The sequence below is a fragment of the Neoarius graeffei genome, chromosome 22 (assembly GCF_027579695.1).
Source record: "Neoarius graeffei isolate fNeoGra1 chromosome 22, fNeoGra1.pri, whole genome shotgun sequence".
Taxonomy (NCBI): Eukaryota; Metazoa; Chordata; class Actinopteri; order Siluriformes; family Ariidae; genus Neoarius; species Neoarius graeffei.
The window spans coordinates 53,702,881-53,774,969 of record NC_083590.1 but is presented as its reverse complement, the minus strand read 5'-3'; the positions used below and the strand labels follow the sequence as shown (position 1 = coordinate 53,774,969).

At 42.4% G+C, this 72,089-nt stretch overlaps 2 protein-coding genes across 2 annotated transcripts; one reads left to right on the top strand and one right to left on the bottom strand.

Annotated features, from left to right (window-relative positions):
- Nucleotides 1-12,622: 12,622 nt before the first annotated feature.
- On the bottom strand, nt 12,623-50,629 carry trim46b (tripartite motif containing 46b). The gene is made up of 13 exons (XM_060904970.1): nt 50,606-50,629; nt 43,726-43,963; nt 43,381-43,531; nt 42,783-42,981; nt 41,435-41,581; nt 38,813-38,908; nt 37,580-37,833; nt 35,030-35,151; nt 34,372-34,710; nt 29,065-29,294; nt 25,941-26,008; nt 21,189-21,622; nt 12,623-12,693 (listed from the first exon to the last, which is right to left on the bottom strand). The coding sequence occupies exons 1-12, from the start codon at nt 50,627-50,629 to the stop codon at nt 21,190-21,192; spliced, it is 2,301 nt and encodes a 766-aa protein (XP_060760953.1). The 3' UTR covers nt 12,623-12,693; nt 21,189.
- A 12,646-nt stretch (nt 50,630-63,275) lies between these two features.
- s100a10a (S100 calcium binding protein A10a) lies at nt 63,276-65,005 on the top strand. The gene is made up of 3 exons (XM_060904101.1): nt 63,276-63,351; nt 64,205-64,364; nt 64,672-65,005. The coding sequence occupies exons 2-3, from the start codon at nt 64,224-64,226 to the stop codon at nt 64,834-64,836; spliced, it is 306 nt and encodes a 101-aa protein (XP_060760084.1). The 5' UTR covers nt 63,276-63,351; nt 64,205-64,223; the 3' UTR covers nt 64,837-65,005.
- The last annotated feature ends 7,084 nt before the right edge of the window (nt 65,006-72,089 follow it).

Below are 72,089 nucleotides of genomic sequence, written 5' to 3'. Positions count from 1 at the left end.
TGTGGAGTAAATAGAGTCGATTAAGCAGATCTGTCGACCTTTAACAGGAAAACTGAAGTGTGTGTGGATGAGTACAGTATAGCAGACAATCTACAGAGTTTCTCAGCAGATGACCATGTGGTTATAGAAAAATAATGCTGTATGGGGTGGTGGTACGCCACATCACACATTTTAACTGTCAGAATTAAGATTTAATGTTGTGGAACATCTGAGAGGTAAGTTAGCTCTTTTTATTAACTTCCTGTTACTTATTATTTACAACCCCGATTCCAAAAAAGTTGGGACAAAGTACAAATTGTAAATAAAAACGGAATGCAGTGATGTGGAAGTTTCAAAATTCCATATTTTATTCAGAATAGAACATAGATGACATGAAATGTTTAAACTGAGAAAATGTATCATTTAAAGAGAAAAATTAGGTGATTTTAAATTTCATGACAACAACACATCTCAAAAAAGTTGGGACAAGGTCATGTTTCCCACTGTGAGACATCCCCTTTTCTCTTTACAACAGTCTGTAAACGTCTGGGGACTGAGGAGACAAGTTGCTCAAGTTTAGGGATAGGAATGTTAACCCATTCTTGTCTAATGTAGGATTCTAGTTGCTCAACTGTCTTAGGTCTTTTTTGTCGTATCTTCCGTTTTATGATGCGCCAAATGTTTTCTATGGGTGAAAGATCTGGACTGCAGGCTGGCCAGTTCAGTACCCGGACCCTTCTTCTACGCAGCCATGATGCTGTAATTGATGCAGTATGTGGTTTGGCATTGTCATGTTGGAAAATGCAAGGTCTTCCCTGAAAGAGACGTCGTCTGGAAGGGAGCATATGTTGCTCTAGAACCTGGATATACCTTTCAGCATTGATGGTGTCTTTCCAGATGTGTAAGCTGCCCATACCACATGCACTAATGCAACCCCATACCATCAGAGATGCAGGCTTCTGAACTGAGCGCTGATAACAACTTGGGTCGTCCTTCTCCTCTTTAGTCCGAATGACACGGCGTCCCTGATTTCCATAAAGAACTTCACATTTTGATTCGTCTGACCACAGAACAGTTTTCCACTTTGTCACAGTCCATTTTAAATGAGCCTTGGCCCAGAGAAGACGTCTGCGCTTCTGGATCGTGTTTAGATACGGCTGCTTCTTTGAACTATAGAGTTTTAGCTGGCAACGGCGGATGGCACGGTGAATTGTGTTCACAGATAATGTTCTCTGGAAATATTCCTGAGCCCATTTTGTGATTTCCAATACAGAAGCATGCCTGTATGTGACGCAGTGCCGTCTAAGGGCCCGAAGATCACGGGCACCCAGTATGGTTTTCTGGCCTTGACCCTTACGCACAGAGATTCTTCCAGATTCTCTGAATCTTTTGATGATATTATGCACTGTAGATGATGATATGTTCAAACTCTTTGCAATTTTACACTGTCGAACTCCTTTCTGATATTGCTCCACTATTTGTCGGCGCAGAATTAGGGGGATTGGTGATCCTCTTCCCATCTTTACTTCTGAGAGCCGCTGCCACCCCAAGATGCTCTTTTTATACCCAGTCATGTTAATGACCTATTGCCAATTGACCTAATGAGTTGCAATTTGGTCCTCCAGCTGTTCCTTTTTTGTACCTTTAACTTTTCCAGCCTCTTATTGCCCCTGTCCCAACTTTTTTGAGATGTGTTGCTGTCATGAAATTTCAAATGAGCCAATATTTGGCATGAAATTTCAAAATGTCTCACTTTCGACATTTGATATGTTGTCTATGTTCTGTTGTGAATACAATATCAGTTTTTGAGATTTGTAAATTATTGCATTCCGTTTTTATTTACAATTTGTACTTTGTCCCAACTTTTTTGGAATCGGGGTTGTACATCATAGTCATGATAAACCTTTCTTTACCAACCCCTCTCTCTCTCTCTCTCTCTCTCACACACACACACACACACACACACACACACACACACACACACACACACACACACACACAAAGCTTGTCATTTTACTGAGAAGCAGAAAGCATGAAGTCCGTCCTGAAGACTTTCCTTTGCAAAGCACAGCGACTCTTACTAAGTCCTTACAGCTGAGTTTCCTTCCAAAAATGTTAAATCAATGTCTCCTCACAAAAACCCCCCAAAACAAAACCACTTTTTACCCCCCACACACATTTATATGGTTTTCTTTGTTAAACAACACATTTTTTAAATCCTTGATCATTAGTCTTCGATCACGTGGAGCATCTGCTGTACAAATCCCTGTGTATGAGCCGTTACTATAGAAACCATAACCTCCTACAAGTGCATGAATAAATAAATACATAATGCATGCCTTCTGACCAATCACAATCGAGATTCCAACCCCGATGTGATAGAAGAGTAGAGTAAATACTGAGCTGTGATAGACTTAGTGTTTGTATTTCATGGTGTTTGTTGTTTTGCTGTATTAATATTTCAGGAGGCTGTTTTTATGCAACTCAATCCTCAAAAACATTATTTATAAGCATCCTGGCTAACTCCGAATGACAAATTCCAAGAATTCATGCCATTCACATCATAATAATAATAATAATAATAATAATAAAGTTCAGAGTACTAAAGTCGGATTTAGAAGGCTTTGTGTTGTTTTTTAATATTTTGTGAGATATACCAAAGGTACAGTTTTGGTGATATTTTCTTCCCGACCTCAGTGCTCCTTTCTCTCTCGATCCCTATGGCACCTGCCAACCTTTGACCCCTACTGGCATGGTAGCTGAAACAGAACCATGTGTTGCCTGTGAACTCCTTCTCTCCTTCTCATTATCTCTCCCAGAGGCCAATTCTTCTGACCCTTGCAACCCTTTATTTTTATCACTGTCTTCATTTCATCTGCCTTCACCTTTATCTTTCTCTCTCTTTCAGTCTATCCATCTCTGTCCCAACAGTATTTTTTTCTGTATCTGTTTCTCAGTCCACTCCTCACCTTCTCTCATTTATCACTTAAAGTTTCTCCTCCTCATGTTTCTCTTGGCTTCTCCTTCTCAAACTGTCGATTAAGTGTAGTTTTTTTGTGGCATAACTGTATCAAGTAGAACAATAAAAGCAATAATAATAATAATAATAATAATAATAATAATAATAATAATAATGCTTAGGATTTCTTTTTTCAAATGTACAAATGTTTAAGCTTTAGCTATATTGCTATAAATCTTCCTTTCCCCGTGCTGACGTCTGTCTCTGTCTCTCTTCCACTCCCTCCACATGTGTGCACAGCTGGCCTCAACAGAACCTTCCAACAAAATGTGTCTTTACGAACCTCCAGTTGACTCGGTGTCCTGTCCTGCTACGCTGTTTTTTTTTTTTTTTCCACTTTCCCCTGGATCTGGAATTTTTACAGTCGTCGTGATCCAGCGCAGCGTGTTTGAGCAGTGACGAAAGCGTCCCTAAAACACACTGAGATGCATAAAAGACAGACAATGCACCATTTCCTTGTATTTGTTCAGCAGGCCTTTTCTTCCCATACTGCATTTCAACATCTTTCTTTTACAGTGGATATAAAAAGTGTACACACCTCGTTAAAATGATCGGTTTTTCTGATGTAAAAAAAATGAGGCCACGATAAATAATTTAAAAACTTTTCCCACCTTTAATATGATCTAAAACCAATTGAAAATCCAATTGTTTTTCAATTGAAACCTGTACAATTCAGTTGTAAAACAAATAAATCTGTTAGGGGGAAAAACATAAAAAAAGTACAATAAGCTGGTTGCATAAGTGTGCACACCCTTAAACTAATACTTTATTGAAGCACCTTTTAATTTAATTACAGCATTCAGTCTTTTTGGTTAGGAGTCTATCAGACTTGGCAATATTTGCCCACTCTTCCTTGCAAAAGCGCTCCAAATCTGTCAGATTGCGAGGGCGTCTCTTGTGCACAGCCCTCTTCAGGTCACCCCACAGATTTTCAATTGGATTTACGTCTGGGCTCTAGCTGGACCATTCCAAAACTTTTTTGGGGGTCATTGTCGTGCTGAAAGATGAAATTCCTCTTCATCTTTAGCTTTCTAGCAGACACCTGAAGGTGTTGGGCCAAAATTGACTGGTATTTAGAACTGTTCATAATTCCCTCCACCTTGACAAAAGCCTCTGTTCCAGCTGAAGAAAAACAAGCCCAAAACATGATGCTGCCACCACCATGCTTCACTGTGGGTATGGTGTTCTTTTGCTGATCCGCAGTGTTGTTTTTGTGCCAAACATATCTTTTGGAATTGCGGCCAAAAAGTTCAATCTTGGTTTCATCAGACCATAATACATTTTCCCACATGCTTTTGGGAGAGTTTATTTTTTTTATTTTTTTTCCCAAAATTTAGCCAGGCCTGGATGTTTTTCTTCGACCCTATCCCATAGTCCAGAGAATACGGGAGATTGTTGTCACATGTAGTACACAACCAGTACTTGCCAGAAATTCCTGCAGCTCCTTCAGTGTTGCTGTAGGCCTCTCGGCAGCCTCCCTGACCAGTTTTCATCTTGTCTTTTCATCAATTTTGGAGGGACGGCCAGTTCTCGGTAATGTCACTGTTGTCTCATATTTTCTCCACTTCTTGATGACGGTATTCACTGTGCTCCATGGTATATCTAATGTGGTAGAATTTTTTTGTACACTTCTTCTGACTGATACCTTTCAACAATGAGATCCCTTTGATGCTTTGTAAGCTCTTTGTGAACCCTGGCTTTTGTTGGAGGATGAAACTGAGTAAATGTCTGAACTTTATTTGGGGTTAATCAGAGTCATTTTAATTGATGGCAGGTGTGAACCCAAAAGACTGAATGCTGTAATGAAATCAAAAGGTGCTTCAACAAAGTATTAGTTTAAGGGTGTGCACACTTATGCAACCAGTTTATTGTACGATTTTTATTTTTTATGGTTTTCCCCCCAAACAGATTGGTTTGTTTTTCAACTGAATTGTACAGGTTATAGGTCACATTAAAGGTGGGAAAAGTTTTGAGACTATTTATCGTGGTCTCTTTTTTTTACACCAGAAAACCTATCATTTTAACAGGGTGTGTACACTTTTTACTGTATATCCACTGTAGATGCAAATACAAATTACTGTACTCTGATCTGTACTGAGTTCTGGGTTCAAAACCCTATAAATCACTCAGATTGAGCTCAGATCAGTACCAAATGCCAACTCTGACTTGATACGATCTTACAGAAAAGTGATTTATTTTCAAATATGAGACACAGCGGGGGCAGCACGGTGGTGTAGTGGTTAGCGCTGTCGCCTCACAGCAAGAAGGTCCGGGTTCGAGCCCCGTAACCGGCGAGGGCCTTTCTGTGCGGAGTTTGCATGGTGTCCGCGTGGGTTTCCTCCGGGTGCTCCGGTTTCCCCCACAGTCCAAAGACATGCAGGTTAGGTTAACTGGTGACTCTAAATTGACCGTAGGTGTGAATGTGGGTGTGAATGGTTGTCTGTGTCTATGTGTCAGCCCTGTGATGACCTGGCGACTTGTCCAGGGTGTACCCCGCCTTTCGCCCGTAGTCAGCTGGGATAGGCTCCAGCTTGCCTGCGACCCTGTAGAAGGATAAAGCGGCTGGAGATAATGAGATGAGATGAGAAATCCTGAATGGCCATTAGATCAAAAACAAAATGGTAGTCTCTGACTTTTATGCAATACTGTCAAAATCAAAGTCCCTCCTGTGCCAGGACCTGGTCTTCCCAGGCAGTCTCCTGTCCCAGTACTAACCAGGCACTAAAGGTGCATCAGGTGGCGCTGATCTCTGTTTCTATCGCCCTCGGCCTCTCACCTATTACATAGCTAGGGTTACAGTGGGGGGCTGGTCCTCTAGTAAATGCAAGAGTTTGACTCCCTACTCACACGTGTATTGCGGTGTGCCTCACTAGATGACAATAGGTACCATTTTTATGAACACAATATTCTACTTGACTAATATTTCACTGTCATTATGCACTTTACACACACATGCGTGCGCCTTCATTCAATATGAGTACAACACAATCATAATAAGATGGTGTACACACAGATAAATTGTTAATTAAAAAAAAAGTTCAATGAACTGTGTCTGGTATAACTTTTTCATTCTCCTTTTTATCCTTTGCTTTTCGTATGTTCCGACTCTTTTCTCATAAACTTTGTCATATGTTTGACCAATCAGCTGTCTCCATTCTTTTCTGTTTTCTACCATTTGTCAAGTATTTCACCACATTTCAGAGCACTTTTATACGTATCTTTATATACAAGTTTAGGACATCCAACTGGACATGTTCCTTGGGACAATTCACCATTCAAGAGGGCTTTAACTGGTCTTTCATTATTCATTCTGGACATGTGGTCCAGCCAGCACAAGCGTGTTCTAACTAGTTGGAGCTCTAGATCTTCAGCAACTGTTCTGGTAAGAACTTCTTCATTGCTGACAAAATGGTCCCCTTTTATCTTTACCACCTTTCTAAGATGATGCTGTTGAATTGTGTGAAGTTGCCTGACTTGATCATGGTAAAATGTCCAGGCTTCACTACCACACATGAATAGCAGCATAAGACATTGGTTGTAGACCTTAATCTTGGTATTGGTAGTCAAGTCACGGGAGTCAAAAACTCGATGGCATAATCTTCCAAATGCTTAGAGCTATTATGAGCTTTTAATAGCTATTAATTCTTCCTTTCTGGAACAGTCATTAGCAACGAAGCTGCTGAGAAGCAATTGACATTCTTTAATGTAGTGTCGTCGATGAAAAATAAGCTTCAGGTCCAATGCACATGGTTTCAGTTTTGGTGGTGTTGATGCACAGACCCATCTTTTTCACGAGGTATATTGTGTGAGGACTCTGGTCTTGCTCTTCAGTCTTCTTAAGTCAAATAACTCAGTGGTCAAACCAGGTTATACAGTGTCTTGCAAAAGTATTCATCCCCCTTTGTATTTAAAGAAAGAAAGCACAGCTTTATTCATCACAGACTTGTGAAATTTCCTCTCTGCATTTAACCCATCTGAAGCAGTGAACACACACATGCACACACCCAGAGCAGTGAGCAATGAGCACACACACCCAGAGCAGTGGGCAGCCATGCTAACAGCTCCCAGGGAGCAGTTGGGAGTTAGGTGCCTCGCTCAAGGGCACCTCAGCCCAAGGCCGTCCCATATTAACCTAACCGTATGTCTTTGGACTGTGGGGGAAACCGGAGCACCCAGAGGAAATCCACGCAGACACGGGGAGAACATGCAAATTCCACACAGAAAGGCCCTCGCTGGCCACTGGGCTCGAACCCAGGACCTTCTTGCTGTGAAGTGACCGTGCTAACCACTATACCACCATCCCTGTCCTGTTTTGTCGCATTACAAGCTGGAATTAAAATGGATTTTTGGAGGGTGAGCACCATTTTGATTTACACAACATGCCTACCGCTTTAAAGGTGCAAATTGTCTTTTTATTGTGACACAAACAATAAGTAAGATGAAACAACAGAAATCTGGAGTGTGCACAGGTATTCACCCCCTTTCGTATGAAACTCCTAAATAAGAGCTGGTCCAACCAATTCACTTCATAAGTCAGATAATTAGTTGATTAAGAGCCATCTCTGTGCAATCAAAGTGTCACATGATCAGTCACATGATGTCTGTATAAATCACCCTGTTCTGGAAGGACCCTGACTCTGCAACACTATGAAGCAAGCAACATGAAAACCAAGGAGCCTCCAAACAGGTCAGAGACAAAGTTATGGAGAAGTATAGATCAGGGTTGGGTTATAAAAAATATCCCAAACTTTGAATATCCCACAGAGCTCCATTAAATCCATTTGAGCAAAATGGAAAGAATATGGCACCACTACAAACCTGACAAGAGAAGGCCACCCACCAAAACTCTCAGACCGGGCAAGAAGGGCATTAATCAGAGATGCAACAAAGACACCAAAGATAACAGTGAAGGAGCTGCAAAGATCCACAGTGGAGATGGGAGTATCTGTCCATAGGACCACTTTAAGCCGTACACTCCAGAGAGTGGGGCTTTATGGAAGAGTGGCCAGAAAAAAGTCACAGCTTAAGAAAACACGTTTTGAGTTTGCCCAACAACATGTGGCAAACTCCCCAAACACATGGAAGAAGATTCTCTGGTCAGATGAGACTAAAATTAAACTTTTTGGCCATCATGGGAAACGCCATGTGTGACGCATCAACATCCTGAGATCACCATTCCTACAGTGAGGCATGGTGGGTGGCAGCATCATGCTGTGGGGATGTTTTTCATCTGCAGGGACAGGAAAGCTGGTCAGGACTGAAGGAAAGATGGATGACACTAAATACAGGGCAATTTTGGAGGAAAACCTGTTTGAGTCAGCCAGAGGCTCGAGACTGGGACAAAGGTTCACATTCCAGCAGGACAATGACCCTAAACATACTGCTAAAGCTACATTGGAGTGGTTTAAAGGAGAGATTTAAATGTCTTGGAATGGCCTAATCAAAGCCCAGACCTCAATCCAATTGAGAATCTGTGGCATCACTTGATTACTGTAACCAATGCAATCCATCTAACCTGAAGGAGTTGAAGCAGTTTTGCCTTGAGGAATGGGCAAAAATCCCAGTGGCTAGATGCGCTAAGCTAATAGAGACATACCCCAAGAGACTTGCAGCTGTAATTACAGCAAAAGGTACAGAGTACAGAAAATAGCTACCTAGTATTGTTGTGTATGTCAATGTTGTGTAAATCAAATGGTGCTAACTCACCAAAAATCCATTTTATCCAAAAAAATCCAGCTTGTAATGCAACAAAACAGGACAAACACCAAGGGGGATGAATACTTTTGCAAGACTGTATTTTGTTATATTTAGTGACAGGAATTCTTCTTTGGAGAAATCAATATTTACACTGGCTTCGTAAGGATACTTTAGGGGAAAGTATGAAAATGTATGATTTGGTGAAATGTGGAGTTTGGACGTAGTGCTGTTTTCTGTCAGATTGATTGCTTATATAACAGATCGGAGAAACAGTGAGCATGAGATGTTACACTGGCTCATCATACTTCATATTTGGAGACGTTGTGATAATACTGCCCATGTCTGGAAACCTGTCTGAATGATATACATATGACTGTTTTTACAAAGAATATAGAAGTACACAATTGTATTGTACAGAATGTCCGTTTGCTGTAACACTAAAATTTCCCTTCACTGAAACTAAGAGGCCCAAATCTGTTCCAGCATGACAATGCTCCTGTACACAAAGCAGAGGAGCTCCATGAAGACTTGATGTCTTAAGGTTGGAGTGAAGAACTCGAGTGTCCTGTACAGAGCGCAGACTAAACCTGTAATGAGATGTTCAACAAGTACATGGGTCTGATATGCCGCTTTTCCACTACAAACGCGGCTGAGTCGGGCTGAGCCGTGCCGTGCTGAGTCGGGCTGAGCTGTGCCGTGCTGAGTCAGGCTGAGCCGTGCCGTGCTGAGTCGGGCTGAGCGGGGCTGTTGGAGTTGCATTTCGACTACAACCGCGCTGAACCGTGCTGGCTGGAAGTGGGTGGACACATTGGGTGGAGTTAGCGAAAGTGGGTGGACGTCACGTGATGTCGTTAAGCAGCGCAAACAGTGACATCAGTGATCTTTTAAACGGTAGTCTCACGACCCGAATAGTAAACAATAAACATGGAGGACATGGAGTCGTTAGTGTTGCTGGTCTTGGTGCTGTGGCTTGTTGTCACCGACAACGCGGACAGATACTGGCAAGAGTGTATAGATGAGGCGAGGCGCATAAGGCTTCATAATTCTTGTAATTCTTCTCCTTCCGGGTTTACGGTGTTTACAGATCCCAGCGTGCTCGCGGGGCGTGTGTGGGCATGTGAGGACACTCCTCCTCACCAATCAGTGCACAGGGGAGTGTCTGCTCACGCCCCCAGCCTCACTCGGCACGGTTTGGCTCGCTTCAGCCCCACTCCAAAACGGTGCGAGTTTTAGGGGCTAAGCAGGGCTGAAGCGAGCTGAGTCGTGCTGTTTTTTGGTAGTCGAAACGCGAGCCGTGTCGGGCTGAAGTGAGCTGAAGCGAGCTGAAAAAGGGTAGTGGAAAAGGGCCAATAGTCAGGTATCCACATACTTTTGGCCTGATAGTGCACATTCCTTAATGCCTGATACTATTTTACTTTGCAGTATTTTTTAACATGTGAGTTTCATGTGTATAAATTGACAAATCTTTTGTAAATATGAAACAAAAAGTATATTATTTTAGTCTGTCACATGACCTTCAGCAGAACTCGAATATGCCATACTCACAGTGTCTTGCAAAAGTATTCATCCCCCTTTGTGTTTGTCCTGTTGTGCCACATTACAAGCTGGAATTAAAATGGATTTTTGGGGAGTTAGCACCATTTGATTTACACAACATGCCGACCACTTTAAAGGTGCATTTTTTTAATTGTGACACAAACAATAATTAAGATGAAAACTCTGGAGTTTGCATAGGTATTCACCCCCCAAAGTCAATACTTTGTTGAGCCACCTTTTGCTGCAATTACAACTGCAAGTCTCTTGGGGTATGTCTCTATTAGCTTAGCACATCTAGCCACTGGGATTTTTGCCCATTCCTCAAGGCAAAACTGCTTCAACTCTTTCAAGTTTGATGGGTTGCGTTGGTGTACAGCAATCTTCAAGTTATGCCACAGATTCTCAATTGGATTGAGGTCTGGGCTTTGATTAGGCCATTCCAAGACACATTTCCCTTTAAACCACTCCAGTGTAGCTTTAGCAGTATGTTGAGGGTCATTGTCCTGCTGGAATGTGAACCTTCGTCCCAGTCTCAAACCTCTGGCTGAGTCAAACAGGTTTTCCTCCAGAATTGCCCTGTATTTAGTGCCATCCATCTTTCCTTCAGTCCTGACCAGCTTTCCTGTTCCTGCAGACGAAAAACATCCCCACAGCATGATGCTGCCACCACCATGCTTCACTCTAGGGATGGTGTTCTCAGGGTGTTGGGTTTGTGCCACACATGGCATTCCCTATGATGGCCAAAAAGATCAATTTTAGTCTCATCTGACCAGAGAATCTTCTTCCATGTGTTTGGGGAGTCTGCCACATGTTGTTGGGCAAACTCCAAATGTGTTTTCTTAAGCAATGACTTTTTTCTGGCTACTCTTCCATAAAGCCCTACTTTGTGGAGTGTACGGCTTAAAGTGGTCCTATGGACAGATACTCCCATCTCCGCTGTGGATCTTTGCAGCTCTTTCACTGTTATCTTTGGTGTCTTTGTTGCATCTCTGATTAATGCCCTCCTTGTCTGGTCTGTGAGTTTTAGTGGGCGGGGCCTTCTCATCAGGTTTGTAGTGGTGCCATTTTCTTTCCATTTTGCTCAAATGGATTTAATGGAGCTCTGTGGGATGTTCAAAGTTTGGGATATTTTTTTATAACCCAACCCTGATCTATACTTCTCCACAACTTTGTCTCTGACCTGTTTGGAGGCTCCTTGGTTTTCATGTTGCTTGCTTAGTAGTGTTGCAGAGTCAGGGTCCTTCCAGAACAGGGTGATTTATACAGACATCATGTGACAGATCATGTGACACTTTGATTGCACACAGATGGGTCTTAATCAACTAATTATGTGACTTATGAAGTGAATAGGTTGGACCAGCTCTTATTGAGGGGTTTCATACAAAAGGGGGTGAATACCTATGCACGCTCCAGATTTCTGTTTTTTCATCTTCATTGTTGTTTGTGTCACAATAAAAGGACAATGTGCACTTTTAAAGTTGTAGGCATGTTGTGTAAATCAAATGGTGCTAACCCCCAAAAAATCCATTTTAATTCCAGCTGGTAATGCGACAAAACAGCACAAACACCAAGGGGGATGAACACTTTTGCAAGACTGTTTATGCAATTATTAGACGAGATATTGTGGTGTATATTTGTAGAAATGACAGTGAATTGATGGGAGGTCGATGGCTGAGTACTGAACAGTATAATGTTGAGGAGAGAGCTGGAGGTCGAACGTTATGGAGCACTGAACAGGTGTTTTAGCACAACAGATCCTGAGTGTGTTATACTTGGCCATCATCTTTATAAAGTCAGACTAAACAGAGATTCTCTACACTGAGCAGAAAACATGATTTACAGTCTTAAATAAAGATTCGATAGCTGTAACAGACACATCCTTTCACTTGAATGAACTGAAGAGATATGCACGTACCTGCAGTGAGCAGGCACTCAAAAGTATTTTTCATGAGAAACATATTGAAGCTTCAGCTCCATTTATTCATCTCCCTATATTCATTACTTAACTCTTATTTATTTAGGGGTGATTTATTCAGCGCAGCTCTTTTGATAGATCATTCTTGATGCCTGCCTGCGCTCACGTGTCGAAGGTTTACATTAAATAACTACATTATTCTGTTCTAGGAGAAATAAATGCAATCTCATTTCATTTGTTATTTATCAAAAGGTTCACCTGAGGCAAAAGATCTCATAGCATTAACAGCTGAATCAGTTGTGGAATGTTTTTAGTCCATATGGGGCAGTATTACTTTGTGTGTATCTGTTTCATGGGGTAGAGGCACAATAAAGGCTTCTCCCAAACTCAAACATTTAAATTAATTAATTCTTTTCCCCCTACTCAAAATCTGATTAGTGGTAATATTTGATGTATAAGCATTACATCTTTCCTTACATTGCGATGAACTGGTGTCCCATCCGGGATGAATTCTCCCACCTTGTGCCCCCAGTGTTTGTGGGAATGGCTATGGATACAGCAAGTATCAAAGATTTTAAATACTGCTTCTGATAAACAATAATGTTACAACAGAAATTCACACAGTCTAAAAGTTGTTAGTCATACAGAATAGAAATGTCACATAGAAACTCACGACCGAAGATATTTCTTCAGATTCTTTTAACCCTTACTGATGCAGTGAGTAGTTTCACATTTCTTAAGTAAACATGTCAGAAGACGTATCCCACGGTCATGGAAAAGTGTTTCAGAAGGTCAAATTATTGGCCTGCATCAAGCAAAAAAGAAAAAAAACCAAAACTTAAGGACATTGCTGAAATGACTGCTGGGTTTCAGTCCCATGACTTTTCTTAGCAGTTTTACCAGAAGTGAAGTAGTTGGTGGTCTAAACGGCTGCCGTAGTGCAAACAACTAGCGATAACTTATCGGATTATGCTCGTAATCTAGAAGCCACTGCTGGCTGTAGATATATTCAGAAGATTGCTATGTGCAATGGAATCGACCCCTACAGTCTGGGAAAGAAGGATTTGTCAGACGATCTCGAAAACTACCCTTCAGTCGAGTTCCCTGACATCTCAAACTATCTGGTGTTGCAGACGTCCTTCTACACCGCAAAACAGATGAAAGCGTGGAAGAGTATGGAGGCTTACAGCTTTTTTTGTATGTAGCTGGGTAAAGGACCTCAGTATCAAGTCACTACCAAATGAATCTTGTAGTGTTTTTGCCCGTGTAAGTATGTTTTTTTAAGCTTTTCGTTCGCATCTTTATAATGAAGGGCTGCAAGTTGAAGTGTAAACAAACAACAGTTCGCGTGATTCTCACTTGTGTCGGCTCTTATCTCTGAGGTAAATCATTCACAAAGATCATCAGAAACCCCTTTAAAGACCTGGATCTTAGTTAAATAAGACGGAGAAGTGATCACGGCGCATTGTAACTGTACGGCTGGGTAAGAATTTTGTCACGACCTTCACGCATATGGAGTTTGTGAGAAGTAAACAAAGAAACAGCTGGGGACTTTAGCGCTTTGTGACTAAAAACGTACAATAAAATAACAACACATAGCAAGAAAAGTACTTGGAACACACCAAGGACAGAGCTGAGAGGGAAATACAAACCTTTCACCAAGTGATCACTGCAAACTCGAGCATGCTTCGACTTGGCTCCCCTCGATTTCAGTGAGAGGTTCAAAAACCACCTTTCTTGACATCTTTTTGTGAAATCCTGTGTTCGTTCACCCTTTTTTATTAGTTCACGGGGAACCCTGAAGAACCTTATCAGTTTCACGGTTTGATCGATTCAAACAACCTAAAACAACGCAAGTGTAAGGCATTTTCCATGCGAGCAATACACCTTCTCCATACAAACGCTTTGTCAACTGAGCTTTGGTAGACCACCAGCTAAAGTTTTGAATAACTAATGAGGTGGATGTGACATCACGTGAAACCCAGCAATTAGGTCAAGAACTGACCAATACATTATTAAAACCTGGAAGGATAGTAATGAACCATCAGCTTCAATGGAAAGATTCGCGTGGGGCATGAAGGCTAGCCCATATGGTCCAATCCCACAGAAGAGCTACTGTAGCACAAACTGCTGAAAAAATTCATGCTGGCTAAAACAGAAAGGTCACAGCATTAACTTTTTCAGCAGTGTGTGCTACAGTGGCTCTTCTGTGGGATTGGACCATATGGGCTAGCCTTCATGCCCCATGCAAATCAATGAGCCTTTGACACACATGACCCTGTCACCGGTTCACCAGTTGTCCTTCCTTGGACCACTTTTGGTAGGTACTAACCACTGCATACCAGGAACACCCCACAAGATGTATAATTTTCGAGATACTCAGTCCCAGTCATCTCACCATCACAACTTAGCCCTTCTCAAAGTCACTCAGATCCTTACGCTTGCCCATTTTTCCTGCTTCTAATACATCAACTTCAAGAACTGACTGTGCTTTTGCTGCCTAATATATCCCACCCCTTGAGAGGTGCCATTATCTCATCTCATTATCTCTAGCCGCTTTATCCTTCTACAGGGTCGCAGGCAAGCTGGAGCCTATCCCAGCTGACTACGGGCGAAAGGCGGGGTACACCCTGGACAAGTCGCCAGGTCATCACAGGGCTGACACATAGACACAGACAACCATTCACACTCACATTCACACCTACGCTCAATTTAGAGTCACCAGTTAACCTAACCTGCATGTCTCTGGACTGTGGGGGAAACCGGAGCACCCGGAGGAAACCCACGCGGACACGGGGAGAACATGCAAACTCCACACAGAAAGGCCCTTGCCGGCCCCGGGGCTCGAACCCAGGACCTTCTTGCTGTGAGGTGACAGCGCTAACCACTACACCACCGTGCCGCCCAGGTGCCATTATAATCAATGTTATTCTATACACATTCACTAGATATGAGCAATTGCGTGCTCTGATTGGCTACTCTACTACTAAGTTATCAGCTCATATACCATAAGTAGAGAAAACCAAAATGTCAGAGCATGTTACTGAATCAACTGGGGACAAAATAAAAACCCTACTTAAACAAAACCCCAAAAATGCACCGTTTCTCAAAATCCAGTGAATGTGGATTGAATAAAAGTTATTCCACTCAATCCCATCATGCATGGCTTATAGCCAACTCATGCTATACACCTCGTCGGCTATCAGCTCATGTACGACTGGAATAACTGTTAATTATTCACTTCACCTGTCAGTGATTTTAATGTTATGGCTGATTGGTGTATATTCAAGGTTCAAAAGGACAGAAATCATTACCCTACAGCACAATGTGATATAAACCTACACTTCCTTTAGAGTGTAGTATTAAAAAAAAAAAAACTTAACACCTGGATTAAGCATGTAGCAGCATGGATCACATCACATTACATCACATGCAGAAACATTTCCCGACTTACAGAGTGGGGTTTCAGGATGGATCTATCAAATGATCATGAAAGGTTCAGCAGAGGCAAATCTGCTCTATTTAGACGTTTTCTCTCCCCCCTCTGAATGTGGCTAAGGCTTCCTGCTGAGATTAGAGACTTGCTGTAGATGTGGTGCTGTGGCTACATACCTTCAGTCTGCCTACATGCAATCGGTTGCAGATTTTGATGAGGGAACTGGGAATAGAGAGAACCAAAGGTTACAGGATGAGAGAAGGAGAGCCAGAAAAGGTGACAGAAGAGGGGAGATGGAATGGGGATGAGATGGAATGATGTGAGCCAGGTTAAGGAGTCTTTAGAAAACAGATGGATGTGGAGTGAAGGACATCTCAAATACAGGCCAAAAGGCAGGGCAGTAGCTGGAAAGTTAAGAATGAAAGATAGAGGGAGAGAACATCTGCAAAAACTTTTTTTGGGAGGAGGGGAATGATTAATCCACCACAGTCCCAAGTCACCAGATTCCGATGTGATTTCAGTAAAAGCTATGCTACATATTGTCTTGTTTTAACTTCACTCTTGATTTCAAATTCTTTGCATTTATAAAGTTCAGTTATTATTCAATACCCTGACTTGTGTGTTCATTTGTATTTTTGCTTAAGGTCTGCTTAAAACAAAACATACCATTCAAGATGGCAGCAATTAAAGACACATGCTGGTGTTCATATTTGCATTTTTTAAAGCAGCAAGGAAAAACAAATCTGCATAGAGACTCCTTGCTCTCAAAATGCAAGACAAAATTGGAGTGGAACTGATTAAACTGAGCCCATGGATATGTTTTTATTTATTAGGGCCTACATAATTATGTGAGCCTCAAAAGCTTCTATAAACAAACAAATAACCTCATGTGACAACAAAAAAACACCCAGATTTCACTATGTAGTCTTTTTTTGCAGCAACAACAACAACAATAATACTAATAATAATAATAACAACAACGGCCTAATGGTTCAAGAAGCAACTTCGGGACCAAAAGGTTGCTGGTTCAACTCCCTGGACCAGCAGGAATGGCTGGAGTGCCCTTGAGCAAGGCACCTAACCCCCAACTGCTCCCCAGGCTGCTCTGGGTATGCTGTACTGTACATCACTCTGGATAACAGCATCTGCTAAATATCTGTAATGTAATGTAATAATATGAATCTTTCAGAAACCAGATGGGAAAAATAAGTACACCCTATAATTCAGTAACATGTACAACCACCTTTAGCAACAATAACTTGAAGTTATTTTTCTATATCCATCTCTAATATCATTTTGTCCCACTCTTCTTCAGAACCTTCTTTCAGTTCATTGATCTTTGAGGGCATTTCTTAAAGGTCCCATGGCATGAAATTTTCACTTTCTGAGGTTTTTTAACGTTAAAATGAGTTCCTCTGACCTTCTTAAGTCACCCCAGTGGCTAGAAATTTCATAATGTGTAAACCAAACTATGCCCAACATTTGAGAATGGCGCGTCAAAACGGCGCGTTGATAAACTCTTCCCTTTACTACGTCAGCAAGGGAGATGATCCCCACGCCCCCCCTCTGGATTCCCACCCACTGTATGAATTGCCCGCCCAGTTGTAGTGAGGAGACCATAGAGGACACAACAACATGGCATCACCTAAGCGAGAGAAACATGGAAATTGCGCTGTACATGGATGTGACAACACAGAAAAGAGTCTGTTTTTACTGCCGACGGGAGAGCCCCTGAAGACGCAGTGGCTTAATTTTATTTACTTCAATAATACGCCGTCGAGTCTACCTAAGACGGTGTATGTTTGTCGGAAGCATTTTCCTGATGAATGTTTCCACAACTTGGGACAGTACAGGGCAGGTTTTGCACATCAACTGTCACTGAAGCCTGGGTCCGTACCAAGCATCCCTGCCGCATCAGCCACAAACACCGAACAAGTAAGTGTAGAACTGTTAAGTCGTTTTGCCGTGTTTTAAAATCGGTGCCATGTTAGCCTTGCAGTGGCTACATTAGCTGTGCAGCTAACCGCTTCCTGCAGTTAGCCAGGTACTCTGCGCTACAAAACCAAAAAGCATGCAGCATGCTCTGTTATAATAGCCAATCAAAACAGTTTTTACAAAGACACCCACATTCTTTTTTTTAAGTCACTCGTTCATTTTATTTGTTTGTTTGTTCAGTAAAAACACAAACATTTGTTGAATTTATTTTATTTCCTCGCGTCGCACCTTAATGACGTCAGCGCGCGGTATTTTTCCCTTCGCGGTTTGTTCCTTCTCTCTCGCCATAGTAAGACACCCACATCCGCTTGTTCTGACCCACTGGAGGTAGCGTCACAGTGCTGTTAGCCAATCAGAGGTAACACGTTTACATGTCATGAATATTAATGATAAGACCCGCCCCACCCTCTACCCTTCCCCGCCTCCATGCTTCTCATTAGCAAAACGACGCAGTGGGAAAAGGGCTGAAATGGGGCTTTCTCCCAGGAGGCTATATCTACGTGCCGAGGGTTCATTTCGAGAAAGGCTGCAGATATAACATCCGGAAACCTCCATGAGCCCGTTTAAAGCATCAACAAACCACCATGCCATGGGTCCTTTAAGATCCCACCACAGCATTGCAAAGGGGCTGAGATCTGGACCTGGCAATTCCAACACCTTGATTTTTTTCTTCTTCTTTAATGATTCAGATGCTGATTTGTTGGTGTTCTTGGGATCACTGACCTGTTGCATGACCCAATTTCAGCCCAGTTTAAGCTGTGCTCATATTTGTCTCAAGAATATTCTGGTATAAAGTGGAGTTCATCATTGTCTCAATGACAAGTTTCCCAGGTCCTGTGGCTGCAAAAACATCACCCCTCCATCACCATGCTTCACAGTTGGTATGAAGTGCTTGTCGTGATACTGTTTGGTTTTCACCAAACATGTCGTTGTGCATGATGAGCAAACACCTCCACCTTGGTCTCAGTCCAAAGGATATTGTTCCAGAAATTTTGTGGTTTGTTCAGATGCAGTTTTGCAACTAGGTCATGTTACATTCTTTTTGGTTTCCTCATCACCCTTCCAAGAAAGCCTTACTTGTTCATACAGTACAGAATGGTGAATTTCAAATTGTTTGGAGATGGCCTTATAACCCTTCCCAGAGTGATGAGTAGCAACAATTGTTTCTCAGAGGTCATGAATGATGCCCTTTCTTCTTGGCATGATGTACACACACTTGGGTTCTCCAGAACACCAAAAGTTCTACTTTTTTAGAGCAATACAAATACATTGGGGGCGGCACGGTGGTGTAGTGGTTAGCGCTGTCGCCTCACAGCAAGAAGGTCCGGGTTCGAGCCCCGTGGCCGACGAGGGCCTTTCTGTGTGGAGTTTGCATGTTCTCCCCGTGTCCGCGTGGGTTTCCTCTGGGTGCTCCGGTTTCCCCCACAGTCCAAAGACATGCAGGTTAGGTTAACTGGTGACTCTAAATTGACCGTAGGTGTGAATGTGAATGGTTGTCTGTGTCTATGTGTCAGCCCTGTGATGACCTGGCGACTTGTCCAGGGTGTACCCCGCCTTTCACCCGTAGTCAGCTGGGATAGGCTCCAGCTTGCCTGTGACCCTGTAGAACAGGATAAAGCGGCTAGAGATAATGAGATGAGATGAGACAAATACATTGACTTGACAATTTAATGCCAAAAATTGACTTGGCATCCAGTGTATGTCAGTCAGTACTGTAATATGTAGTTACAGGTATAAGTTAGTCTCGTTAATACATGAAGTATAGTACAAGCTCAGTGCACTTCCAGTGTTTGTGCAGTTATGGCATGCCTAATCAACAAAATAAATGTCTTATTACCTATGCACATTTAAAAAGTCTGTTAAATTAAATCTATATATTTTATTTTCTTCATACATGTTGAATTAAATCAACTAGATTAATGAAAAGTTCAATTCTAACTCTAGCACATCTAATCAACACTAACAATCAACACCAAATCAAGCTGCACAGGATCAGAGAAAGAATTAGGAACACAAATGTAGATCAAGGCAGTTGTATTTTATTTTGTATATTATATTATAGCTTGGGGCGGCACGGTGGTGTAGTGGTTAGCGCTGTCGCCTCACAGCAAGAAGGTCCGGGTTCGAGCCCCGGGGCCGGCGAGGGCCTTTCTGTGCGGAGTTTGCATGTTCTCCCCGTGTCCGCGTGGGTTTCCTCCGGGTGCTCCGGTTTCCCCCACAGTCCAAAGACATGCAGGTTAGGTTAACTGGTGACTCTAAATTGAGCGTAGGTGTGAATGTGAGTGTGAATGGTTGTCTGTGTCTATGTGTCAGCCCTGCGATGACCTGGCGACTTGTCCAGGGTGTACCCCGCCTTTCGCCCGTAGTCAGCTGGGATAGGCTCCAGCTTGCCTGCGACCCTGTAGAAGGATAAAGCGGCTACAAATAATGAGATGAGATGAGATATTATAGCTTGGTATACTGCTGCCCCCTATTGTTCAGAGCGTTGTAGTACCAGGCTGCTGCCATAAACACAAAGACTCCAACATTACAGGCGTAGTCTTTATTTCAGATTTTTAATATTTCTTTGCTGAAATCTGATTAATATTCTGCCAGCAGGTGATGTCTAAATAATTATATTCTTTAAAGTATATGGCATTTGAAAGAAGCACAGGTTTAAGCCTACGCCAAAATCAAGCCCACTGTCTGTCTGTGAAAAATATGTTCTACAAGCTAGAAATTGCATAAAAGAGCGAGGACACACACACACACACCTTTCCTCATCTACTGAGGATGAGGTAGCATACACACATTATACTCCCATACATCCATTACATATTTCTTCAGCAAAACAATATAAGGTTCAGCATTAACTCTTAATGTTTCTTCTCCATTCTTGTCACTGAAAAGAAATCAAGTTCTTTCTACACAGCAAATTAAAGATCACGCATCTCAGTGAACTGCAACAGGAACACAGTTTCTATAGCCAGTTAATATTTACAGCCTATATTCTTCTCCTCCATACCTAAATATCTCAGTATATTAACAGTATGTAGTCTGTACATTCTGATATTAGATACACATGAACGAGTAACTCTGCCAATTTTCCAGCCAGTACCATACATCAGCTTGTAATGGAATTACAAATGAAGAGAACAAAATGGACTTTGGCTCTTAGCCACTGGAAGCTACTGGAATGATGGATGTTCTTCTAACACTCAGGTCACGTACAGTATGTGAGTTGTGTAACGAGATTAAAGGTAGAAACCATTTTAGATTACACCAGAGAGAAGTTCTTATCAAAAACCTTGAGGTGTACAACTAGAGAGTAGAGGAAAGAAATTCTATTTACAGCTATAGATACATATAGAAGTTATAGGCCACAAGATTTTTTTACATTAATTCACAAGCAGTGTAAAGCAATAAAGCCCTATCAAAAATAGTGTTAAACAAGCAAATAAATACATAAATAATTAATAATAATAATAATAATAATAATAATAATAATAAAGTTTATCTGAAGTCCATATTCAGGACAATTAAAAATGATTGATTGATTTCTAGATATGAAATATAAAAACAACATTTACTAAGATAGCCTGGTATTACTGAGATGTCACCAAGTTAACTACCTCAGCTCAGTTTGGTGACACGGGATTGGATGGTGACTCTTCTGACGGGTGTTTGGTCTGCATTGCGATTCGCCACCAGCTCCTGTAGCTGCAGAGCCCCTCCTCCAATGAAGCAGAAGGCGGGACAGACAGGAGTAGAGCAGTCGACTGGACCCTCCCAGAGTGGGCGAAGTGAATGGGCATCATAAAAGGTGACACGGCTCTTCTCGAAGTCCAGGCACACCCCCAGCCTTGGAGGAAGAGGATAGGTGACACCAGTTGGAGAGGAGGGGCTGTTGCTGCTAGAGATGTCCCTGTGGTTGACTGTTCCATGGTGGGCATTGGCAGAGGTGGGCAGGTAGATCTTTCCCATGCCCATTGTGAGGAAGGTGAAAGGGGGTAGAGAGTCTGAAGAATCTTCTGCCCCACTATCATGGCCACTGTCAGGGTCATACCTGCACAGGTAAAGAATCAGTTAAATGTTCAGGGCATCTAAAATGGGGGTTGGGCTTATTGAGAAAGTGAGGAAAGTTGAGACTAATTGTATGACTATCTATCTACAACCCCGATTACAAAAAAGTTGGGAGAAAGTACAAATTGTAAATAAAAACAGAATGCAATAATTTACAAATCTCAAAAACTGATATTGTATTCACAATACAACATGGACAACATCTCAAATGTCGAAAGTGAGACATTTTGAAATTTCATGCCAAATATTGGCTCATCTGAAATTTCATGACAGCAACACATCTCAAAAATTTGGAACAGGGGCAATAAGAGGCTGGAAAAGTTAAAGGTACAAAAAAGGAACAGCTGGAGGACCAAAGTGCAACTCATTAGGTCAATTGGCAATAGGTCATTAACATGACTGGGTATAAAAAGAGCATCTTGGAGTGGCAGCGGCTCTCAGAAGTAAAGATGGGAAGAGGATCACCAATCCCCCTAATTCTGCGCCGACAAATAGTGGAGCAATATCAGAAAGGAGTTCGACAGTGTAAAATTGCAAAGAGTTTGAACATATCATCATCTACAGTGCATAATATCATCAAAAGATTCAGAGAATCTGGAAGAATCTCTGTGCGTAAGGGTCAAGGCCGGAAAACCATACTGGGTACCCGTGATCTTCGGGCCCTTAGACGGCACTGCATCACATACAGGCATGCTTCTGTATTGGAAATCACAAAATGGGCTCAGGAATATTTCCAGAGAACATTATCTGTGAACACAATTCACCGTGCCATCCGCCGTTGCCAGCTAAAACTCTATAGTTCAAAGAAGAAGCCGTATCTAAACACGATCCAGAAGTGCAGACGTCTTCTCTGGGCCAAGGCTCATTTAAAATGGACTGCGGCAAAGTGGAAAACTGTTCTGTGGTCAGACGAATCAAAATGTGAAGTTCTTTATGGAAATCAGGGACGCCGTGTCATTCAGACTAAAGAGGAGAAGGACGACCCGAGTTGTCAGCGCTCAGTTCAGAAGCCTGCATCTCTGATGGTATGGGGTTGCATTAGTGCGTGTGGCATGGGCAGCTTACACATCTGGAAAGACACCATCAGTGCTGAAAGGTATATCCAGGTTCTAGAGCAACATATGCTCCCATCCAGACGATGTCTCTTTCAGGGAAGACCTTGCATTTTCCAACATGACAATGCCAAACCACATACTGCATCAATTACAGCATCATGGCTGCGTAGAAGAAGGGTCCGGGTACTGAACTGGCCAGCCTGCAGTCCAGATCTTTCACCCATAGAAAACATTTGGCGCATCATAAAACGGAAGATACGACAAAAAAGACCTAAGACAGTTGAGCAACTAGAATCCTACATTAGACAAGAATGGGTTAACATTCCTATCCCTAAACTTGAGCAACTTGTCTCCTCAGTCCCCAGACGTTTACAGACTGTTGTAAAGAGAAAAGGGGATGTCTCACAGTGGGAAACATGGCCTTGTCCCAACTTTTTTGAGATGTGTTGTTGTCATGAAATTTAAAATCACCTAATTTTTCTCTTTAAATGATACATTTTCTCAGTTTAAACATTTGATATGTCATCTATGTTCTATTCTGAATAAAATATGGAATTTTGAAACTTCCACATCATTGCATTCCGTTTTTATTTACAATTTGTACTTTGTCCCAACTTTTTTGGAATCGGGGTTGTATCTATCTGATTTTGTTCCATCTTTCCACCAGAATTCGTTCTCTTTCTTCTACAGGTTTCCATATAAAGTTTTTAGGTATCTGACTTCATGCTTACATACAGTGCTCAGCGTAAATGAGTGCAACCCCTTTGAAAAGTAACATTTTAAACAATATGTCAGTGAACACAAACAATTTCCAAAATGTTGACAAGACAAAGTTTAATATAACATCTGTTTAACTTATAACGTGAAGGTAAGGTTAATAATATAAACTCAGATTACACATTTTTTCAGTTTTACTCAAATTAGGGTGGTGCAAAAATGAGTACACCCCACAACAAAAACTACTACATCTAGTACTTTGTATGGCCTCCATGACTTTTAATGACAGCACCAAGTCTTCTAGGCATGGAATGAACAAGTTGGCGACATTTTGCAACATCAATCTTTTTCCATTCTTCAACAACGACCTCTTTTAGTGACTGGATGCTGGATGGAGAGTGATGCTCAACTTGTCTCTTCAGAATTCCCCAAAGAAAATAATTTCTTTACACCACAAAGGTGAAGGCTACAAGAAGATCAGCAAAGCTTTACTTATCAGTCAGAATACTGTAGCAAAAGTGGTACAAAAATTTAAGAAAGATGGAACTGCAACCATCTCACAGAGACGTCCAGGTCGTCCACGGAAGTTAACACCTCAACAGGAGCGTCTTCTGATGAGAAGGGTTGAAGAAAATCGGCATGCAAGTTCACTGCAGCTATCTAAAGAAGTAGAAAGCCAAACTGGGGTGACTATTTCCCGTGACACAATACGGCGTACACTGCAGAGGTATGGCATGCATGGATGCCGTCCACGAAAGAAGCCTCTCCTAAAGCCCAGGCACAAAAAAGCCCACCTAGAGTTTGCCAGGGCCCATGCTGACAAAGATGAAGACTACTGGGACTCTATACTCTGGAGTGATGAGACCAAGATAAATGTTTTTGAAACTGATGGCTTCAAAACTGTATGGCGTCGCAAAGGTGAGGAATACAAAGAAAAATGCATGGTGCCTACAGTGAAACATGGTGGTGGCAGCGTCCTTATGTGGGGCTGCATGAGTGCTGCTGGTGTCGGGGAGCTGCATTTCATTGATGGCATCATGAATTCACAGACGTATTGCTCTATACTGAAAGAGAAGATGCTACCATCACTCCGTGCCCTTGGTCGTCGTGCACTTTTCCAACATGGCAATGATCCTAAACACACATCTAAGGCCACTGTTGGATTTCTGAAGAAGAACAGGGTGAAAGTGATTCAGTGGCCAAGTATGTCTCCTGATCTGAACCCAATCAAAAACGTATGGGGAATTCTGAAGAGACAAGTTGAGCATCACTCTCCATCCAGCATCCAGTCACTAAAAGAGGTCGTTGTTGAAGAATGGAAAAAGATTGATGTTGCAAAATGTCGCCAACTTGTTCATTCCATGCCTAGAAGACTTGGTGCTGTCATTAAAAATCATGGAGGCCATACAAAGTACTAGATGTAATAGTTTTTGTTGTGGGGTGTACTCATTTTTGCACCACCCTAATTTGAGTAAAACTGAAAAATGTGTAATCTAAGTTTATATTATTAACCTTACTTTCACGTTATAAGTTAAACAGATGTTATATTAAACTTTGTCTTGTCAACATTTTGGAAATTGTTTGTGTTCATTGAGATAGTGTTTAAAATGTTACTTTTCAAAGGGGGTGTACTCATTTACGGATGTGTCCACTAGGGGGCAGAAACTGCTAAACGAAATGAAAGAATGAAAGGAGAAAGTAGCAGATGAGATCATCATAAGATAATAATCAGGAGTTATTTCCAGCACAAATATGTCCAATAGACAGGGATAGAACCTTCTCTCACTTTCGCTGCACATCAACACTTTTTGGATGCTCTTGTGCTCATTATAGCCTTGCATCAGCGTGATGCCTGATTTGTAGTCAGATTAAAGAATTTTACTAACAATATTACTCTGGAATTCATCTCATCTCATTATCTCTAGCCACTTTATCCTGTTCTACAGGGTCGCAGGCGAGCTGGAGCCTATCCCAGCTGACTACGGGCGAAAGGCGGGGTACACCCTGGACAAGTCGCCAGGTCATCACAGGGCTGACACATAGACACAGACAACCATTCACACTCACATTCACACCTACGGTCAATTTAGAGTCGCAAGTTAACCTAACCTGCATGTCTTTGGACTGTGGGGGAAACCGGAGCACCCGGAGGAAACCCACGCGGACACAGGGAGAACATGCAAACTCCACACAGAAAGGCCCTCACCAGCCATGGGGCTCGAACCCGGACCTTCTTGCTGTGAGGCGACAGCGCTAACCACTACACCACCGTGCCGCCCTCTGGAATTCATGATTTTAAAAAATATGGAAGCGCGATCATGGTGCGTCATCCCAAAATTTCCTAAATTTCTAAATGTTTGCCTTTAGACTGGATAGCACGCAACCCCCAGATATTGGAAGGGTTTTGAAGGTCCATCAGTGTTCCTCTGCACACTACACTTATCCATAGTACGCAAAAATGTGCTTCAATGCAGAAGTATAAACTGGCGTTTATGCACAAATTCAAAATCTGAATCCTTGATTTCTCACCGTGGGCTGGCCATGTCCTGTGGAAGGTGGAACCATTCCTGAAGCTTTGACTCCAGACCAACACCAACCTTTATCATACAAATGGAGAGAGAGTAGCAGAGAAAGAGTGGGGCATAAGAAAGATTAAAAAACATACACTTCCACTCCAAAAATATTAGAACAGCAAGACCAATTCTTTTGTTTTTTGCTAAATAGTGAAGATGTTTGGGTTTAAGATCAAAAGATGAATGCAAGACAATAGATTAGAATTTCAGTTTTCATCTAGAGGTGTTAAACCACTTAGAAAATGGTACCTTTTGTTTAAACCCATCCAATTTCCAAGTAATCAAAAATACTGGAACAGTAAAGACCTCTGAACTCTTGGTTTGAGTGCTGGGTTTCACCTGTGAAGACTGCATTTGTTGTTAAAAATAATAAACCAACATGAAGACCAAAGAGGTGTCTATTGGAGAAAAGCAAGTCTTTTTGAAGCTGAGAAAAGAGGGAAAAATCCATCAGAGCCATTTCTCAAGCATTGGGCATAGCCAATTTGGAATGTCTGTTGTGGAAAGAACCCACAGAACTGTTTGAACTGATGTACTAACAACCAGGTCGGCCAAAGAAAACAACAGCAGAAACACTGACGACCGAATCATTGTGAGAGCTGTGAAGAAAAAACCCCAAAACAAAAGCAACATAACCAACAACCTCCACAGGGCAGAGGTGAAGGTATCACAAGCTCAGGCTTGTAGTACTCGAGTCCAGGACTTGGACTCAAGTCCAACTTGTGCCCTAATTTGAAGGACTCGTGACTTGACTCAGACTTAAGCACTGAGGACTCGGACTCGTGCATTAACTGCATTAGGACTCGGAAAATGGAGACGAGGACTCGGATTTTTTTCTTTATTTTTTGTAACATGCCATAATAATTTGCCATAAGATATTTATATCTACATTAATTCTGTACTAATTTTGTGTAAGAGTGTCACACCTGCGCACCTGGACGCGTGCATCAGACAGACTCTCAGGCGCGCTCCAGACAGCGTGCGTGCCAAGCAGACTCTCATGCACGCACACTATAAACGACTTGCACCTACACAGGATTAAGGTGCAATCAGCGCGCCGATATAAAAACTGTGAAAACACACTTACTTTGCGAAGTATTGAGTTGCGTTGCTGACACATTACCGAGCCTTATTTCCTTGTTTGGTTTACTGATCCCTGATTTCCTGTTTCTAGTCTTTGATTCTGCCTAGTCTACGATAGCCTGTTTGTGCCTCGCTTGACCTATTGCCTGTTTTACCATTTTACGATTTTGCCTGCCGTCCTGGATTGTTTACCCTCTTCACTTGTATTAATAAACACACCTTCTGCACTTCCATCCGTCTCCCAACCATCTCTGACAGACTACTTCACACTCCCTGATAAAGACAAGCACATTCACCTGTTCATACGCCATGTTCAGGAACAAACTAATGTTAATGGCGCTAAAACAGACACCATCAAATAGTGCAGTTGGAGTGTTGGACTCAACTCAGACTTGACTCGGATCAGTAGCGAACTCGACTCAACTCAATTTTTTTTTTAATGACTTGACTCGGACTTGAACACTGGGGACTCGAGACTGGACTCGGACTCAAGGTTTAGCGACTCAACTACAACACTGCACAATCTACTGCTCAAAGAAGACTTTGAACCACTCATCAGCAGTATGAATCCACAGAAGGCCATATTGGAATTCACAAACAAATACAGAGATGAGAATCAAAAGTACTGGAACTAAGACGAACCTTTACCAAAGCGTGGAGAAAGAAAGGAGCTGCTCAGGATCCAAAACATACACTACCGTTCAAAAGTTTGGGGTCACCCAGACAATTTTGTGTTTTCCATGAAAAGTCACACTTTTATTTACCACCATAAGTTGTAAAATGAATAGAAAATATAGTCGAGACATTTTTCTGGCCATTTTGAGCATTTAATCGACCCCACAAATGTGATGCTCCAGAAACTCAATCTGCTCAAAGGAAGGTCAGTTTTATAGCTTCTCTAAAGAGCTCAACTGTTTTCAGCTGTGCTAACATGATTGTACAAGGGTTTTCTAATCATCCATTAGCCTTCTGAGGCAATGAGCAAACACATTGTACCATTAGAACACTGGAGTGAGAGTTGCTGGAAATGGGCCTCTATACACCTATGGAGATATTGCACCAAAAACCAGACATTTGCAGCTAGAATAGTCATTTACCACATTAGCAATGTATAGAGTGGATTTCTGATTAGTTTAAAGTGATCTTCATTGAAAAGAACAGTGCTTTTCTTTCAAAAATAAGGACATTTCAAAGTGACCCCAAACTTTTGAACGGTAGTGTACAAGCTCATAGGTGAAACACGGTGGAGGCAGAGTCATGGCTTGGGCTTGCATGGCTGCTTCTGGGACAGACTCACTAATCTTTATTGATGATGGAACTCGTGATATTAAGAGCAGAATGAATTCACAGTCTACAGAATCATTCTGTCAGACAATTCACAGAGAAATGGATCCAATCTCATTGGGAGGAACTTCATCATGCAGCAAGACTACGACCCAAAACACACTGCAACACAACACAGGACTTCATCAGGAGAAAAAGTGGAAGGTTTTAGACTGGACAAGTCAATCAGCAGACCTGAACCCAACTGAGCAGCTCTTCACCTCCTGAAGAGGAGACTGAAGGGAGGAAACACCCCAAAACTGACAACTTAAAAGAAGCTGCACTGTAATCCTGGAAAAGCATCACAAGAGAAGAATGCAACAGTTTGGTGATGTCAGTGGGTCACCGGCTTGCAAATGAGGGATATGCAACCAAATATTAAGTGTCATTTACTTTAAGACTATCTATCTGTTTGCATAAAAATTGGGTGGTCTACCACCAAAGGTGCCAGTCGTAGATGTACATATCAGGAAATGAAAGCTGAAATTCTGACCCGTTATATTTTGATATCAAATCTAAATGTCTTCAGTGTATGGCAAAAATAAGGAATGGGTTTGCTGTACCAATACTTTTGGAAAGGATTGTCATAACATTTACCATCATGTTTAGAAGTCTATTTTTCTTCAGTCTCTCATGTTGTTAGTCACTATGTTAACTTTTGAAGCTGTACTTGCCTTAACTAAGTAAGAGCCAGGCTCCACTGAGCATGCCCAGTAGTGACGGCCTTGTGTGACAGCCACGTCACCCACAAGCAGGTCAGCGGTCAGGTGACAGGAAGTTAGGGCTCGGTCAGCTGCCTGCAGAAGAGAGAGGCCTGGCACGCTGCGGGCACAGCGCTGCTCTTTACTCACCACGAGTCTATCAGCATGTAGACCCCAACGCGAATCCAAGTAGAAATTCAGTACTGATGGGGAGTAGAGGAGGGGAGGAGGGGAGAAAGGAATAAAGTAGGAATGAATTGCAGGAGAAAAAGTGGTCAGGAAAGAGGTGAAAAGGAGAAGAAAAGAGGGCAGAGACAAAGAAAGTAGTGGAATTGAGGAAGGGATTTGAGGCAAGAAAAGAAAGACAGGATTGATTGACTTATTGATAGAAGAAGGAACAGGGCAAGGCAGACGGGCAGCGATCAGGAAAACGGCCAGACAAAACTAGGATGGAACACAAATAACTGCAACTATTCATAAAGATCAACAGGGAAGATTTTTATTTAGCAGATAATTAAAAAGTAAATTAGCCTTTGGGAGATTTCAGTTCAGGGGCAAAGGAAAAGTATGATATACTACGACATAAGCTTGCATTCATTAAATCTTTCTCGTTTTAGCAGTTTAATATGAATATTTGTCCAGATAGCAGGCTTCATGCTTACGTTTCTTATCTGTGGACTTCCACAGAAAAAGGTAATGACCAAATTTGTAAATTATTGTCTGGGACAAATATTATCTCATAGCAAAATACATCACAAGGATCTGAGGAAGGAAGACAACTTGTTGGACCAGACACACAAAAACAGAGAACAAAAATGCAAGCAGAAACGGCTGCTGGAAAAATGGAGGAAAAAACAGAAAGACAAGCTTGAACGGTGGATGAGAAAGAAAAATGTAAGTGTTCTACAGGAGATCAGTGGATAGGATAAAAAAAGTGGACAGAGGAATGGAGATGGGCAAAAAGAAGAGAGAAAATATGGGTTAGTGAGAATCGCTTCATGGGTGAACAGCAGTAAGACAGCACGAGCCACACCGGGCACACGTGTGCTCTTTACCGTGTCAGTGTGCAGCATCCAATAATAATAACAATAATAATAAAACTGAAAAATCAAAATCAAGACACCAATCATAAAAATGGGACCGCAAACCTGCAGGAGGGCTTATCAATGATTAAAAGTTCACTCCAAAATGAATTATGAATGAAATGAGAATTCAGAAAATATGGAAGTATGAAAGTTTGGCCATTTGACAAATTACTAGGGATGAAATAAAGCAGGGCTTTTCAAAGTGTGGGGCGCGCCTCCCCTAGGGGGCGCCAGAGTTCTTCGGGGGGGGGGCGCGACGTGAGGAAAAATAAACCAGAATAAGTTACTATTGCGGACATTTAGTGAACTTCAGCTAGCCTTTGCCAGAGACAAAATGGATCGATTTTTAGTACCTAAAGCTACAGTGAGTGAGGAGACAGAGTCTGGGCCAAGCAAAAAAAGAAGGAAGTATGAGCACGATTATTTAAAGTTTGGATTTTCATGGACTGGATCTGAAGATGCTCCACTGCCACAGTGTGTTGTCTCCCAAGAGGTGCTAGCTAACGATGCTATGAGATGTTTAAAATGTGTAAAACAAGATGTTTTTTTTTTTATTTTTAAAAAAAGCACAGATGTTTAAAATGTAAAGCGCAGATGTTTAAAATGTGTAAAAAAAGATGTTTTTTTAAAGAAAGCACAGATGTTTAAAATGTGTAAAAAATGTTTTAAAAAGCACAGATGTTTAAAATGTAAAGCGCAGATGTTTAAAATGTGTAAAAAAAGATGTTTTTTTAAAGAAAGCACAGATGTTTAAAATGTGTAAAAATGTTTTAAAAAGCACAGATGTTTAAAATGTGTAGAAAAAGATGTTTTAAAAAAGCACAGATGTTTAAAATGTGTAGAAAAAGATGTTTTAAAAAAGCACAGATGTTTAAAATGTGTAAAAAATGTTTTAAAAAAAGCACAGACGTTTAAAATGTGTAAAAAAAGATGTTTTAAAAAAGCACAGATGTTTAAAATGTGTAGAAAAAGATGTTTTAAAAAAGCACAGATGTTTAAAATGTGTAAAAAATGTTTTAAAAAAAGCACAGACGTTTAAAATGTGTAAAAAAAGATGTTTTAAAAAAGCACAGATGTTTAAAATGTGTAGAAAAAGATGTTTTAAAAAAGCACAGATGTTTAAAATGTGTAAAAAATGTTTTAAAAAAGCACAGACGTTTAAAATGTGTAAAAAAAGATGTTTTTTTAAAGAAAGCACAGATGTTTAAAATGTGTACAAAATGTTTTAAAAAGCACAGATGTTTAAAAAAGATGTTTTAAAAAAGCACAGATGTTTAAAATGTGTAAAAAAAGATGTTTTAAAAAGCACAGATGTTTAAAATGTGTAAAAAAGATGTTTTAAAAAAGCACAGATGTTTAAAATGTGTAAAAAAGATGTTTTAAAAAAGCACAGATGTTTAAAATGTGTAAAAAAGATGTTTTAAAAAGCACAGATGTTTAAAATGTGTAAAAAAGATGTTTTAAAAAAGCACAGATGTTTAAAATGTGTAAAGTTTTAAAAAAGCACAGATGTTTAAAATGTGTAAAAAAGATGTTTTAAAAAAGCACAGATGTTTAAAATGTGTAAAAAAAGATGTTTTAAAAAAGCACAGATGTTTAAAATGTGTAAAAAAAGATGTTTTTAAAAAGCACAGATGTTTAAAATGTGTAAAAAAAAGATGTTTTAAAAAAGCACAGATGTTTAAAATGTGTAAAAAAGATGTTTTAAAAAGCACAGATTTTTAAAATGTGTAAAAAAAGATGTTTTAAAAAGCACAGATGTTTAAAATGTGTAAAAAAAAATGTTTTAAAAAAGCACAGATGTTTAAAATGTGTAAAAAAGATGTTTTAAAAAAGCACAGACGTTTAAAATGTGTAAAAAAAGATGTTTTAAAAAAGCACAGATGTTTAAAATGTGTAAAAAAAAGATGTTTTAAAAAAGCACAGATGTTTAAAATGTGTAAAAAAAGATTTTTTTTTCACCCACGCACTCACTCCCACCCACCTACCCACTCATGTCACCCACCCACCCACCTATGTCACCCACTCACTCTATGTCACCCACTCACTCTCTATCACCCACTCACACACACACTCACCCACCCACTCACCTATCCACCCACTCACTCTCGTCACCCACCCACCCACTCACATCCACCCACTCATGTCACCCACTCATTTCACACCAAGGGGCAGTTTATATTAGAATGCTGTGTGAGAAACACAGAGAACCCTGAACCCATAAAACCCACATGGACACAGTCTCCACACAGTCAGTGACCTGAGCTCATGGGGGACTTTACTTGGTGACCCAGGAGCTGTGAGGCAGCAACACTATCCATTGTGCCACCATGCTTCTGAATGAACAGCTCTGCTTGAATAGATTTATATCTGCACATGAATCTGGGGAAAGTACCGGAAGTAAACAAGTCACCATTACTACGGTGGCGTCTCCCTGTAATATGCGCTCATATGAATGCATGCTGTCCTCAGACGGATACAATTCTCTAGTGTTACCCTTAAGTTCAATGCAATGTTACTTTTGACGATGTCTAGGAGCTTGGGAAGAAATTGTGCCGTTTTCAGCTTTTGACCCTCTGTGAGTGACCTGTAGTTGGCATTTTGTTGCTGGTCATATGCCAGGCAATTATTGAAATAATCTTAAATACCTATTTAAAAAAAAATCAGAACAGAAATTTGTATTTTGTAACTAATGTGATGTTAAATGCATTTTGGGAATGATCATGTTAGCTAGCTAGTACAGTGACATTCGTACAGTATATTAAACTTCATCACTTGAAATGTGACGGATAGTCAAGTGGTCCGTCTTTTTCTATTTCTCTGTTCTCCATTTCTGGTGATTGTCATAAACAATGTCTAAGTGATAAGGATGTAATGATTCACCCAGTTCATGATTTGAGTCGATTCACAGTATTGGGTTAATGACTAAATTTCCCCAGGATATTTCTGAAAAAAAAAAAAAGTTTTATTTCCAAAAAATTCAACATTTATTTTTTCTTTTCTTTATCAACTGAAATATTCCTTTTTTAACTTTTGTTTCATTTTCTTAATAACCAACAAGATTTTTTTACCCACATTTATAAAGGTTGGAGTAAAATATAAATCACCTACTAACTAAAGCATTCCTTTTATTAAAAAAAGGTTAACAAATATTCCTTTTCTTAATAAATGTTTCTGAACATTTGTTCTGCCTCCATTTGCTTCTCTTTTCTTTATCTTTCAGCAATCTGTAAAAAGAGAGCTCTGATTTCTTGTTCAATCTATTTGTACACACTTGTAGCTCTTCCACATTTTACATCTGGTTTTTTTTGTGTGTTTTCACAGCATTAGAGCTGAGTTACTTCCACCTAGAGCGAAGTCACGTGTATTCCCACTACTGTATATTATTGCACCCTCTGCTGTCTAAGCAGTGCAGTTACAGCTAGGAAAAACTAACATTATGCAGCCTGATAATCACGATTTATTTATTTTTATTTCATACATTCAGAAATTCATAAGTTGTATCGTGATTTATCATCTCATCTCATCTCATTATCTGTAGCCGCTTTATCCTGTTCTACAGGGTCGCAGGCGAGCTGGAGCCTATCCCAGCTGACTACAGGTGAAAGGCGGGGTACACCCTGGACAAGTCGCCAGGTCATCACAGGGCTGACACATAGACACAGACAACCATTCACACTCACATTCACACCTACGGTCAATTTAGAGTCACCAGTTAACCTAACCTGCATGTCTTTGGACTGTGGGGGAAAACGGAGCACCCGGAGGAAACCCACGCGGACACGGGGAGAACATGCAAACTCCGCACAGAAAGGCCCTCGCCGGCCACGGGGCCCGGACCTTCTTGCTGTGAGGCGACAGCGCTAACCACTACACCACCGTGCCGCCTGCCAAATAATTAATATGTAAAATTTGAATAACATTAAGATTGCCATCCATAGAGGGTACTTCATCAGTAACTGGGGCCACTGCCTATCGTCGTCAATCCAACTACCCATGCCGCTGACAGCAGCTGCCACACTGAGTCATTACAACTTGCCACCGCAGTAATGACGGCACCACTAAAAGGTGAAACACACAAATTGGACACCGGATTTGTCAATACTGGCTGAGCCTTATGGCTTTCAAGGCAGCAACTGCATATCCACCATGATCAGAGGTGTATTTTATCCCACTGAAAACATACTGTGTTTACCTGGAGCTGGCGGAGTGTGTAAGTACACCTCTTCGCTGTACTCTCCAAAGCCGGCTTTATTGCAGCCCCTCACTCTGAGAACGTACACGCTGTCCATCTCCAGCCTGTTGATCACAGCACTGGTCCCGCTCACCTCGTCTAATCGCTGCCAGCCCCAACGGGCTCCAGCCAACCCCCCACGGAGGCCAGGTCTTGTCCCGCCCCCTGGCACCACACCTCTGCGACGGTACTCCACAGAGAAGTGCCAGGCAGGGGAGGACTCTTGCGGCAGTCGCCAGCACAGGAAGAGCTGATCGTAGGCCAGCGTGCGCTGGGTGTCAATCACAGGGGCTAAAGGAGCTGAAGAAACGAGAAAGGGTTGGTTTGGATTTAGCCTCATTATCATAACCAAAAGAAAAAAGGGCAGACATTTAACATGGGTCAAACAAATATGTGTCTAAGTCAACTCTGTGAAATGCAACATTTCGGCTTGTGCTTGAAACACCATATTTCTCAGAAAAGGTACAGCAAGCACTCGAGAAAACTCTCCTTCACCAACAACTCAGCCCATGAAGTCTGCTGAGGAGAATTTTGTTCATCTTGTTTTTACTGTTCTGGGTTTTGGGTCAAGTCACAACTCAAGTTATTCAAGTCTGTGTGCATGTGGTTTGGTTCTCACCTTGAATAAAGTTTAGATCAGTGAGAAGTTTAAGCTCCCGGGAGACGTCCAGTTGAAAGTGTCGGAATGAGGGATCAGCGGAGAGAGAGAAAGTCTGTAGGGAATCAATAGATTGGGCCAGCCTGGGAGAGAGAGAGAGAGAGAGAGAGAGAGAATGAGAATAAATATAAAGGATGCTGCCAACTACACTCACTGGCCACTTTATTAGGTACACCCATCCACCTGCTGTTTTCTGCAGCTCTCTAATCAACCAATCCCAATGTTCATTTCAAACATCTCATCTCATCTCATCATCTCTAGCCGCTTTATCCTTCTACAGGGTCGCAGGCAAGCTGGAGCCTATCCCAGCTGACTACGGGCGAAAGGCGGGGTACACCCTGGACAAGTCGTGCTGACACACGACACAAGTAATGCATTATTTTCTACAAAACCCTCGTCTCAGGGCTGACACATAGACACAGACAACCATTCACACTCACATTCACACCTACGCTCAATTTAGAGTCACCAGTTAACCTAACCTGCATGTCTTTGGACTGTGGGGGAAACCGGAGCACCCGGAGGAAACCCACGTGGACACGGGGAGAACATGCAAACTCCGCACAGAAAGGCCCTCGCCGGCCCCGGGGCTCGAACCCAGGACCTTCTTGCTGTGAGGCGACAGCGCTAACCACTACACCACCGTGCCGCCTCATTTCAAACATCAGAATGGGAAAAAATTATGGGCTCAAACTGTGACTTTCACTGTGGTATGGGTGCTGGTTTGAGCCAGATGGACTGGTTTGAGTATTTCAGAAATTGCTGATCTCCTGGGGCTTTGACACACAAGTCTCTAGAGTTTACACAGAATGGTGCCAACTGGAAACAAACGCCTTGTTGAGGTCAGAGGAAAATGGCCAGATTGGTTTGAGCTGCCAGGAAGGATATAGTAACTCATATAATCACTCTTGACAACCGTGGTGAGCAGAAAAGCATCTCAGCATGCAACAGCAGAAGAACACATTGGGTTCCACTCCTGCAGCCAAGAACAGGGATCTTAGAATCAACAACAAGGTCCTATTAAAGTGGCCAGTGAGTTTAGACTACCCTCCAGGCACAAGTGTTATAAGTAATGCATTATTTTCTACAAAACCCTCGTCTCAAAATCCTTTCAATTAAACAATTAATATTTTCTGAATAATAATATTGCCTGAAATATATCCACTGATAGGCAAGGTATACTTACCAAATAGCCATTAGCCTGCTAAGGCAGATAGCTGAATAGAAAATTGAATGTTCTAGTTCACCTCTCTGATCCACCAAGCATGGATGTGGGTGATACTAGTGTCCACCAAAGCTGGGGACTGCCTCCAAGCTTTCATTTTTTACTTCAGTGAGTGCACTTTTCTTCTTATATTAGGACAGTTATTCTTAGGATGCTCCTGAAAAAAAGCCTTAGATGGGATGGTGCAAATTTTGAAGTTGCAAAACCAACATGCCCAAATTGACTGTTCCTTAGGACCCCACACCCGTGTGCCATCTTCCTACACCTACAAGAGAGCATCTGCCTCACACAACCTTTAAGCGCGTACCCTTAAACTTCTGGTAAATGTCTGAGTACCCACAATCCATGCCAAGAAACTAAGAGGGCTCTAAACAGTTCAGATTCTGTTTCCTCTTGGATAAAACTGCTATCAAAATTTTTGAAGAAAAGTTTTTTTTGTTGTTGTTGACTTATTTTCTTGTTTAAAGGAAAGATGGCAGGTTCTGTCCAAATTTAGAGCCTCCCTTCCATCGCATCCACAGACCTGGTTTACACCCGAGAACCTGTGAAATGCTTATTTCCATGTTCCCATGATGCTTCTCAAGGTTTGTCATTTCATTCAAAGTCCTGCCTTTTTGCTCTTTCCCGAGAACCATGGGTGACTTTCAAGATTCTGAAGGAATAGGGACAGGTCACACCTGGCTCCTGTGTGTCTGCATCCAGAACACATCCCCCCTCCTCTCTCAAATCACAGCACTCGGACTCCTGTACTTCTTGAACATCGAGAGAGGTCACACAGTTCATCTGCTCTATGAACCCCTGTGGAAACTAGCCACGCTTTCACATCAGCGTGTGGTGGATATTATTACACCAGATTCATATTTAATATCAAATAATATTAGTGAGGGGCGGCACGGTGGTGTAGTGGTTAGCGCTGTCGCCTCACAGCAAGAAGGTCCGGGTTCGAGCCCCGGGGCCGACGAGGGCCTTTCTGTGTGGAGTTTGTATGTTCTCCCCGTGTCCGCGTGGGTTTCCTCCGGGTGCTCCGTTTTCCCCCACAGTCCAAAGACATGCAGGTTAGGTTAACTGGTGACTCTAAATTGAGCGTAGGTGTGAATGTGAGTGTGAATGGTTGTCTGTGTCTATGTGTCAGCCCTGTGATGACCTGGCGACTTGTCCAGGGTGTACCCCGCCTTTCGCCCGTAGTCAGCTGGGATAGGCTCCAGCTCGCCTGCGACCCTGTAGAAGGATAAAGCGGCTAGAGATAATGAGATGAGATGAGATATTAGTGAGTGTGTGTGTTCTACCTGTTAAATGTTTGCCTGGTTGCATGTACAAAACAGGCTGGATCTGTCTCTTTCAGCAGCTCCTGGGTAAACGTCATCAGGCCCGCATGTTCCAACAAGCTGCGCCTCTCCATGACCTGATTGGCTAAAGCTTCGCTCCGCCTCTGCCGTGAGTTTTCCAGAGCCTGAGCCAAGATGACCTGCCGCTCGGACAGCAGAGCCGTCAGCTCCCTCACACACTGAGAGAGCTGTTCACGGGCTGCTACACTGTTCACCTACACACACACACACACATTTGGAGTACATGGAGACTTTGAAACATACTATACTATTTTCCTATTTTCTGGAAAGTAACAAACAGCATTTTTAGAAACAGGAAAAATTCTTCTCTCAATATTAACGGAAAATGTGACTGAGATTTTTGTAAATACTTGGAAGCATACATGTCAACCTATACGGAATGTCCGTATTTTATACGGATTTGATTCAATAAACGTAGTATACGGGCGTACAAGTAAAGTTATAGGGATTCTTTTAAAAAAACTTCAATATTTATTTAGAGCTATAATCAATTCCCACGATGATAAAAGAGCGCATAACATTTACAAACGTACTGTACACCACAGAAAGCACAAACAGCCAGTAAACAGTCTTATGAAATTGCGAGTTATCTTGTGGTAGCGAGACTTCGTTCCACTTTTGATCATGCGCACACCGCATTGCGAGAATCCCGCCAACCGGGAAGTAACATTTTGTTTGAAAAGCGTATTTCCACCTGAGCGACTTTCACTAGTGACTGAAAAGATTCTGAATGGGCACTCCGGCAAGATCAACATAGACACTTGCTGTGACGTGCAGCCTCGTGAGGTATTGGTGCAGAGCGCTAAAAAAAGCTGTCATGGAGTACAATTCAGAACATTAGAGTGACACTTTGTGTTTTTGTCAAACATTGGAGCTTTGTATTCATTCTGAAGGTTTATTGTTAATATTGAATAAAAAGTAACTTGGATATATCACTGTTAATTATCATTCAAATTTTAGGTAAATTATTTTAATTTGCATCTTATAAGGATTTTATAAGGGAAATACGGATTTTGGAGGTTGGTTATACAGGTTTGATTGACCAAAGGTTGACATGTATGTGGAAGGCATGTCTTAACGGAACAGAAGGAACCTGTAACCATTTGTAGAGCTGTAGGCAGCTGTGTAGCACGCAGTGACTCGGGTGTTTTGTGACCCTACAGGGAGCAGTACCTCAGTCTGGGTGATGGCGTTCTCCAGCTGTGTGATTTGAGTCAGCACTGTAGCCTGATTGGACAGGATGTAGTTTAGCTCCTTGCTGATTTTTTCCTAAAAAAAAAAAAAAACATAGCACACACAATGATGGAAAAAAGTCCGTAACACACTCAATGATGGAAAAAAACCCTCCACACTGAAACACTAAAATAGTTGTACATGTCAAAGACTTCCACTAATCCATGAATTAGATGCTAACTTTAACTGTCCAGTTACTTATGGTTCCCTGAAAAGAGGGTGAAAAGAATTGGTGTGACGATACGTACATCCTACACTGTTTCCCCAACTAAAGATCATGGATTAAAACCGATAGCTGCATTTTAAACTCATATTATTTTCCCTCAGGACGCTGCAATACTCTTCAGCTACTCACACACTGTACTGTACAAACACACACGAGAAAAAACAGCAGTGGAGTCACAGAAAGAGCTCACAGTGTACAGGTGAGAGCACAATCAGCTTTTTTTTTATCATTGATCACCCAATCGCTTGCTGCTTTGCTGCAAAATTCCCTGCACTAATAAACATACACTATATAGCCAAAAGTATGTGAACATCACGCCCATGTAAGCTTGCTGATGCATTTCCAAAACCATGGGCATTAATATGGAGTCGGTCCCCTCATTACTACTGCATTATAATGAGCTCCACTCTTCTCTTCTCTTCTCTTCTGCGAAGGCTTTCCACTAGATTTTGGCGCAGGATTTGTGTTCATTCATTAGACTCTAGGTCACATAAAATTGTATAGCACAGTTTATAATTTGTTACTAAATACAGTGGTGCTTGAAAGTTTGTGAACTCTTTAGAATTTTCTATATTTCTGCATAAATATGACCTAAAACATCGTCAGATTTTCACACAAGTCCTAAAAGTAGATAAAGAGAACCCAGTGAAACAAATGAGACAAAACTAATATACTTGGTCATTTATTTATTGAGGAAAATGATCCAATATTACATATCTGTGAGTGGCAAAAGTATGTGAACCTTTGCTTTCAGTATCTGGTGTGACCCCCTTGTGCAGCAATAAGTGCAACTAAACGTTTGCGGTAACTGTTGATCAGTCCTGCACACTGGCTTGGAGGAATTTTAGCCCATTCCTCCATACAGAACAGCTTCAACTCTGGGATGTTGGTGGGTTTCCTCACATGAACTGCTCGCTTCAGGTCCTTCCACAACATTTCGATTGGATTAAGGTCAGGACTTTGACTTGGCCATTCCAGAACATTAACTTTATTCTTCTTTAACCATTCTTTGGTAGAACGACTTGTGTGCTTAGGGGCGTTGTCTTGCTGCATGACCCACCTTCTCTTGAGATTCAGTTCCTGGACAGATGTCCTTACATTTTCCTTTAGAATTCACTGGTATAATTCAGAATTCATTGTTCCATCAACGATGGCAAGCCGTCCTGGCCCAGATGCAGCAAAATAGGCCCAAACCATGATACTACCACCACCATGTTTCACAGATGGGATAAAGTTCTTATGCTGGAATGCAGTGCTTTCCTTTCTCCAAACATAACACTCCTCATTTAAACCAAAAATTCTATTTTGGACTCATCCGTCCACAAAACATTTTTCCAATAGCCTTCTGGCTTGTTCACGTGATCTTTAGCAAACTACAGATGAGCAGCAATGTTCTTTTTGGAGAGCAGTGGCTTTCTCCTTGCAACCCTGCCATGCACACCATTGTTGTTCAGTGTTCTCCTGATGGTGGACTCATGAACATTAACATTAGCCAATGTCAGAGAGGCCTTCAGTTGCTTAGAAGTTACCCTGGGGCCCTTTGTGACCTCGCCGACTATTACACACCTTGCTCTTGGAGTGATCTTTGTTGGTCGACCACTCCTGGGGAGGGTAACAATGGTCTTGAATTTCCTCCATTTGTACACAATCTGTCTGACTGTGGATTGGTGGAGTCCAAACTCTTTAGAGATGGTTTTGTAACCTTTTCCAGCCTGATGAGCATCAACAACGCTTTTTCTGAGGTCCTCAGAAATCTCCTTTGTTCGTGCCATGATACACTTCCACAAACATGTGTTGTGAAGATCAGACTTTGATAGATCCCTGTTCTTTAAATAAAACAGGGTGCCCACTCACACCTGATTGTCATCCCATTGATTGAAAACACCTGACTCTAATTTCACCTTCAAATTAACTGCTAATCCTAGAGGTTCACATACTTTTGCCACTCACAGATATGTAATATTGGATCATTTTCCTCAATAAATAAATGACCAAGTATAATATTTTTGTCTCATTTGTTTAACTGGGTTCTCTTTATCTACATTTAGGACTTGGGTGAAAATCTGATGATGTTTTTGGTCATATTTATGCAGAAATATAGAAAATTCTAAAGGGTTCACAAACTTTCAAGCACCACTGTATGTTTACTTCAGTATTCTTATTCTTTAGTATTATTATTCTTCACACTCTGCTTTTTGGATTGCTGCTGTAATCTGACAATTTCCCTCTGGGATTAATAAAGTTATGTTTGTCTGTCTGTCTGTCTGAAATATCTCAGATTCAAGATGTCAGTCAGCATGTCAGCTACACTACACCATTAATGTAAAAGTCAGTACCTTGAGTGCCTGGTAGGCCTGACTGACAGGCACCATTTTGTGACCTGTATGAGCACGACGCAGCTTACAGAGGGAGCAGAGGAGCCTTTGGCATGTTTTACAGTAGAACTGTAACTTTTCCTGATCATGCTCTGTACATGTTAACACCTACAGAGAGAGAGAGAGAGAGAGAGAAAGAGAGATTACAGAAAGGATTATGATAATTATGAAGGTGATTTGAGGCATCATGACTACAGGGTCACGGGTTTGATCCTGAGCTCGGGTTGTGAAGTTTCTGTTGATGTTCTCCCCTGGGTTTCCTCCACTTTCTCTGGTTTCCTCCCACCTCCCAGAAACATCTCATCTCATCTCATTATCTGTAGCCGCTTTATCCTGTTCTACAGGGTCGCAGGCAAGCTGGAGCCTATCCCAGCTGACTACGGGCGAAAGGCGGGGTACACCCTGGACAAGTCGCCAGGTCATCACAGGGCTGACACATAGACACAGACAACCATTCACACTCACATTCACACCTACAGTCAATTTAGAGTCACCAGTTAACCTAACCTGCATGTCTTTGGACTGTGGGGGAAACCGAAGCACCCGGAGGAAACCAACGCGGACAAGGGGAGAACATGCAAACCCCGCACAGAAAGGCCCTCGCCGGCCACGGGGCTCGAACCCGGACCTTCTTGCTGTGAGGCGACAGCGCTAACCACTACACCACCGTGCCACCCTCCCAGAAACATGCTCCATCAAATCACCCCTAGGTGTGAATGACTATGTTATCATCTGTGGGCATGATGCCCTGGCATCCTTCTTCTTCTTCTTCGTCTATTGGTTGCTCCCATTAGGGGTCGCCACAGCAGGTCATCCAATTTATGATCTGCATATTTGATTTGGCAGGGGTCTTTACACCGGATGCCCTTCCTGATGCAACCCTCCCCAATCTATCCGGGCTTGAGACTGGTACTATGTGTGCACTGGCTTGTGCAACCCCAGTGGCTGGGCATTTTTGGCCCTGGCACCCTATTCATCACACCCAGTGATCCTGGAATAGGTTCCATGCTCCTGATCATGATGAAGAGGTTATTCATTCAGTTATCTTGAGGAAAGTTGAATTTGGAGTAGCTTGATTAGAAGGGAGCATATTTTTAGATTTGGGGAGATAGAGAGATGGAAAGCAGAAATAGCATTTTGTGTTTCAAACTTCATCCATTAGGGCTGATTAGGCATGTCGCTGTGGTGTAATTACTGCAGGAGCAGAATGGGATGAAGTTGCTGTACAAAGTAAACAATTTATGAACGAGCCAAACAAGTAACATCAGTCTGCCTTTTTGAATCCTTCTGGAGTGTGATGAATGCTCACCTTGGGTCTGAAGTTGAGTGTGGGCTGTACATGCTCATGCTGGGCGCGGGGCGTACCCCACGGGTGGTAGAGCTTAAAGCACTCATTACAGAAACTCGCCCTGCAGTCAGTGCAGCCTTTAGTGGCCTCCATAGTCTGAGGGGACTTACAGAACTGACACATCACTGCCACGCTGCCCAGACTCACTGTGTGCCTGTACCTGAGAGACAATCAACCAAACAAGCAATCAGCCACTGTCTGTCCTCATGAGTCACCACACCAGCTGTACCCTTCCTCTAACGAACAAGGACAAATAAAATGCAGAAAAATTGTCAAGTACAGAACATAAACGTTATCTCACTGCAACTGTGAGATTTCCTACTCAAATTGTTTCAACACAATCATATGGTTTATATTTCCACCCCTGGTTTTATGAACACAGACATCTTACAATGTTATTTAACAAAAAGAGTGATCAATCTTTCATTATTCCACACCCCATTGTTTTAACCCATGTGTTATTACAAAAGCTGGAAGGAAACCATAGACCAGGACAACATGATCAGTGCAAACGGGGGAAAATAAAAAACTTCACAGCAAGCCAAGCCCAGTGCATTACCTTTCCACTATACGCTCCAGCGTGAGGTTCCTCATGCAGTCCATCAGTCCTCTCTCACCCAGTTCCACATCTCGACCACAGGGCACGCAAGGAAACAGCATGATCTGGGTCGAGCCCTCCTTGCGCCTGCGTCCCGGATATGTCCCAAAACCTGTAAAAGAACACATGAGCAGCCAGTTATTCACTTGTTCCTCTGTAATTTTTCTCCTGTTATCATTATTTTGGTTATTCCAGAATAATGGAACAATTCGAAAAACATCAAACTTTATGTTCCCTAATTATCATAAATTGTTTAAGATTCTATAAAGTTATAATGCAGAGATTGTAAACAACGTGCACCCTTACCAGGACGCAATGGGCGATCTACAGAGCGGTGGGCCTGGCGCGGCGAGCGTGTGTTAGGTGTGGAGGCGGGAGAGTGGGGTTCTGGGGGCAGCTCGGGCTGAGGATAGCCGCTCTGCACCAGCACCTCTGACGCACACAGCAAACACACGCTGTGCTGGCAAGGCAGCACCACCGGCTGTTTCACGATGTCCTTACATACTGGGCACTGGAGTTCCCGCTCCATGCTCTTCATGTTCGACTGGAGATAAGAGAGAGATTTACTGAAAAGATGCTACAATAATGGCCTAATGGTTAGAGAAGCAACTTCAGGACCAAAAGGTTGCCAGTCCAATTTCCTGGACCAGCAAGAATGGTTGACGTGCCCTTGAACAAGGCACCTAACCCCCAACTGCTCCCCAGGCTGCTCTGGTTGTGTTGTACGTCACTCTGTATAAGCCCGTCTGCTCAATGCCGTTAATGTAATGTACAATAAACATCTCCAGCAAAATCATTAATATACAGTATAAATATAAAATATTAACACAAAGACAATAAGGACTAATTCGAATCAATATACCAAAGCAATCAATGATTTTATTTCTAGTACATTAATTAACTGCAATAAAGAACATAATGTCCATCATGTAGAAGCAGGTACTCATAATACAGTACTTCAGCAGTGTGTATCGTAGTCTTTTTAACTTTTCTACTATTTGAAACTGCAATAAAACAGAGCATGGTGCAACGTTATGCACATGTCTGCATAGTTGTATTTAAAACTATTATTTTTAAGTGAAAAATGTTGCTAGGTTAAAATTTCTTTCCGGTTTGCAGACTTTTTTTTTTTTGAAGAAGAAGCTGCCTTTATTTATCACACATATACTCAAACACAGCGGCACGGTGGTGTAGTGGTTAGCGCTGTCGCCTCACAGCAAGAAGGTCCTGGGTTCGAGCCCCGGGGCCGGCGAGGGCCTTTCTGTGCGGAGTTTGCATGTTCTCCCCGTGTCCGCGTGGGTTTCCTCCGGGTGCTCCGGTTTCCCCCACAGTCCAAAGACATGCAGGTTAGGTTAACTGGTGACTCTAAATTGAGCGTAGGTGTGAATGTGAGTGTGAATGGTTGTCTGTGTCTATGTGTCAGCCCTGTGATGACCTGGCGACTTGTCCAGGGTGAACCCCGCCTTTCGCCCGTAGTCAGCTGGGATAGGATCCAGCTCGCCTGCGACCCTGTAGAAGGATAAAGCGGCTAGAGATAATGAGATGAGATGAGATACTCAAACACAGACTTAAGCATACAGTGAATTTCCTCCTCTGCATTTAACCCATCTGAAGCAGTGAACCCACACACACACATACCCAGAGCAGTGGGCAGTTATGCTACAGCGCCCGGGGAGCAGTTGGGGGTTAGGTGGCTTACTCAAGGGCACTTCAGCCCAACCTCAGGCTAAGGCTGCCTCATGTTAACCTAACCGCATGTCTTTGGACTGTGGGGGAAACCGGAGCACCCGGAGAGAACCCACACAGACACAGGGAGAACATGCAAACTCCACACAGAAAGACCCCTGTTGGCCACTGGGCTCGAACCTGTATATACATGTAAGAGTAGCATACAGTGAGCATTCATGTGACTGGAACCCATTAGCTCCTGTATTAAACACTGAGTGCTGAGCTCAGGATCGGGCTCCTGCACCAGAAGCTGATCACGTTCTCTAGATTTGCTACACTGGACCAATAGATGCTCATCTCATCTCTAGCCGCTTTATCCTGTTCTACAGGGTCGCAGGCAAGCTGGAGCCTATCCCAGCTGACTACAGGTGAAAGGCGGGGTACACCCTGGACAAGTCGCCAGGTCATCACAGGGCTGACACATAGACACAGACAACCATTCACACTCACATTCACACCTACGGTCAATTTAGAGTCACCAGTTAACCTAACCTGCATGTCTTTGGACTGTGGGGGAAACCGGAGCACCCGGAGGAAACCCACGCGGACACGGGGAGAACATGCAAACTCCACACAGAAAGGCCCTCGCCGGCCACGGGGCTCGAACCCGGACCTTCTTGCTGTGAGGCGACAGCGCTAATCACTACACCACCGTGCCGCCCCAATAGATGCTGTCTAATCTAAAAGAAAATAGATTCTGAGGTTTCTATTGGACGTCATTGAATATTTCAGGACTGTTAAGTGATAATCCAGAAGACATGAAAGATATCAATGTTTGACTCAAAGGTTTAGGTGGAGGCACTCAGAACCGTGACACTAGGCACTACGAACAGGGATGAAAGAAGCTCGTGAGTTATACCAGCTGTATAAAGTGTTCAGAGCTGTCAGAGAGATGTGCTCCAATCCCTTCTGATGAATATTCCTGAGGAAACTCTGAACCACAAACATCTCCACAGTAAGCTGCAGTCAGAGACAGCGTCCTTTACTTGCAGCTCATAAAGGAACAGTTTGACTCAGTATCTAAATAGGCTTTTACCTTCCCCATCTCTCATACTGTACAGATTACTACATTATATCATATTATAATAAATGAATGCATCTTGAGATAATTAGCGAGATTTTTCCAACATCTGGTGAGGATTTGGGGGTCACAAACAAATGAATATCTCTAATAATAAATCTATCAATCACTGAATGTATATGTGATTAATTTTCTCTGCCCATGTTATCTGATTCATTCTACTAGCAATTTTCAAACAAAATCAGCAGTTTAACTTCTGTTTGTTTGTCAATTTTTTGTAGAAATTAGGTATGTAATGATATATCATATGTGATAATAAATCACGATATAAATTTATGACAATTTGGCAAAGGTCACAATATTGTACAGTCCTGTGCAAACGTCTTAGGCACATGTAAAGAAATGCTGTCGACCAAAAATGGCTTAAAATAATGAAATGAAATGTTTAGAAATTAAAAAATTACCATAAACGGTAATCAGTAAGCCATAACGAATGAAACAAAGTCAGTATTTGGTGTGAGACGACCCTTTGCTTTAAAAAAAATAGTAGTCTCAGGTCCAGTGAGTGCAGTTTTATATGGAAATGATCTGTAGGTTTTACTGAGCATCTTACAGAACCAGCCACAGTTCTTCTGGACACTTTGACTGTCACACTCACTTCATCATTTTACACCAAAACCCAGCAGCCTTCATTATGTTTTCTTTTTTCATCTGAAAAGTGCTCTCTTATGGAATATGCTGCTCAGGTTTAAATGTTTTTTTTTTTCCTGTAACATTTAAATTTGTGCTGGAAAAGAACGAACTGTAAATGTACTGTAAAATGTTTTTGTACCGACTCAATAATGTAGAAGTCATAAAATAGAAATCTATAACAAAGTTTGTATAAAAAAAATAGGGTGTCTAAGACTTTTGCACAGTACTGGTTCTGGGTTCGAGCCCAGTGGCTGATGGGGGCCTTTCTGTGTGGAGTTTGCATGTTCTCCCCGTGTCCGCGTGGGTTTCCTCCGGGTGCTCCGGTTTCCCCCACAGTCCAAAGACATGCAGGTTAGGTTAACTGGTGACTCTAAATTGAGCGTAGGTGTGAATGTGAGTGTGAATGGTTGTCTGTGTCTATGTGTCAGCCCTGTGATGACCTGGCGACTTGTCCAGGGTGTACCCCGCCTTTCGCCCGTAGTCAGCTGGGATAGGCTCCAGCTCGCCTGCGACCCTGCACAGGATAAGCGCTTACGGATAATAGATGAATGGAATATGCCGGCTGATAAAGAACAGGAGAAACTATTGCTTTTTTTGGAAATAAAATTTTCCTCATTTGATTTTTTTTCAAAAATATCCTGGGAAAATCAAATCATGAACCTAATATCATGAATCAATTCAAATTGTGAGTTGGGCAAATCGTTACACACCTGTTAGAAACCTACCTGTAAGGCTCACAGGTATACAGTATGTGTGGCTTACATATGCAGCAACTTAGGATATTGAAGTTTTGTGTTAATACAGTGACAGTCGTTTCCATTACCACAAAAACAAGTGAAGTAAAAATAAATAAATAAATAACATAATTATGTTTGCTGAATACTATACGATGCTTCACAGGTGGAGAAATCGTGACCCCAGGAGCCTGGAACAAGCAGATTTCACGTCTAGACTCAGAGTTCAGTATTGAAGGTTTAACAACCAAGAAAAAAAGAAAAACCCTCCACCTTTTTAACTTTCACAAAACAAAAGTCCTCATTTGGTACATCGTTGTAAGTCACAATATCCTGTACTTCCTGTCATTGTCTCACTGTTATACTGTATGTGTCCACAGAAACCAAATAAAACGCACATAATATTTTCTAGTCTCATAGCTGAAACTTCAGCCAGCAACTTGCTGACGTTCTTGAGGATGTAAACACAATCTAAATTAGAATCTTTTTGTTCGAAGAGAATAATAATCATAAACTATTTGTTTCCCTGAGCATTAAGGATAACCAAATGTTCTGATTGAAAGGATAATGTGTTCGAAAGGGATATAAATACAGACATGAATAGGAACACGATTTTTTTTTTTTTAAAGTTTACCAGAAATGTTCACAGGGGCGGCACGGTGGTGTAGTGGTTCGCGCTGTCGCCTCACAGCAAGAAGGTCCGGGTTCGAGCCCCGTGGCCGGCGAGGGCCTTTCTGTGTGGAGTTTGCATGTTCTCCCCGTGTCCGCGTGGGTTTCCTCCGGGTGCTCCGGTTTCCCCCACAGTCCAAAGACATGCAGGTTAGGTTAACTGGTGACTCTAAATTGAGCGTAGGTGTGAATGTGAGTGTGAATGGTTGTCTGTGTCTATGTGTCAGCCCTGTGATGACCTGGCGACTTGTCCAGGGTGTACCCCGCCTTTCGCCCGTAGTCAGCTGGGATAGGCTCCAGCTTGCCTGCGACCCTGTAGAAGGATAAAGCGGCTAGAGATAATGAGATGAGATGAGATGAGATGAGATGAGATGAGAAATGTTCACAGAGCATCGAGTTGAGATTAGCATCATGACTGGGGTTTCACAAATGGGTGGTTTTTACTTTGCAGGAATGAGTGCTTACAGTAGATTACGGAATGACTATATTCATTAACATAACGTTGTCTCTTTTGAACTTCATGCTTAACGCTACTTGCTGTTTTGTACTTGTGAATAGATGTAACTGTGTTGGCTTTGTAGTTGTACGCTGCTCACTGACAGTACAGGTGAACGTCATCATGTATTTTTGATGTTGCTGTTGTCTCTCGTCAGGTACGGGTTTGCTCCGGGGGCCCGATCTAAGCACTGGAGCACTAAACATTGGTGCTTCACGACACCCTTCGTGTGTATTAATGTAATTAACAACACAACACAACATGCTGGTTATGTCTGCTATAACATTGCCACTTCTTATGAGTAATCAGGCGACTAAAAATGGAAGTGAGTAATCATGGTGGAGCTTTTACTTGCCTGATGGTCTATCTAATGAATTTATGAGATGTCCTACCCCTACTCCAACTCAAAACAGTTTGGTGAGTGAGATAAGTTTGTAATTGAGCCAAAACATTTCCAAAAATCAACTAACCAAACTGATAAACTGCGGATGTATTTCCAACACGCACACAAAAAAAAAAAAAAAACGATGTTTTTTTTTCCATCTAAGCTAATCTGCCAGAAGAGACTCCACATTTTCCTCATGCTGCAGTGAGGCGGCGCTGAACTGGAACCTTCTTCCATTAAGGGTAGAACTTCCATGTGAGTAAAATATATAAGTTCAACAAAAAGTAAACAGGCTAATGATGGCGATGCTATACTCAACTTGTACTGAGTGTATATTGACGAACTTAGTGTATTGTAGTAAAAGTGGTAGAGTCCGGGGTGTGGAGTGTGTAGGCAGGTGTTGTACAGTATATCATTTAATTCTGCATTAGATAAATAACGCACTCGCAGGACATTTCGTTATGAAATGGCGGACCACATTTATATGATCAAAGGGGTGGGGTTTTACAAACTTACATAGATTTTCATGATATCACTCTCTCTGGTCTCATCTCATCTCATCTCATTATCTCTAGCCGCTTTATCCTTCTACAGGGTCGCAGGCGAGCTGGAGCCTATCCCAGCTGACTACGGGCGAAAGGCGGGGTACACCCTGGACAAGTCGCCAGGTCATCACAGGGCTGACACATAGACACAGACAACCATTCACACTCACATTCACACCTACGCTCAATTTAGAGTCACCAGTTAACCTAACCTGCATGTCTTTGGACTGTGGGGGAAACCGGAGCACCCGGAGGAAACCCACGCGGACACGGGGAGAACATGCAAACTCCGCACAGAAAGGCCCTCGCCGGCCACAGGGCTCGAACCCGGACCTTCTTGCTGTGAGGCGACAGCGCTAACCACTACACCACCGTGCCGCCCGTGTTCTTTTGTATCAAAATAAAACATTTCCGTTGTGGTTTCTGTAGCTTATCATGTGATGTGATGTGATGTGATGTGATACACCTTTACAAGCTATAGAAGGAATAGGTCACTGCAAAGCAATATTCGATGACTGATCATCATTATCATTATCCTGTGATGAAATATTTCATCAAGGATGATCTACACACCCTACGTGCTCACTAAATAGGCTATATACAGTTTACACCAAGCAGGTGTAGAACTACTACTCCAGTGGCAGTGCTGAAATAAAGGCTTGTGCACCGACATGTCCAGTGAGAATCCTTATGGCATCCACGGTTGTGTCTCACTGTCATTCACCAATGTCATTAAAGCAGAGCTCTGCGGCACCTCCCTGCATCCCTCCATCACATCCCTCACTCTCCTGTGCTTCATCGCAGCCTAATGCAGTCGTTACAATCCTGCTGAAAGTGCAGTGTGTTGTTGTTAGAGTAGGTGCTGAAGCTCCTGGAGAGCTCCTCAGGCCCTGCATCACTGAGCACTGCGCTTACCTTCACCTGGTATCTGGGCGCCATGATGGAACTGTATCCCCCCACCCTCACTGTTCCCGGAGCTAGAAGATCCTGGTGGACACGTACATCATGGCAAACACGTCCTATTAGTGCTATAGGAGCAAAACAAATCTACAGCGCTGCCCCAAAGCGCAGGTATGAGCCGAGCAGAAGAAACCACACCCCGCTCCTTACGCGTTACATCACGCGGCTATTGACATCACCTGTGTCACTGCTCTAAAGACACGAGCACAAACCCACGGCAGTCCTACCATGTCTGTGTTCCTGGGTGCGGCAGTCCGTCACGGGTTCAACACAAGTGCGCTCTCCACGCGCCGCGCCGCGCCGCGCCGCTGCTCCGGACTGCAGGGGATGTGGGTCAGTGGGATGCCGGTGGGAGTCGACACTGCGCCGCTCTGTAGCCTGCTGGATTTTTTTTTTTTTTTTTTGAAGCTCCGTCCTTCCCCCCCGCCTCTGTGCGACATCCCTGCAGCGTGTCTGCATCCCGTTTCCATAGCGACGAGCATCTTCTCTCCTCCCTCCAGAGCGCATGCGCCATCCTCTCAGGCGTCTGAAACATGCTATAAAACCATCCATCCATCCATCATCTGTAAGCACTTATCCTGTGCAGGGTTGCGGACAAGCTGGAGCCTATCCCAACTGACTATGGGCGAGAAGCAGGATACAACAGGGGCGGATCCAGGAAAATGGGAAGTGGGGCGTCAACCCAGTAAAGCCAGGGGTCCGGGGGGCCCCAGAAGCTCTTCAGTCTTTAAATGCCCGGAGCAGCGGGCAGCACAGTAGTGTAGTAGTTAGCGCTGTCGCTTCACAGCAAGAAGGTCCGGGTTCGAGCCCCGTGGCCGACGAGGGCCTTTCTGTGCGGAGTTTGCATGTTCTCCCCGTGTCCACGTGGGTTTCCTCCGGGTGCTCCGGTTTCCCCCACAGTCCAAAGACATGCAGGTTAGGTTAATTGACTGTAGGTGTGAATGTGAGTGTGAATGGTTGTCTGTGTCTATGCGTCAGCCCTGTGATGACCTGGCGACTTGTCCAGGGTGTACCCTGCCTTTCGCCCGTAGTCAGCTGGGATAGGCTCCAGCTCGCCTGCGACCCTGTAGAAGGATAAAGCGGCTAGAGATAACGAGATGAGATGAGACACTACAGTGTAGTACACTGACCTCAAAACACCTAAAATCAGTAAATTATTACTATTTTAGCCACTGCAATCTGAGCTCCTGCTCAGGACATTCAATGTACAGATAAGACAGTGAATATACCCAGGTACACTGAGAGAATGTCAGGGGCCATTAAGACAGAGCTTAATACCGAGATAACTCTAAACAAAGACTGCAAGAGCTTCGTGTCTATAATACAAAGTCAGTAACTGCAATCTGAGCTCCTGAGTCTAACAGACCGAGAGAACGATACAATGATTGTGTGAGTTACATGTGAATAAGTCCTATAATAAGTTTTAGTTCCTAAGACTCAAGGGATTTCAAGCAGATTTTCTTCAGAGCCATTGCAAAAATCAACATCTCTCACAGACCTATCCAGCCACTGTCATAAAAATCAAAGTAAGGCTCACCCCCAAAACGGCACGTGTCCCATGTACATACACAGGGTATAGAAAGTACAGGGATACCCTATTAATGAATACGAGCAGTAGCCGGACAGCCGACCCATGTGTGTACGCAGTAAACCTGCTGCAGCATCTTATTTTGGCTTGTGAACAGATGTGTTAATGATACCATAAATAGAAAAGGATGGTGTACACCCTTTACATGTAGTCTACAGTGCAGTCCGGGAATACAGTATGTCATGTCGTTGCACAACATTTCTGCACCCTGTTAAAATCCAACAAGATTTGCCCAGCTTGCATTTCACTGCATTCGTGTCTCAAGCGAAGAAGCTAGGACCTACTATCAAATATAAATTTATGCCATAAACTCTTCAGCTCAATCCCACATAACGATTTATTTTGTTCATTTTTTAAAACTTTATTAATTAAATAGGGGTGGCACGGTGGTGTAGTGGTTAGCGCTGTCGCCTCACAGCAAGAAGGTCCGGGTTTGAGCCCCATGGCCGGCGAGGGCCTTTCTGTGCGGAGTTTGCATGTTCTCCCCGTGTCCGCGTGGGTTTCCTCCGGGTGCTCCGGTTTCCCCCACAGTCCAAAGACATGCAGGTTAGGTTAACTGGTGACTCTAAATTGAGCGTAGGTGTGAATGTGAGTGTGAATGGTTGTCTGTGTCTATGTGTCAGCCCTGTGATGACCTGGCGACTTGTCCAGGGTGTACCCCGCCTTTCGCCCGTAGTCAGCTGGGATAGGCTCCAGCTTGCCTGCGACCCTGTAGAACAGGATAAAGCGGCTAGAGATAATGAGACGAGATGAGATTAATTAAATAAAAATACAGTGGGCATATCTTGGTATCTGCAATACTGAAACTATTTTTTGGAGAGGGGGCACGCACCGGGTGCGTCCCCCTTAAATCCACTGCAGGTACACCCTGGACAAGTCACCAGATCATCACAGGGCTGACACATAGAGACAAACAACCATTCACACTCACATTCACACTTACAGTTAATTTAGAGCCACCAATTAGCCTAACCTGCATGTCTTTGGACTGTGGGGGAAACCAGAGCACCCAGAAGAAACCCACACAGACACAGGGAGAACATGCAAACTCCGCACAGAAAGGCCCCCGCCGGCCACTGGGCTCGAACCCAGAACCTTCTTGCTGCGAGGTGACAGTGCTAACTACTTCAACACTGTGCCACCTACTATAAAAACATGATGCATATAAATCCGAAAGTCAGAGCTTGTGTGTGTGTGTGTGTGTGTGTGTGTGTGTGTGTGTGTGTGTGTGTAAAAACTTGTTCTTTCACTGGCTTTAACCATAAAACATTTTAACCTCAATTTAAGAACAGGTTCCCTTCAGTGGAACTAAGAGGCCCAAACCTGTTCCATGCTCCTGTCCACAAAGCGAGCTCCATGAAGACATGGTGTGTTCAGGTTGGAGTGAAGAACTCAAGTGTTCTGCACAGATCCCTGACTGAACTCAACCCCACTTGAACACCTGTGGGATTAGCTGGAATTGGAGCCTCAACATCTCAACATCCCAACATCAGTGTCTGATCTCATTTATGAGCACAAATCTGCACAGCCACACCTCAAAATCTAGTGGAGGCCTTCGCAGAAAAATGGGTAAGAATCAGCTCCATAAAAATAGGCCTTGGGCATTTCTCAGTCGTTTATTCGATATTTATTATTTTACCTAGTACAATTCCATCCATTGATCCATCCATCCATTATCTCTAGCCGCTTTATCCTGTTCTACAGGGTTGCAGGCAAGCTGGAGCCTATCCCAGCTGACTACGGGCGAAAGGCGGGGTACACCCTGGACAAGTCGCCAGGTCATCACAGGGCTGACACATAGACACAGACAACCATTCTCCAGCTGTGTGAAAGCTTGATATTCCTTGTTTTAGATGCCACGAAGCAGTGCTCTGAGCAGCAAGAGTCGGTCCATCCTGGATAGAGTAGCTCTGTCCGTCTAACATCTGGAAAGGCAGGCGAAGAGTCAAAGCTGTGCCCACAACTTACCCCAAAGGATATGCCTCCAGACATCTTTAACATCTCCAGGAGAAACTAAAGTGATTTCTTTATACCACTTATGGCCTCATAAATACAGTATATACAGAATGTAGGAGGTAAAACCAGTAGCTATTCAAGAAGAAGAAGAAGAAGAAGAAGAAGCAGAAGATTGAAACATGACATGCATTCCACAGGAATCCAAACTTCTAAGAGTGTATCTGAGCTACTTCTCCCTACATGTTCACTCATCATTGCTCCTGTACCAACGTCTCGCAAAGTAAACAGAGAAATCCCTCATTCTGATGGTACAAATGTGTTTGACAAAACGATCATCCTTCGTTTCTCCAGTGCACAGCTGATTACATCTCTCCCAGGAAAGATCATTTAAAGACGAAAACAATGTGTTAATGAATTTGCAATGGAACATCTTGAATTGGTGCATGCAGAAGCAGCCTTGTTTTTAATTAATTAATTATTACTTAAATATTACACTGACCATTTAATTTACTCCTGACAAGCATTTCTTTAATGTTCTTGTGCTTGGGATTAAAAAAAAAAGGGAATAAGACTCTGTACTGTAGGTCTATAATTGATAGCGGTTCTTAAGGAAGAATCTTCTGATGTCACTGACATGTCCACAAGTGAGAGCCTGGGAGAGCAATACTCCATCTATACTCCAGAGCTGGGTGAAATATGGTGGAAGAAGGAAGAAATGAGCATCTGAAGTTCTCCAAGGCTGCAGGTAGCCATTTCAAATATGTCATCAGTGTACCCAAGGAAGAACTTCTCCGGTGAATTGTTGGAAGAAATTCTGTTGAACAAATCCCACAATGAGGCTTGTTTTACTGCCCATACGAACACTTCTTATCTGAGAGCAAAAGTTAGACTTAAAGCTGGAGCAGTTAATCATTAACACAAGATCTTATGATTATTAAAACAAGACCTTTCAGTGGGTGGGTCCTTTTTCAGTTGTGCATTCAGAAAATGGGCTCGACATCCATCTTCATGACTGTATGTAGACATGAATAGAGAATTGTCGTGCAGGAGCTCATCTCATCTCATTATCTCTAGCCGCTTTATCCTGTTCTACAGGGTCGCAGGCAAGCTGGAGCCTATACTAGCTGACTACGGGCGAAAGGCGGGGTACACCCTGGACAAGTCGCCAGGTCATCACAGGGCTGACACATAGACACAGACAACCATTCACATTCACACCTACGGTCAATTTAGAGTCACCAGTTAGCCTAACCTGCATGTCTTTGGACTGTGGGGGAAACCGGAGCACCCAGATGAAACCCACGCGAACACTGGGAGAACATGCAAACTCCGCACAGAAAGGCCCTCGCCGGCCACGGGGCTTGAACCCGGACCTTCTTGCTGTGAGGCGACAGCGCTAACCACCACACCACCGTGCCGCCCCGTGCAGGAGCTGTTCTTTAAATTGTTCAAGGATTTGTAGAAAATGTGAAGAGTCTTTGACAAATGTAGGTAAAGTGTGAAAAATTGTTGGAAAATGTCTACCCAGAAACACCTAGAATTTTTTTCTTTGTGTATAAAAATGTGAGAATCAGGAAGATGTCCTACAAAAGTGGCACTAATGAATGTAGACTGTGACGGTAGTCAAAAAAGTCAAAGTCCCTCTCACACCACAATCTGGTCTTCCCAGGCAGTCTCCTGTCCCAGTCCTAACCAACTCTTTAAGGCATATGGGTGCGGCACCGATATCCGTTTCCATAGCCCTCTCGCCTATACAGCTAGGGTTACGTCCTCTGGTAACCACAAAGGTTTGACTCCCTCACTCGCATCTGTATTGCAGCATGCCTTGCTAGATGGTAGTAGGTACCATTTTTATGATGGTCTTTGGTATGACCTGACCATGAATAGAACTCACAATCTCCCAGTCGAGACATGGACACGCTAACCACTAGGCCAACTCATAGTTGTGATAGAAGTAGTAGTAGTTTGTTTCATATAACAACAAATAAACAAGTGTATATCGCATTTAATAGGATTTTGTCATTTATTGTGAAAAATAGAAAAAAAAAACATGCCAACAAATAATAAAAGCTTGACAAAGACACACAGAGACCAGAATTTACTGTATGTAGGGGTTAATAAGGATGATAAGGTGTAATAGGAAACAGGTGTGAGTCATCATGGAGGTATGTGACAAGGTTATGTGATGTGCTGGCGCTAACATGACACAACACTCCATAAAGTGCAGCTCCTGAAGTGCAAAAGAGAGGCGGTCTTAGACATCCAGGTAAAACATCCATCCATCCATGGGCGTCGCCACCATTGAATGTGAAGGGGGCGTGTCCCCTTCACATTTCATAATTCTTCGTTTGGACCCCCCACACACCTCATCTCATCTCATTATCTCATTCATCTCATCTCATTATCTCTAGCCGCTTTATCCTTCTACAGGGTCGCAGGCAAGCTGGAGCCTATCCCAGCTGACTATGGGCGAAAGGCAGGGTACACCCTGGACAAGTCACCAGGTCATCACAGGGCTGACACATAGACACAGACAACCATTCACACTCACATTCACACCTACGCTCAATTTAGAGTCACCAGTTAACCTAACCTGCATGTCTTTGGACTGTGGGGGAAACCGGAGCACCCGGAGGAAACCCACGTGGACACGGGGAGAACATGCAAACTCTGCACAGAAAGGCCCTCGCCGGCCACGGGGCTCGAACCCGGACCTTCTTGCTGTGAGGCGACAGCGCTAACCACTACACCACCGTGCCGCCCCCCCCCCACACATTTAACATAAAATATTAGTTCACCCAGCGCCATTTCTATTGCTTCATGAAAGAATCCATTCCACTTGATCGATAAGAGAATACACAGACCACTGAAAATCCACTCCGGGTTTTCCGGGCGTTACCTACAACAACTCAGTGCAAGCAGAGAAATTTTGGTGCAAGGTTCAGGCTGCTCGAAAGTGGAGGAGGTAACGTCAGCCCCATTGCCACCTCACAATGTCTAGCTTTTGCAAAAACCTTATTTTTTTGTTATATGCCTTCAAAATTAACCCTAGGCCACGTTAAATTAATGTTCAACTAGACAATGAAATAAGCTTAGCCTGATGGGGTATTCTTGGTTGATGATGAATTGTTTGCAGTATTTGCTCCTCCCCAGACACAATGGATATAAGGACATTCTTTACAAAGAAGCGGAAAGTCAGTCAAAATTTCCCCACAGGACAGGGTTTTTTTTTTTTTGTCCCAATGGAAATGTTAGTGCAGTTAGCTGGCTAGCCAATGTTAGGAGATGTATCAGCTAGCTTAACGTTAGCTATCATTTAATTCAAACCCAGTAGGCCTGCCTTACTGTAATGCCAAGAATGAGGTCAAGTCTGCTCTGATGATATTTATTGATTCCCTGTTGTGATTTGAAGAACTTGTTTTGTCTGGTCTTTGCCAGTTTTCTGGAAAGTAAGATGGGAAATCAGTGTATGGGGAAGGAATAGCAGAAAGGAAAGCAATGGAGATAGATGGATGTTATTCCAGGTGGATTGTGAAGGAAAGGGGGATAAAAGTTATGAAGTGGTAGAAATTGTGGTGGCACCAATGTAAGAAGGAGTTCTATCTATAAATCTATTTGTTATACTAATCTGTAAATGTTACTGTAGTATCACCATTGCATGTAGGTTGACAAAACGGCACTTGTTCATTGTGTGAAGTTCTCTTTTATGTGTCGTTGCTTGACACAATGTAATTTTGTGTTATGAAGACTGCATGATGCCATGCCATTTTTGTTATGAGTATCACTAAATCAGAAAACAGTAAAATGCACCACTAAAGTCACTGTTGGTGGTGAACAAAATTGCACCTGTTCATTGTGTGAAGTTATTTTTTATGTGTCACCGTTGCTTAACACAGTGCGATTTTGTGTTATGAAGTTTGCATGATGCCATGTCATGCCTGTTCATTGTGTGAAATTACAACCCTGATTCCAAAAAAGTTGGGACAAAGTACAAATTGTAAATAAAAACGGAATGCAATGATGTGGAAGTTTCAAAATTCCGTATTTTATTCAGAATAGAACATAGATGACATATCAAATGTTTAAACTGAGAAAATGTATCATTTAAAGAGAAAAATTAGGTGATTTTAAATTTCATGACAACACCTCATCTAAAAAAAAGTTGGGACAAGGCCATGTTTCCCACTGTGAGACATCCCCTTTTCTCTTTACAACAGTCTGTAAACGTCTGGGGACTGAGGAGACAAGTTGCTCAAGTTTAGGGAGAGGAATGTTAACCCATTCTTGTCTAATGTAGGATTCTAGTTGCTCAACCGTCTTAGGTCTTTTTTGTCGTATCTTCCGTTTTATGATGCGCCAAATGTTTTCTATGGGTGAAAGATCTGGACTGCAGGCTGGCCAGTTCAGTACCCGGACCCTTCTTCTACGCAGCCATGATGCTGTAATTGATGCAGTATGTGGTTTGGCATTGTCATGTTGGAAAATGCAAGGTCTTCCCTGAAAGAGACGTCGTCTGGATGGGAGCATATGTTGCTCTAGAACCTGGATATACCTTTCAGCATTGATGGTGTCTTTCCAGATGTGTAAGCTGCCCATGCCACACGCACTAATGCAACCCCATACCATCAGAGATGCAGGCTTCTGAACTGAGCGCTGATAACAACTCGGGTCGTCCTTCTCCTCTTTAGTCCGAATGACACGGCGTCCCTGATTTCCATAAAGAACTTCACATTTTGATTCGTCTGACCACAGAACAGTTTTCCACTTTGCCACAGTCCATTTTAAATGAGCCTTGGCCCAGAGAAGACGTCTGCACTTCTGGATCGTGTTTAGATACGGCTTCTTCTTTGAACTATAGAGTTTTAGCTGGCAACGGCGGATGGCACGGTGAATTGTGTTCACAGATAATGTTCTCTGGAAATATTCCTGAGCCCATTTTGTGATCTCCAATACAGAAGCATGCCTGTATGTGATGCAGTGCCGTCTAAGGGCCCGAAGATCACAGGCACCCAGTATGGTTTTCCGGCCTTGACCCTTACACACAGAGATTCTTCCAGATTCTCTGAATCTTTTGATGATATTATGCACTGTAGATGATGATATGTTCAAACTCTTTGCAATTTTACACTGTCGAACTCCTTTCTGATATTGCTCCACTATTTGTCGGCGCAGAATTAGGGAGATTGGTGATCCTCTTCCCATCTTTACTTCTGAGAGCCGCTGCCACTCCAAGATGCTCTTTTTATACCCAGTCATGTTAATGACCTATTGCCAATTGACCTAATGAGTTGCAATTTGGTCCTCCAGCTGTTCCTTTTTTGTACCTTTAACTTTTCCAGCCTCTTATTGCCCCTGTCCCAACTTTTTTGAGATGTGTTGCTGTCATGAAATTTCAAATGAGTCAATATTTGGCATGAAATTTCAAAATGCCTCACTTTCGACATTTGATATGTTGTCTATGTTCTATTGTGAATACAATATCAGTTTTTGAGATTTGTAAATTATTGAATTCCGTTTTTATTTACAATTTGTACTTTCTCCCAACTTTTTTGGAATCGGGGTTGTATGAATATTCTTATTTTTAAACATACAGTTGAGTGTCACTATTGCTTGGCACAGTGGCATGTTGTGTTACATCTGAAACTAAATAAAAAAGGAAACACAAAATAAAAAGTAAAATGCACCCATAAAGTCATTGTTGGTGATAAACTGTTTCACATTCATCTCATTATCTTAGGCAGAGCAGTGGGTTTAAAAACAGGCTGATGAATATATGGACTAGTTGAATGAGGACTTATTGTTGAGTCTCTAAAATAGTCATTGAATTAAGTGACTTTTGTAGGTAAAATTAGGTGTTTAACAACCTGTTAAAAATACACCAGAATGCAGGAAATGGCATCTAATTAATTAAAAATGTTCTGGGGGAGGACCCCCAGACCCCCTGCCAGTGTCCCCCCCCCCCCCCCCCCCACATTAAAAATGCTTCTGACACCCCTGCATCCATCTGAGCAAGTAGGTGGAGCAACATTCACAGCATCATGAAGAGGGGGAGTGATGTCCATAGTGGAGCCAGTGGATGGAGCAATGACATTCAGAAGGGGTTGGGGGGCTTGGTGTCCTCCATGAAGCCAGAGGGGACAGTGACTTCCTTCGCAAAGCCAGAGGTGGAGAGTCGTCCTCAGTGGACCAAGGAGGCAGAGTGACATCCTCAGCATCACTTCACAGATCTGGGCTCTATAGGAGAGTGACCAAAAGGAAGCCACTTCTGAGAAAAGCTAACATAAAGGCATGTGACACAATCTGAGGGCTTTTGGAAAGAAGATTGTTACTTATTTGCTCTAAAAGCAAAGCGCAGACCAAATACAGCCCAATGCCCAGGGAACACCATTCCTACCATCAAGCATGGTAGTGGTAGCATCATGCTCAGGGGTTGCCTTTCAGCGGGAGAAACTCGAAATCTTTTCGCCATCAAGAAAATCATGGATGGAGCCAAATACAAACGCATTCTTGAGAACCTGTTGTAGTTCTCACAGCCAGAAATCTGTGTCTATAGTAAAAATTTACATCCCAACAGAACAATGAGCCAAACCACAGGGCAAAAACTACAAAGGGGAAATAAATAAATAAATAAATAAATAAATAAATAAGCATTTTCTAAAGTGTTTTGGAATGGAAAAAAAAAATCCGGCTTAATCCAGTTGAGAATCTGTGGCCTGAACATACAGTGGCACTTGAAAGTTTGTGAACCCTTTAAAATTGTCTGTATTTCTGCATAAATATGACTTAAAACATCATCAGATTTTCACACAAGTCCTAAAAGTAGATAAAGAGAACCCAGTTAAACAAATGAGACAAAAATATTATACTTGGTCATTTATTTATTGAGGAAAATGATCCAATATTACATATCTGTGAGTGGCAAAAGTATATGAACCTCTAGGATTAACAGTTAATTTGAAGGTGAAATTAGAGTCAGGTGTTTTCAATCAGTGGGATGACAATCAGGTGTGAGTGGGCACCCTGTTTTATTTAAAGAACAGGGATCTATCAAAGTCTGATCTTCACAACACATGTTTGTGGAAGCATATCATGTCACAAACAAAGGAGATTTCTGAGGACCTCAGAAAAAGCATTATTGATGCTCATCAGGCTGGAAAAGGTTACAAAACCATCTCTAAGGAGTTTGGACTCCACCAATCCACAGTCGGACAGATTGTGTACAAATGGAGGAAATTCAAGACCATTGTTACCCTCTCCAGGAGTGGTCGACCAACAAAGATCACTCCAAGAGCAAGGCATGTAATAGTCAGCGAGGTCACAAAGGACCCCAGGGTAACTTCTAAGCAACTGAAGGCCTCTCTCACATTGGCTAATGTTAATGTTCATGAGTCCACCATCAGGAGAACACTGAACAACAATGGTGTGCATGGCAGGGTTGCAAGGAGAAAGCCACTGCTCTCCAAAAAGAGCATTGCTGCTCGTCTGCAGTTTGCTAAAGATCACGTGGACAAGCCAAAAGGCTATTGGGAAAAATGTTTTGTGGATGGATGGGACCAAAATAGACCTTTTTGGTTTAAATGAGAAGCGTTATGTTTGGAGAAAGGAAAACACTGCATTCCAGCATAAAAACCTTATCCCATCTGTGAAACATGGTGGTGGTAGTATCATGGTTTGGGCCTGTTTTGCTGCATCTGGGCCAGGATGGCTTGCCATCATTGATGGAACAATGAATTCTGAATTATACCAGTGAATTCTAAAGGAAAATGTCAGGACATCTGTCCATGAACTGAATCTCAAGAGAAGGTGGGTCATGCAACAAGACAACAACCCTAAGCACACAAGTCGTTCTACCAAAGAATAGTTAAAGAAGAATAAAGTTAATGTTTTGGAATGGCCAAGTCAAAGTCCTGACCTTAATTCAATCGAAATTTTGTGGAAGGACCTGAAGCGAGCAGTTCATGTGAGGAAACCCACCAACATCCCAGAGTTGAAGCTGTTCTGTACGGAGGAACGGGCTAAAATTCCTCCAAGCCGGTGTGCAGGACTGATCAACAGTTACCGCAAACGTTTAGTTGTAGTTATTGCTGCACAAGGGGGTCACACCAGATACTGAAAGCAAAGATTCACATACTTTTGCCACTCACAGATACAATGTAATATTGGATCATTTTCCTCAATAAATAAATGACCAAGTATAATATTTTTTGTCTCTTTTGTTTAACTGGGTTCTCTTTATCTACTTTTAGGATTTGAGTGAAAATCTGATGATGTTTTAGGTCATATTTATGCAGAAATATAGAAAATTCTAAAGGGTTCACAAACTTTCAAGCACCACTGTAGCTGTCCACCAGTGTTCTCCATTGAATTTGGGAGAGTTGCAGGACGTTTGTGTTGAAGAATGGAAGAAAATGTCAAAATCAATCCATGCGAAGCTCATAGACATACATCTGAGACAACTCAGAGCTGTAATTACTGCAAAACTTCTCAATTAAGCAGTACATTTGAAAATAATTCTGAGAATATCTAAAGAACTTTTTTACTTTTATTACTATAGAGAGAAACTTATAAATATTGATGCTGCAACACAGCAAAAAGAGAAATAATCACTTGGGGGTGAATACTTTTTGTTCTACATTTTATTTATGCCAACCAAAAAACCCTCACAAGTCGGACTTTGGACTGAAGCACTGGATGCTTACACGGCTACAGAGCGACACACCTTCGTTCACTGTTTTTTCATTCATTTGGACATTTATAAACACAGTCCCTTTTTGAGTTCACTAAAAGAATTATCAAAGAATTATAGAATTATCGAGTCAAACAAGTGTCCCAGTCCAACTCTTCTAAAAAGCACAACATGTAATGGCATATTTTCTCATTTGTTGGTTTTTCCATGACTAACTCTGACACTATTCACACTCCATTACAATTTTGCGCAACTTCCATGGCTATTTTTTTTTTAAACTGAAATCTTACACACTTGCTCTTGAGTGGACAGGCACTGTAGTTATCATCAGGGTATTGCTTCACTCTGATGACTCCCTCGGTTAGTGACTGAAGGGCGGCGCCCGTCTATAAATTCCCCACCACCACACAGTCCCACAGACTCCACTTCTCCAGCACTGCTGTCCTCATCTGTTCCTCACACTCCTGCTTGGTAAGGCTGTGCTCCCAGTGTGCTTTATCAACGGGTTTGGATATTTGGATTACATCTAGATGGGGGACAAATAGGCTATTTAGTTCCTGAGTATTGTTTCTGCTATTATCTGTATTTAATCTGGAGGTGGAACTTGGCTCTAGTCTGTTCTCATCTACAGCAGGGTTGAATAACACATTGTTGAATTTACTCACTTGTGATTTGTTAGAGCTGAATTCAATACTGTTGTATTTGAGATGTTTTGTCGTGGTTATAAAAACTCAGCAGTTTTTTTTTCCATTTATCTAGTTGTGCTCTTTTTTCCTCTCACTTACTTTTCTTCCCTTTATATATATATATATCTTATAAACCTCTCTCCAAATCTCTTTCCATCGTTTTATCTCTCCATATCGCCCACTTTGTCTTTTCTTCAGTTTTAGGCTCTGAAACAGGTCTTAAGAGTTCCACGTCATATAAAATTATCAAGGAATAACACATCTTAGGCATTTTTTCTTTTCAAAAATGATCCAGAAATGTATTTTATATAAACCTTCTGGCATCTCCATCTTCTCTCCCACAACTTTCCACTTGCTTATTTTCCAGCGGTTGTACACACTGTTTTTCCACTCTGCCAGTCACCGGATAGAGAATGGCTCTTTCTTTCTTTCCTTCAATGTTTTTGCAGTATGTGTATTTGTGCATGTCTGAGTGTGAGAAGGTTGGATTGCATGTTTCATCTCATTGCTATTACCAGCTGAATGAGGTTTCCTTCAGTAATTCAGGCTGAGCAGTGGCTAGATAACTACAGAGTATCTGCGTGTTATGGTAGTTCAAACTAAGTTTCAGATTCTCTCGCTCTGTCTTTCACACACAGACGCAGAAGCATCACAGCCATGCCATCTGACCTCGAAAAGGCTATGGAGTCTCTGATTTTGGTGTTCCACCGCTACGCATCCAGAGAGGGGAACACCAACACTCTGAGCCGGCGTGAGCTCAGGGAGCTGATGGAGAACGAGCTCTCCAGCTTCCTCAGGGTAATGAGCATCTGTCACCCTCAAGGTTCTTGTGAAAGGCTTGAGGTTTCTGTCTATGCCATATGAAGTCTATCTTTAGAATTATGACTGTGTTGGGTTTAGATTTTGTTCCTGTAAGATCCCATGTGAGACTCCTACAGCTCTGTTTATTCCTTAAATTAATGCTTCTTTAGCTAAGTTTCTTGTACAGACTTTCTGTAAAAACACGTTGGCAAGTCTTCATAGAGAGTCTTCAGTTATCTGGTTGGGGTTTGGATGCTTGGTTCTTCTCAGGTGTTCACCCTGCACTCTGCCTCCTTTCCTACAGTCTCAAAAAGACCCTAGTACAGTGGACAAGATCATGAGGGACCTGGACACAAATCGAGATGGAGAAGTGAGCTTTGAGGAGTTTGTGTCTTTAGTGGTTGGTCTGTCCATCGCCTGCGAACAGTGCTATCAGTTACACTTGAAGAAGATAGGAGGCCGGAAATGAAAAGATGAGCAACAAGGAGTGTTTACATTTTTGTGCTGTAATAATGATGTTGTCCTTTAGTTGTAGATGGTGCCTTTGCCTTTAAAACTGGAAAAGAATATTGTATGTATGTATGTATGTATGTATGTGTGTATGTATGTGTGTGTTAATAAAAGAAAGAAAAACAAAATTGAGGACGTGAGGAGGTTGGATGTTACACTGACAAACATGTTGGCTGTTATCTCTCAATGCACATGCTTGGAGGTAAAAGTCCAGTGGGGAAGTGGGCATGGCATGACTTGGTATTTATGATGTTCTACTCTTTGCCCTGCATACGTCCCTTTATAGCTCCCAACAACATTTCAGTGTTTTAAAGGTTTAAACACATGTATTCAAGTTTCTAAGATGCCTTGATCTGCAAATTTTTATATGTTCTTGGCATCTGATCCAGAAAAGTCAGGTGATTAACCAATGACTTATTTACGACTTATTGTAAATAACAAATTATTGTCTAAGAGTAGGGAAAGGAAAATTGCCCAGCAAATGTGATGAACAACATTAAAGCTACTTGAAAGTCTTTTGTAAATTGGACCTTCTTGTTCTCACTTGTCCGATGTACCGGAATTAAACATTATCCTCACACCCCTGTGCAAGCTCTAAAGGACTCTCAAGGTCACAAAGTTTAGGTCAGTGCTTGAGACGCCATGGTGCCTAAATTATTACAAGCAACTGGAAAACCACTGATTAGTCACTGTTTATTTTGAGGGTAAGTGTTAACAACTGTGAACATGTGATTATTTTTTCAATATATGTCTTGCTTTTTCCATAATTTTGTTTTGAGATTTTTTTTCTTTCCTGACTGCTCAGCACATTGTGGCCAGGCACTGTTATTGGTTTCCATGTAAACATGAGGTTGCTCAGTGACCAGTCATTGTTTCAGGGTGGAGGCCAGAAGGAACTTCATAGTTTCCCACTGGGTAATTCTGTGCCAAATCACCAGAAGGCTCCTGACTTACCATCTCAGATTTGCTTCATAATTTATGTTGATGCCCTTGTAGCTAATAATTACTGTGCAAAATTTTAGGCCAATATCTCCACTAGTTTCGGAGATATTAAGCCTTCAAAAAGGGGGCATGGCCCCATATTTAGCATAAAAACAAGTCTTACAATCAAACATCCATAGTTTGATGGTTAATAACTTTTGAAATGTTCACAGTAAATGGTTCAAATTTGCACACATGATTATTTGATATAATAAGGCTCTGTATACAGAAGGAGAGCTTTGTATGTGACCTATTTGCAGATTTATGGCATGCCAAATATGGCTTCCTGGAATGCGCATTTGTCCATGGTAGCACTTTTGGCTCTCTATATCTCCAGATTTAATGAAACCAGATGTCTGATTCTTTTTAATATTTGAGACATGTTATAGTACTATCAGGAAAACATGTTATATCTGTGACAAAAATGATACTTGTCTCATATATAGGCCCCTAAAAATGGAAAAAAGCTTGTTGCGTCTATTTTGAATGCTCGTCTCTCGTCTCGTCTCGTCTCGTCTCGTCTTCATCCGCTTTATCCAGGGCCGGGTTGCAGAGGCAGCAGTCTGAGCATGGAAGCCCAAACTTCCCTTTCCCCAGACACCTCGGCCAGCTCCTCAGGAAGAACACCGAGGCGTTCCCAGGCCAGCCGAGAGACATAGTCCCTCCAGTGTGTCCTGGGTCTTCCACGGGGCCTCCTCCCGGGGGGACATGCCTGGAACACCTCCCCAGGGAGGCGTCCAGGAGGCATCTGAAAGAGATGCCCGAGCCACCTCAGCTGATTCTTCTCGATGTGGAGGAGCAGCGGCTCTACTCCGAGCTCCTCCCGAGTGATTGTGCTCCTCACTCTATCTCTAAGGGAGCGCCCAGCCACCCTGCGAAGGAAACTCATTTTGGCTGCTTGTATCCGTGATCTTGTTCTTTCGGTCATTACCCAAAGCTCATGACCATAGGTGAGAGTCGGAACATAGGCTGACCGGTAAATTGAGAGCTTCGCCTTTTGGCTCAGCTCCTTCTTCACCACAATGGACTGGTAAAGCGACCGCATCACTGCAGAGGCTGCACCGATCCGCCTATCGATCTCACGCTCTATCCTTCCCTCACTCGTGAACAAGATCCCGAGATACTTAAACTCCTCCACTTGAGGCAGGACTTCTCCACCAAACTGGAGAGGGCAAGCCACCCTTTTCTGGTCGAGAACCATGGCCTCGGACTTGGAGGTGCTGATTCTCATCCCAGCCGCTTCACACTCAACTGCAAACCGCCCTAGTGCATGCTGAAGGTCCTGGTTTGAAGAAGCCAACAGGACAACATCATCCACAAAAAGCAGAGATGAAATCCTGTGGTTCACAAACAGGATTCCTTCCGGCCCCTGGCTGCGCCTAGAAATTCTGTCCATAAAAATTATGACCAGAACCAGTGACAAAGGGCAGCCCTGCCGGAGTCCAACATGCACTGGGAACAGGTCTGACTTACTGCCGGCAATGCGAACCAGACTCCTGCTCCGTTCGTACAGGGACCGGACAGCCCTTAGCAAAGAGCCCCAAACTCCATACTCCCAAAGCAACCCCCACAGAATACCCCGAGGGACACGGTCAAATGCCTTCTCCAGATCCACAAAGCACATGTGGACTGGTTGGGCAAACTCCCATGAACCCTTGAGCACCCTATGAAGGGTATAGAGCTGGTCCAGTGTTCCACGACCAGGACGAAAACCGTCTATTTTGAATGCTTATAGCAAAAATCTGACAAGGTCTACCAGAAAACAAATTAGATCAGTGAAAAGAGCAAGGTCTAATTGATATATTTACCAAATATGAAGTTGGTGCTGTGAAGAAAACTATTTCATTCACGCTGTTGAATATAGAAGGTTTTAAGACATGTGAAAATGCCATTCACGAGGTTACATCACATGCTACATCATTGTATTTTGCCTTCTAAAAGGCAAAATACATTGTAATTGCATAGTTTCTTATTATTCTTTTTGTTCTTCCACTCTGTTTTTGGCATAAAACTCCTCCTAGGATTTTAATCCTAGTTAATGATCCATTATAGATTTCTGTTGGGGAGAGGTCAGCTGACTGAGGATGTGCAGCTGACTTTAATTAGGTCAATATTAATGAGGTCAAGGACACGATGACATGAAATCACTTTGCGTGACCTATTTTTACTTTGAGTGATAAATTTCAGTGTACACTTTCACTAACCATATGATAGGGTAGCTCAGGCTGGGGAATGAGAAAAGCCTAATGTACTAATTACTCAGATAAATATTAATAGGCGAATTTTTGTCTTGAAGATAGACAGGTCATATGGAGTTAGCATACTCATCATTTATATAGTGGTATACATGTATGTTCGTGGTTTATTGACTGATCAGCATTGACCTCATTTGAAGCTCCCTAATAAAGTGACATGTTTAATTTTTTAATTAATTTATTAACAAACAAAAATTTCAGAAAAAAATTATTTTGGAATGAATGGTTGACACTTAATGTACCAGAGTAACAACTTGCTTAAATTGAATGTTTAACTTAATCAATCAATACACATACATTTATATCAAAATTAAACATATTTTTATAGATTCTAAATATGTTAAATTAATTGCATGTTTATCAAAAATAGATCTGTAATTTAATGATTAAAACATAGCATAAACCCTAGCTATGGTAAGTTAAAGAAAAGTTTATACTCTCTGTCATCACATGTTGACCTACAAAAGTCACACAGCTTACAGGCAGTTACTTCACAACACATGCTGACATCACGACATCTCTTTGTGTGGGCAGAAAAAAAACATAAAAAAAACCCCATCCATTTCATTTGAATTGAAAAGGGGGAAGTACCAAGCATGGAAAAGTTCTTCAGAAGAGACTTTCAAAGTCTTCAGCAATACCAGGAACAAGGGACAATCACTCATTCGTTCCTATCTCAGAGAGCCAGTTGCAGCTCAGCAGAGTGTCTGGTGGACCAAGCTTCATTGTGGACATGAGTGGCATTCATCCCCAGGTTGTAGATGATGCTGTGAAAGAAGGTTACACCCTGTCAGACACTGGGATGTAGTGGTGCGTAAACGCACATAAACGCCGTTTACCCACCTCCAGATTTTAGGAAATAGCGTTTATGAACCTCTAAATATAGTTTACGCACGTCCAAGCATAGTTTACCCACCTCTAAATACAGTTTACGCACGTATGTCTCTTGTTTTATACAGATATTAAAACAGCTTTTCCGTTATTTTTCAATTGCCTACACCTAGTAGATCCTGCACAAGTTCTTGTGGGTTTTATCAACACTGCGTAGCCTACGCGTAGTAATTGTCTGTCTACCGCTCGCCCTCTTGCGGGAGCCAGCAGACTGCGACATTCATTAGTCACTGATTACGTGTGTGAAGAAATGGTGAAGAAATGGATATTAGGCGATTTCTGAAGCGTCGGAGCATCACCCTTCCAGCTGATACCAGCAAAACGTCTCGACACAGTGAGTCCAAAAAGAATCCTGAACTTCACGTTTTTAGGATAAACTCCCCATCGTTTTGGTTTGTGAACCATGCCACTAACTAACGTTAGGTTGTTAACTTGTGCCATCAAATTAGCCTACCTTTCTGGCAGACAAATGACGTTGTTAGTGCAGTCTAAAGTTTTTGGTAATTATTATATCAACATAAATTCAGTATTTGTAGCGCATTGTAAGACAAATAGTTGTCATTTCATGTTAATCTCGAAGTCATGATGACAGCATGCTAGCTTCATGTCACGGACATAATATAGAGAACTTAGCCTAAAGTAACGTTAGGCAAGTCACTCCTCCCCGCCCTTCTCGGTGTGTGGGTGTGCGTGTTTATTTTTTAAAGAAGGCTATAGCATTCAGATTGGGCAGAAATACTTGTCCACATGATTGGTGTACTTAGCCGTTTTAATTTAATTTTACAGATAGTGGTGGAGAGACAGACAGTGTTGCGGGGCCAGGAGAAACAGCAGGAGGAGAGACAGAAGGAGGAGAGAGTGAGAGGAGGAAAATAGGGCAAAGAGAGGATGAAACAGGATCAACTACAAGAGGAGAAAAGGGAGGAAAAGAGAGAAGGCAAATGGATGGAGAATCAGATAGGCCTTTAAGAGAAACTTTGATAGAGGGAACTGAGGGAGAAACAGAGAGAGGAGAAAATGAGGGAAGAAAAACAGATAGACGGAACAGAAGGAAGAGAAAATGAGGGAGGAGAATCAGACAGAGAAGATGCAGAGACAGACGAAATGGAGGCAGAGGAAACTGAGACAGTATCAGAAAGCATCAGATGCCATCCACACATCTGGACTGAAAGTATGTGTAATTTGCCATTCTTACACACAGTCTTTATTTTTCTCTCTTTATTGATTATTTAGATTTCATAAACACCACTCTACTTGGTGTCTCACACACACACACACACACACACATGCTTGGACTCACTCACACATGCACACAAGTAAACACACATGCACATTCACACTCACACACACACACAAACACTTTCATACACACACATACAAAAGTTAACATTCTTCTAGTGCAAGGTCTACTGCTGTGATATATCTGTCAGCTTATGGATTTCATATGGCCTACTGTTGGTATGTGTAATTTGCCATTCTTTCACACTGACATTATTTTTCTCTTTATTAAGATTTAATAAACCTCAAACATACTTATTGTGTATCTTGTTTTATGAATGATATAGAGTAGAGACCTCAGGGAACCCTTGTCACACACACACACACACACACACACACACACACATACATACATGCACTCACACACACAAGTACATGCACATTCACAAACTGTCATATACACACACACACACACACACACACACACACACACACACACACACTCCTATGTGTCAGAAAAGTTGTTTCATACAATACGCATCATAGCATCCTTGCGTCATGCTTGCGTCGACTATGAATTGGCCCTTACAACGTCGTGGTCCCCCGATCCCAAAATTTATAGTTTACCCACCTCTTTTTTTACCACTACACCCCTGGTCAGACATGATCCCAGGTAAATATGTTGCATGTTTGTATGACCAGCAATGGTGGATTAGTAATATCTGTGCAATATCGGAGGAGGAACAGGATGTGCAAGTACAATTTATGCACCCTCATGGTCCTGCAAAGTCTTACAGTTGGCCCAGAAGAGAAGATATCTGTTGGGTTCCACTGATACACATCATAAAGATCATAGATGCACCAATCACATCAACTGGTAGACAATGTGTAGTTCCGTCTGGTGTGGTGAAAGAAATTGACCAGTTATTCAAACGCTTCAAATAGACATGCTAAGTCTACATAAATAGAATTAAATTTGTGCAATTGACTTTTGTAAATCTCATCTCATCTCATTATCTCTAGCCGCTTTATCCTGTTCTACAGGGTCGCAGGTGAGCTGGATCCTATCCCAGCTGACTACGGGCGAAAGGCGGGGTACACCCTGGACAAGTCGCCAGGTCATCACAGGGCTGACACATAGACACAGACAACCATTCACACTCACATTCACACCTACGGTCAATTTAGAGTCACCAGTTAACCTAACCTGCATGTCTTTGGGGGAAACCGGAGCACCCGGAAGAAACCCACGTGGACACGGGGAGAACATGCAAACTCCACACAGAAAGACCCTCGCCGGCCACGGGGCTCGAACCCAGACCTTCTTGCTGTGAGGCGGCAGCGCTAACCACTACACCACCGTGCCGCCAGATTTGTAAATCATTGATCATATTTACAAATATACTACATATATGTAAAGTCAAGAGAATTTAAATTAACAATGATGTAGCATAGGCGGCACGGTGGTGTAGTGGTTAGCGCTGTCGCCTCACAGCAAGAAGGTCCTGGGTTCGAACCCCGGGTCCGGCGAGGGCCTTTCTGTGTGGAGTTTGCATGTTCTCCCCGTGTCCGCGTGGGTTTCCTCCGGGTGCTCCGGTTTCCCCCACAGTCCAAAGACATGCAGGTTAGGTTAACTGGTGACTCTAAATTGACCGTAGGTGTGAATGTGAGTGTGAATGGTTGTCTGTGTCTATGTGTCAGCCCTGTGATGACCTGGCGACTTGTCCAGGGTGAACCCCGCCTTTCGCCCGTAGTCAGCTGGGATAGGCTCCAGCTTGCCTGCGACCCTGTAGAAGGATAAAGCGGCTAGAGATAATGAGATGAGATGATGTAGCATGTGATGTAACCTCGTGAATGGCATTTTTGC

Excerpts from the sequence above, each read along its gene's own strand:
- trim46b (XM_060904970.1), bottom strand. The coding sequence starts at position 50,629 with ATGGCGCCCAGATACCAGGTGAAG. Across the intron at positions 37,834-38,812 it reads ACGCCATCACCCAGACTGAG|GTGAACAGTGTAGCAGCCCG; the intron begins GTACTGCTCCCT and ends GTGTGTGTGTAG. Across the intron at positions 29,295-34,371 it reads ACACACTCCGCCAGCTCCAG|TACTGAATTTCTACTTGGAT; the intron begins GTAAACACAGTA and ends ACTCCCCATCAG.
- s100a10a (XM_060904101.1), top strand. The coding sequence starts at position 64,224 with ATGCCATCTGACCTCGAAAAGGCTATGGAGTCTCTGATTTTGGTGTTC. Across the intron at positions 64,365-64,671 it reads AGCTCTCCAGCTTCCTCAGG|TCTCAAAAAGACCCTAGTAC; the intron begins GTAATGAGCATC and ends CCTTTCCTACAG.